Here is a 72,089-nt window from a genome sequence, read left to right as displayed (position 1 = left end):
GGTTCTGCAGGTGCATTTGTTGTAAATTTGTAACGACATAGGAAGTCTCTGCCAGTGGGTGTGTGGTGCTGTTTTACAGTGATCATGTAACCCTGCTAAATGATGGAAGACCCACCCAGATGAAAGGCTCTTCAATGTCTCTGCACAACCCAGTCAGAGAAAATCACACAAAGGATTTACGGATTACGTGAAAATAGTAATCGAGTCTGTCCCATTGTGCCCACAGCTGCTGCTCAGTGAGAGAATGACCAATACCCTGGACTCGAGCCCAGGTAAAAGGGATGCTTTACAGCAGAGAGGTGCATTACAAGAGATGTACTTTTCAGGAGGTTGAGGCCGTGCACTTTGGGGAACAGGCTCTCAACATTAGAGAACAGTATTGCATGAAATTTGCTTTACTACGTAGATGAGCTTTACAGAAAATGTGCTTTACTGTGGAACATGGAAGTCATTTAGGCAGGGCCGGACTGGCTGTAGCGGGCACCGGGCAATCCCCCGGTGCGCCGCACGGGTGGGGGCCGGTTTTTGGCCCCTGGGGGCCGTTTTTGTTACAGGGCCAGTTTTGCAGCATAGCTGCAAAATCGGCCCTGTAACAAAATCGGCCGAAAACCGGCCCTGGCAAAGAGCTCGGCGGCACCCCCAAGACCCGGTGGGCCGGCCGAGCACTTTGCCAGGGCCGGTTTTGGTTCCCAGTCCGGCCCTGCATTTAGGGCTTGCACCCTGCAACCCTTGGCACTGTCTTTGCGACTCGTGTCCTCAGAGGTGCCAAAATGAGTGCCAAGAATACAGGGACTTGCCCATTTTCATGATACTAACAGTGAATAACATTCTATTAATTGCTATTAGTGTAAGAAAAAATGAAGCGCCCTTTCCTCAGACTGGATCTTTGGTGGCAGCTGTGGTAAGTATAAATGGTTTTAAATGTGTGTTGCGTGCATGTTTGCCGGTGAGAGTGTGTTTATGTGAAAGAAAGTGTGTGTATGTGTCTGAGCATGTGTGTCTGCTTCTATATACATTTGTGTGAGAGTAAAAGTGAGTGAGAGTCAAGGACAAGTAGAGTGAAATTGTGTAAGACTGAGGACCAGATTCCTATTCTTTGACACAAATCAATGCTGCACCAAAGTTGCTGCACTGCCTTGTGCCAAAGCCTGGGAGAAAAAATGTGCCATATCTACTTAAGATATGGGGCATTTTTTCTCTCCCTGAATACAGGCACACTTTCGATAGAAATGCACCAATTCACACACACTTGCAGGCATGTGTGAATTCTCTGAAGCATGGGTTTTGTATTGGAAGGAGCTCCTTCTATTGTAAAAACGATGCTTTAAGTCTTTCCCACTTTGTATGTGTGCTGCACATTGCACCCCGCATGAAAAGTTGAAAAAACAGGAGAAATTCTAAATTTTTCCTCATGAAGGCTGCTTCATGGAGACATTGAGGCATATTATCAAGGACTGGCGATAACTAACGCTAACCTAGGTTAGCGCTAGTTATTTTATCGCCATCTGTCGCCTGTTTCTTCCGCCCTTTTATTGCTGTATTATCAACACGGCGCTAATGCTGGAGCAGAGTTTTCTTTTAGAAAATTCTGGGGCTTTTGAAGCTCTGGCATGTCTATGCGTTTTATTAATTTTATTAATAATTAACAATTAATTATTTGTCTTGTGAAGGTATGTTTCAATAATCAACCCGTTTGTCCTAACATAAGAGAAAGTTACATGAGGGTTAGCTTATGTGTGCTGTTCATGTATTTACAATAACGTGCAAGTTTTCATGTTTAAACGTTGCTGTGTGCTATTTATTTTGAGCACAAAACGCTGTCAGAATTAATGTTTTTTATGTCGCAAAGCTAGATAAATGCATACACATAAGGGTATTAGTGGGGTTAACACTGTTTAATCATTATGTTGTATTAACGTTGTTTTTATTTCTTTTAAATTGAGATGGTCTATTGTGGCCTATGGAGGCCTAATCTATGATGGCTGATTTGAGAGCCTGGCCTCGGGTGAATATTTCTGTGATGTGGCAAGAGGGACCCCTGCTGGAGAAAGGTCGAAGACAACTGACCATAGTCCTTCTATGAAAATTTCCATGAGGACGGCAGCAGCTTTGGGTGTACTCCAAGAAAAATGAAAGTGTCCTTGGCTTTCTCAAAGGACAAAGGAGCCTTAGAGGGAAACTCTGAACTGTGGCTCGATGGCCGAGGAGGAATCGGATTAAAAGTGTTACATGTTTTATTTCCTTGGTTCCTGTTCCGTAGTTTATGCCTTGTGACTTTTCCTGAGCGGAGATTTCCAGATGTAGCAAAGCTACATTTCTTCCTTCTCGTTCTGCTCGGTGATACAGTTTATTCAGCCAATTTTATGTGTGTTTCTATTGTATTTTCCATTATAAAAACTGTTAGTTTAGGGAGGGCTCTCCCCACTCTTTTGGCCGCCTTCACGCGTTGCTGAGGTTCGATGCTGAGGACACTGTCCTGAGAGACTTTACCGAGAGACTGGTCCTGACCCGTTCTGACACTTAGTTAGAATAGGTAACTATGAGAAATGATTTATTCTGATTGATTTTACTTTGACTAATTTTAGATAAAGCAATATAACTTTAAAACATGGTGTTGAATATTCTTTCTTGTCAATTATTGGGTACATTTTGATTATTGTTGTATAGATTGTATAGAGTATGATTCAGGATAACCACTATAATCAGATCCTATCGTCCTAGATATAGATGCAGGGTTTTTCTTCCCACAGGTCTTATGCTGGTAGAGTATTTGAGCGTATGTTAGTGAAATGGGCCCTAGCGTATGAAGAATGTATGTGCGTGTAACTGTGAAATTACTCTATCCGTGGTAGTGGGTTTATTTTAGGTACCCTGATCTCTATCAATTTCTCTGGTAGCAGAGGATGGTTGTAGATGGTTGTCTTGATCTGATAAGATAAGATTGCTTGTATATTGGCTTATTGATTATTGATTTATTTTGATGTTGTTGGGATATGTACTAATACTATATGTTGAGGTCGTAATGTTGAGTTATATGTAGTGCTTCTGGAATTTGGAAGCTGTGGAAGCAGTTCCGTAGTAGGGCAGAAGAAGGTGTATGCTGCTCTCGGGAAAGACGGGATTGTAAGGAATTACGTGTGACAATTGAAGTTGCGCGTTCACATTGTCTGGGTTCGGAATCAGTGACATCGTCGTATGTTACTATTAGACATTTCTGGTATATAAGGAGTGTGTATGATAGTGAAGGTTATCTATGAAACTCTGGTCTTAAGTCCCAGGGATCTGTAAGGATTGCCGTTAAAGCTTATCGCGGGAGGAGTAATAGGTATTCTCTGAGCTTGTTTGAGGAACTGGGCAGAGGTAAGCTGCTTAGTCGTTGAGTTATAATTCTGTACAGAAACAGGTTGTGCTGTTCTCGACAAGCAGGATTCTGTGTGCATGTACTATATATTTTCTCGTGTGAATGTGCGTGAATGCATATACATTATTGACTGTAAGACTCTTTGGATAAGTCCTAGAGGAAACAGTTATGCGTTGTATGAAAGTTGCTGATTCTTGAAAAATAGACTCTCTTTACTATTCTGTGGTTAGCGAAGCAGACAATGGAGATGTTTTTATGTTGTAACTAATAGATTTTGTAGAAATTTTGACACACGAAGTCTACTGAGAGTTTTGTAAAGGAGGGGTAGACGAGTGACAGAGACAGGAGACAGAGACTGCAGCGACTGTTGACGTCAGAAGGTCCGCGCACTGATTGGATAGTGAATCAGAATAGGGTTCGCGCTGGGATTGGTGCGTTAGTGTGAGTCGCGCAGGGATTGGAAGAGCTGTTTAGTGACGTAGACGCTCCAGGATTGGTGCGTTAGTGTGAGTCGCGCTGCTGTTGGTTGAGAAACTCGTATTGTATATTTATAATACGGAGAGAGTAGAGAGTTTGATAAGCGCTTGCTAAAATGTATTACCAAGAAGAGAAAAAGAAAAAGACCTTTTTTGGAAAAGTTAAAAAGTGGTTTAGCAAGGATAAAGAGGTTAAAACGAGAGAGGGTGAGTTGTTACCTCCAGCGAAAACACCTGCATCCTTCATGGCTGTGAAATATGGATTGCATACCTGTATATGGTTGCAGAATTGGGTTAAGTATACTAGAGAAGATGGTGTTCTAGCATTTCCAGAACATGGTTCATTTAATTTGGCCGTGTTGAGAAACTTACGGGAAAAGATGTTATGCTTAGACCCGAAGCCGAGACCTACACAGTTCGAGGCTTTAGTGGAATGGGAAGAGGAAGTTCATGACCGAGAAAAGCAAAGGTCTGGGGGGTATTATAGGTACATGTTTGGGAGGAGACATGATCGTGAAACACATCATGATCGAATGAAAAGATGGCGAGATGCTAGTATGTCAGAGGGATTATATCCAATGAGAACAGTTGAAGCTTCTGCTCCTTCGACGGAAAGAGCTTCTGAGTCAGATATGAGAAGGTATGGAGAGTATGAGGATGAGGTCTTAAATGACATGATTTACAAGAGACCACCTCCATATAGAACAGAACCCGATGAAAGTACACCAGTTGTTTCTCCGATAAGAGATACAGTTGAGAAAGAAAAAATGACACCTGAATCAAGAGGTAGTAGTTCGTTCAGGGAGAGAGAGAATCGAGGTAGTGAGGAAAATGCTAGAAAATTAGCAAAGACGACAACAGAACTGGCTGAGAAAATTAGGGAGTTAACGAAGAATCTGGAAGCTGTTACGGTGCCTGTAACAATAGGTCCAGTTATGCCTGTGTTTGACAAACAGAGAGCAGGTGAGAATGGACTGGTAATTCCATATATTGCAAATGAATCGACAAATTCAGTTGGTCCTTCAGGAGATTCAGAAAAAAGGACAGGGAGAAGTGACCTGAGACAAACCAGACATGAAACATGTAGTGAACTATTGGATGTCAGTGAACCTAGTTGTTCAGGGATGCCGATTTTAGAACCGCAGAAAAAAGTGGTTCCAGTAAGAAAAACTGCTGAAATAACAGTTGACGATTTAAATGATTGGATGAAGGTTCTACAGAAAAAGGACAAGGATTCACAAGTTATTGATGTGGTTAAGTTACGTATAGAATTAGAAGAGCTTGTGACAGGAACAGTTCCAACAGAAATCCTGAAGAGTCATCATGATGGTGAATTAATGTTTATGTGCAAGAGCATAACATGGAGAGCAAGAAATACTCATGATAGACTAAGAGCAATAGCAAATGAGCAAGGAGTTGACATTGATAGAGTAAAGGCTTTGTAGAAAACGTACAGGATGGATTTCACTGAGAAAGACATTGAGAATTTGAATACTTCTGGTAGAACAGGACAGATTAAAGAAATGGTGGCATTACTGCGTAGATGGGGTGATGTTGAAAAGTGGAAGGATAGGTGGTATAAGAAAAGAGAGGAATCTGAGGATAGAACAACTTATTCAGCATTTCCAGTGAGAGAAAAAGAGAAACCAGTGGAGAATTATCACATGAGAGAAATACCTGGAGGAGGATATGTACATGTTCCATGGACCAGACAGGATATTTTATCATTTACGAATGATTTCCCTCGATTGAGAGAAAAGCCCGTCGAGTGGTATAGGCAGGTAGATAGGTTTGTGAAATTGTCAAAAGTGCTGTGGGTTGACCTGAATAGTCTGTTTGATATAATTGTTCCAGCAGACTTGTGGACTGAGTGTAAAATAGTTGTGAGTTGGCCTACTGAGGAATATCCAAGAGATTCAAGAACAGGGGCACCAGATCCAGAAGTGATGAGGAAGTATGATCAGGTGATGGTATACCTGAAGAGTAAAGTTCCTCCAAAAGAAACAGACTGGGTTAAGATAGATCGAACACAACAGGAAGCAAAAGAATCAGTTCATGCTTTTTACGAAAGGCTGATACTGGCATTTAAACAATTCAGTGGAGGTGACAAGGATTTGAGTCATTTTGTATACAGATTTGTATATGGTCTTAGACCTGAAATTGGTGAGAGAATTCGTGAACACACAGTGGATTGGCAGAGTAAAAAAGTAGATGAGATTTTGAGACATGCAAAATATTTCAGTGATGAAATTGAAGCAAAACAAAGAAAGCTGAAAGAGAAAGCAATGTGAGCACAAGTGAAAGTTGCAGAAAGACAGGAAGCACAGTTAGTGGAACAGGCAAATAATCCAGGAAATAATGGAGGAAATAGACCGAGATTTGCAGGAAAAGGAAGGGGAAGTCTTGAGGAAGCCAAAAAGAAGTTCCCGTGTCACAACTGTGGCCAACTGGGACATTGGAGATCTGAATGTCCTAATCCACCATTAGTGAATAATGAGGGTAAATCCTTAAATCAACAGGTGCAGAATGATGGGAATAACCAGCAGCAACAACAGCAGAAAGTTGTGAGACAGCAGCAGAGTCAAGAGCCAAAACCGCCCTTACCGCAGAATAGAGGGGTACAAAAGTACAATCAGGACTCAGGATTCTTCAATGATGAGCAGGTAAACAAACCAAGACGTACTAACAAAGTACAGCAGTACTTGTTAAAGAGTGAAGGGAGTGAGTCTGAGGGTGATTATTGACGGTGCCGAGGAGAGGAAGAAGAGTGCATACTTGGTGCAACTCTAGAAATAGACCAGGCAGGACCATTTGTGGATGGGAAAATAAATGAAGAAGGTGTTACTTTTTTGGTAGACACAGGTGCGACAAGATCAACTGTCAGGTCAACAGATGTTAGAAATCTTCCTCTCTCGGATGAAGCAATCCAAGTAGTTGGTGTAGCCAATACACAGATCAGAACACGTCTTACTGAACCAGTAAGAGTACAGATAGGGAAATTCTCAGACATGCATAGATTTATTGTCTGTGACACGAGTCCAGTGAACCTGTTAGGTAGGGACCTATTGTGTAAAATGAATTGCACAATTTTTTGTACACCAGATGGAATAGCTTTTGAGACACCAGATGATGATGTTTCTACCGAATGACTCTAGAGAATAGAGAAAATGAGTTAATTGGTGCATTACCAGTGTTCAATCCGGAAGATTTGCCTCAAGTGCTGAGAGACACAGTGAAAAGAGCAGTTTGGGATTTTACAGGAGAGGATGTGGGATTGATGAATAATGTAGATCCAGTGAAAATTGCAGTGAAAGAGGGAATTACATATCCTAACATTCCTCAGTACAAAATGACACCAGAAATAATTGAAGGGATAACTCCTATAATTGAGAAAATGATTCAGCAGGGAGTTCTGAGAGAACTACTGAGTAGTCCGTGTAATTCACCGATAATGGGACTGAAAAAGCCTAATGGCAAGTTCAGGATCGTGCAAGATCTGAGAAAAGTTAATCAAATTGTGGTGGCATGTTGTCCCATTGTGCCAAATCCATCAGTGATTCTGTATCAAATTCCACATGATGCTGAGTGGTATACAGTGATTGATTTGTGTCATGCGTTCTTTTCAATTCCATTGCATCATGACAGCCAGCCGATTTTTGCATTTAGGTTTGGCCAGCGTATCTTAGCATGGTGTTGTATCCCACAGGGGTATACGGAGAGTCCTTCGATATTCAATCAGTTATTGAAGAAATCGTTGGAAAGTTTGATCATGCCTGAGAGCTCAGTGCTAGTACAATATATTGATGACCTACTTGTGGCATCAAAGACACGTGAAGCTTGTGAAGTGGATACCATAGCTTTACTGAATGATCTGGCGGATGGAGGGTTAAAGGTATCTCCAGCCAAATTGCAATTTTGCAAGAAAGAGGTGCATTATCTTGGACATAATATTGAAAAGGGTCTGAGAAAAGTGACTACTGACAGGATCAAAATAATCAAAGAAATGAAAGCCCCGAAAACCCAGAGAGAAGTGAGGATGTTCCTGGGTATGGTGGGATATTGTCGTCAGTGGATAATTAATTTTTCCCTGATAGCAAAGCCACTGATTAAGCTGACAAAAAGTGAAATGACAGATCCATTAGATCTGGATGCAGAACAACTGGCAGCATTTGAAGAGCTCAAAACTAAAATGTGTGAGGCTCCAGCTTTGGGTATGCCAGACTATGAAAAAGAATTCGAACTGTACTGCAGTGAGAGGAATGGATGTGCACTTTCAGTGTTAATCCAGAAACATGGGCAATTGAGAAGGCCTATTGCATACTTCTCATCGACACTTGACACTGTAGCCGTGGGGTTACCAGGTTGTCTGAAGGCTGTAGCTGCGACATGCAGAAGCCTGGAACAGAGTGAGGGGATCATAATGGGGTATCCTGTAAGGGTATTCGTACCTCACAATGTGGCAATTCTTTTGACAAGAAGCAGAACTCAGCATATGTCACATAGTCGGCTGACTAAGTATGAAAAAGTGATTCTGGGAGCATCAAATGTGACTCTTGAGAGATGTGTGAATGTGAATCCAGCGACACTCTTGCCGGATATTGAAAATGTGGGTATAAAGATGGAAGATGATCATGATTGTTTGGATGTGCTTGAGTACTGTACAAAACCGAGACCAGACATAAGGGATATTCCCTTACCTGAGAATGACCATGTGTTGTTTGTGGATGGTTCATGCCTGAGAAATGATAATGGTGTGCTATGTGCAGCATATGCAGTGTGCAAAGTTTCGGAGGTCATGGAAGCATCACCATTGAAAGGAGTGAAATCTGCGCAAGTTGCTGAATTAGTGGCATTGACAAAAGCTTGTGAGATTGGGAAAGACATGAGAACAACCGTGTTGACTGATAGTCAGTATGGATTTGGAGTGGTGCATGACTTTGGCCAACTGTGGCTACAAAGAGGTTTCTTGACATCGGGTGGAACTCCGATAAAGAATGCTGAGTTGATTGGAAAATTGCTTGAGGCGATACAGCTGCCTAAGGAGTTAGCGGTTGTAAAGTGTGCCGCACATGGTTCAGGAGACGATTTTATCACTGTTGGTAACAGGTTTGCCAACGATGTGGCGCAATATTGCGCTAAAAACAACCAATCTATTAACAGGAGTAGGATGGAGGAAATGTCTCTCCTTTCTGTGATGTTTACTAATGTCCTAGAAACGTGAGATGAAGTAAAGCAGTTACAAGATGAGGCAGGAGAGGAAGAAAAACAAGATTGGGTTAAAGCAGGTTGTGCTCCAAGAGAAACAGACCATGTTTGGGTCTACAGAGATGGCAGACCAGTGATGCCAAACTCAATTTTGTCGTCCATGGCAAGGATGTATCATGGCCAGGGGCATCTGGGGAGGGACGCGATGGTAAGGTCCTTTAAGCAAACCTGGTACAATGCAAAGTTTAGGACAATTGCGGAGAGCATCTGTCAAAGATGTTTAATTTGTCAGCAATTCAACGCAGGGAAAAAGACAGTGGTGAGTCTAGGGACAATAGGCAGAGAAGGAGGTCCTTTTACAAGAATGCAGATTGATTTCATTGAAATGCCCCAAGTGAACAGACTGAGGTATGTTCTAGTGGTAGTTTGTTTGTTTTCAAGGTGGGTGGAAGCTTACCCGACTAGAAGAAATGATGGATTAACAGTGGCAAAGTTACTGTTAAGGGAGTTGATTCCTAGGTACGGGTTTCCAGTTACAGTTGAGTCTGACAGAGGTGGACACTTTCAAAATGAACTCATTGGTTTGATTTGTGAAGCATTAAAAATACAGCAGAAGATACATTGTGCATACCGACCAGAGGCTTCTGGTGTGGTTGAGCAGATCAATGGCACAATCAAGAATAGGATTGGAAAAATGTGTTTAGCCACTGGCATGAAATGGCCAGATGTGTTACCTCTTGTCCTGATGACAATGAGATCTACTCCAGATAGAACTACTGGTTTGAGCCCGCATGAAATAATCATGGGACGTGCTATGCGCCATGCATTCGTGCCTGTGAATAAGTTGGTGACAATAACTGATGACATGATTTTGGATTACTGTAAAGGCCTGGCTGACGCAGTTCATTCTGTGTTTCACCAGATTGGAGAAGAAGCTACCACACTTGAGAAGAAGCAAGCCCATGATCTGAGTCCAGGTGACTGGGTAAGGATTAAGGTGCACAGAAGAAGAAATTGCTTGATTCCAAGGTGGGGAAGGCCGAGACAAGTCATTCTGACTACAACGACTGCAGTAAAGTGTGCTGGAGTGAAGCACTGGGTACATGCAAGTCATACTCTGAGAGTTCCAAGCCCGAGAGAGGGAACTGGTAAAGAGTATTATGAAGAGTCAGATTCCAGTGATGGTGAAGATCCTGAAGATACAGAATCAGTGAGAAAAGAAGCAGAGAGAGCTTCAAGAGATTCACTGCGAGTATCAGAAGGAGAATCGAATTCTATTACAGAGCCTGAAGTTTCAAGTAGCAGTGGGAGTAAAAGAAAAGAAAAGAGAAAACACATTGAGCCCACTCCTGAATCAGAAGAGGAGGAGATTGAAGAACCACTTGAGATTATCCTTGAAGAAACAGGGTCAGAAGAAGATAGAGAGGGACAGATTGCGGAAGACCCCCGAGGAGGTGTAGGGAACATTGATGAGGAGCTAGGTGAAGGGACAAGTAGACAGCAAGAAGATTGCGTGTCGGAGACCCGAGGAGGGACAGAAGTAGGGAAGTCTCAAACAGTGGTGGAAAAATCTGTGGAGAAAAGAAAAGCTACTGGGAAACGGAAACAAGAGGCACTTGAAACAGATGTTGAAGATGAACAAACAGAAGGTCGAGTTCTGAGAAAGAGAACTTCGATTGGAGGAAAGAGTGTTAAACAATTGAGGCCGAAAAAGGTTGTGAAAGGAGATCGTTGGCCTAACAACCGAGTAAAAAGGGTGAGATACAGAATAATAAGAGCAAATTAATCAAAAGCTGAACAAGTGAATGAAGTATCAAGTCAAACTTCAAAAGCTGAAGAAAAAGAGTCAAAGAAACCAAAAGAACCAGTAGAAATAAGGAGAGTTAAAAGACCCAACCAAAAGTACAGATCACCGGAATGGTCTTATGTGACACTGTCTGAAGAAGGAAAAGAAGAAACAGTGACTCGAGATAATCCGGAAGTGGTCTTGAGAAAAGTGGTTGAGGAAGATACTGGTGAAATTTTGAAAGTACTCTTGACTGACATTGGAGAAGAGTCGAGTACTGAGGATTCCGACGTTGGAGATCTGATACAGTTTGATGTTGAAGAAATTGAAGTGAAAAATGACAAGTATCCAAACTGAGTGAAAGAAGGATTCACTTGGATCAAGTGAATAAGGAGATCGTTTGGATAAACTGAAAGCTGAAGAGTTGCTGAAGAATTGAAGAAGTTCAAACAGTAGTGGAGTAGTAGAAGCTAAACTAAAATGGCTAACATAGAGGAGAATAGAAATAGATGTGCCTTTTTAAAGAGGTGGTGCAAAATGTGCTGCTGTTGTACTGGATTATTAATGCTTCTATGGGGTATTTTAATTTTATTAGTTACTTTTAGAGTAGAATTTGGAATGGACACAGAAAACATGACTAATATAGAGAAGAATTCACAAAAAGTAGTTCCAATTAGAAGTAGTAGTTACATACACAAAGATAGGTCAATTAATAATTTTTCTAGTAATGTTTTTTCTAAACTGTTATATGAATATGTGAAGACAATGGAAGTAAGGGATTGCTATGTCTGCATGCAATTACCTGCATCCGTCTCTGAGGGTGTTACTTATCACCATTTGCCAGCTACATATGGTATTTCTTGTAGTATTTTAAGTAGTGTTTTTTATTTGTTAGGGAAAATAGATTATAAGATGTCTAACAGAGATAGTATTTTTGGGCACTTGCCAATGAACAAAGAGCTGAATCCAGCTAAAGAAGCTAACACTTTTGGTGAAATTTTTATTGAAGAAAAAGGACTAACATTAGATTACATTTTTAAGAATAATTTAACTTGCAATTTGAAAGGAGAGGAGAAAGCTTTCCTGGATATGGTTGAGGAAAGGAGAATGAACATGCATGAGAAAGGGGGAAAATATGAAGAGAGTGAGACAATTTGGGACATTGAGATGGGAAAGGAGTTGAGGAATGGGGCTAGTCCAACTTTGGCTCTAGATGCACCGCAGAAGGGTAAACTATGCATTACCAGAAGGAAATCCCAATATGATACATATTTTGTGGGAACTAGTGAGTGCCATGATACATACTTCATTGCGACAGGTTGGGGTTTCAGAGGTGGAGAAGATACGATTTTTCCAGGAGTGTACTATGTTTGTGGGAACAAGGCTTATTACAAGTTGCCTGACCATTGGTATGGCACATGTTATGTGGGCCTGGTTTTTCCTAAGATTTTTCATACGGATAAAGTAAAAGATGTAGAAGACATTAATCTATTAACACGTTTTAAGAGAGAAACCTGGTCTGAAATTGTGGGTGACATTTTTGGGGTTTTAATTCCAGCAGTGGGAATTTCTTTAAATGCTTATGGAATCCGGAAACTGTCCACAGTGGTTGATCGCTTATCGACAAATACCGCAGGAGGGTTTCTTTTGGTGAATACGGAATTAAGTGCCGTACGTGCCATGTCTATGCAAAATCGACTTGCCCTTGATATTCTTTTGGCTAAAGAGGGTGGAGTTTGTGGAATTTTGAAAGTTCAACATTGTTGCACTTACATTCCTGACGAAAGTAAAGACCTGAAGGTCTATATTAAAAATATTACTGATTTGCATGAAGATTTAGTACCACTTGAAACTGGGAGTTTATGGACTAAACTAGCTAATAAAATGATAGCTGTTAAGGATTTTATTGCAAAAATAGGTAGTACTATTATAGGTAGAATATTGTTTCCTTTGTCTTGTATAATTGTTGCGTTACTAATACTAAGATTGGTGTGTGTGTGTTGTAAAAACAGGAGAGGGAAAGAGAAATTGAAAAATGAAAAGAAAAACAAGAATTCGAAACTTTCAAAAAGAGAACCAGAAGAGATTGAACTAGAAGAATTGAGGGAGAGTGTCTATTTAGAGACAAAGAGAGATGATGAAAGAGTGACTGGTGTTTAATGTTGTCTAAAGGGAAGAGACATTTCTGATTTCCTAAAATGGGACTAAATTTTCACTAATTTTTTTTTTGGGTTTATTTGGTGATAAAATCACCAAAGGGGGGATTGCTGGAGCAGAGTTTTCTTTTAGAAAATTCTGGGGCTTTTGAAGCTCTGGCATGTCTATGCGTTTTATTAATTTTATTAATAATTAACAATTAATTATTTGTCTTGTGAAGGTATGTTTCAATAATCAACCCGTTTGTCCTAACATAAGAGAAAGTTACATGAGGGTTAGCTTATGTGTGCTGTTCATGTATTTACAATAACGTGCAAGTTTTCATGTTTAAACGTTGCTGTGTGCTATTTATTTTGAGCACAAAACGCTGTCAGAATTAATGTTTTTTATGTCGCAAAGCTAGATAAATGCATACACATAAGGGTATTAGTGGGGTTAACACTGTTTAATCATTATGTTGTATTAACGTTGTTTTTATTTCTTTTAAATTGAGATGGTCTATTGTGGCCTATGGAGGCCTAATCTATGATGGCTGATTTGAGAGCCTGGCCTCGGGTGAATATTTCTGTGATGTGGCAAGAGGGACCCCTGCTGGAGAAAGGTCGAAGACAACTGACCATAGTCCTTCTATGAAAATTTCCATGAGGACGGCAGCAGCTTTGGGTGTACTCCAAGAAAAATGAAAGTGTCCTTGGCTTTCTCAAAGGACAAAGGAGCCTTAGAGGGAAACTCTGAACTGTGGCTCGATGGACGAGGAGGAATCGGATTAAAAGTGTTACATGTTTTATTTCCTTGGTTCCTGTTCCGTAGTTTATGCCTTGTGACTTTTCCTGAGCGGAGATTTCCAGATGTAGCAAAGCTACATTTCTTCCTTCTCGTTCTGCTCGGTGATACAGTTTATTCAGCCAATTTTATGTGTGTTTCTATTGTATTTTCCATTATAAAAACTGTTAGTTTAGGGAGGGCTCTCCCCACTCTTTTGGCCGCCTTCACGCGTTGCTGAGGTTCGATGCTGAGGACACTGTCCTGAGAGACTTTACCGAGAGACTGGTCCTGACCCGTTCTGACACTTAGTTAGAATAGGTAACTATGAGAAATGATTTATTCTGATTGATTTTACTTTGACTAATTTTAGATAAAGCAATATAACTTTAAAACATGGTGTTGAATATTCTTTCTTGTCAATTATTGGGTACATTTTGATTATTGTTGTATAGATTGTATAGAGTATGATTCAGGATAACCACTATAATCAGATCCTATCGTCCTAGATATAGATGCAGGGTTTTTCTTCCCACAGGTCTTATGCTGGTAGAGTATTTGAGCGTATGTTAGTGAAATGGGCCCTAGCGTATGAAGAATGTATGTGCGTGTAACTGTGAAATTACTCTATCCGTGGTAGTGGGTTTATTTTAGGTACCCTGATCTCTATCACTAACAGGTGATAGCTTACGTGAAAACTGCCGCTAACTGCTGCGCGATGGCGATAGGAAAACCGGCGACAGCGGGCAGAATCCAGTGATAAGCTTTTACCGACAATAAAACGCTAACCCGCAAGTGTGTACTTAGAAAAAATAGCCACCTACCATGGAAAAGATGTACAAAAAAAGTTAAATGCAGATTTGAGCACCCAGGGCCAAGTGCAGCACACATCAACAATCCCCCTCAAGCCCCCCAACATCCAGGATTACCAGGATGAGAGCCTGGATGCCCCGCTGGACTGGCGCCTGAGATGTCTGCGCAGTACCCTCTGTCTTTTTCGTCGCTGCCTCGATGGTGGTCCTGGGGGTGGTGGCATTGGCAGTGGTTGTTGTTGCCTTCGTGGAAACCCAATCTGCATGATCACTACCTCCATGGCGTCTGTGGCTCTCCTGATGGAGCCTAGCTCTCCTGATGAGCCTGGCCTAGTTTCCCTATGTAGCTCCATTCATCACCAGTTATCTGGTGTTAAATTCCTGGTGCTAACGGGGCTTAGCGCGATTTTTCTTGTCGCTTCGCGGGTCCGGGTCATCATTGATAATAGAGCGATGTTGTGTTAGCGACTTTTTTTGCGAAGTTTTGGTAAGGAACGCCTACTTTGCATGTCATTAGTGATAAATATCGCTGGCATGCAGGGCGATAAAAGATACGGCTGCTATCACTGAAAAGTTGTCGCTAACGCCTGCGCGGCGATAACTCACTTGATAATATGCCTAACATAGTGAAATTGGCGTATTTGAGGAGTGACTGGCTTAGGGCGTCGCCTAGTGAGTCCGTAAAGGTAGAACTATATCCCGGCGGTCGATAGATAAGGACTCCTGAAAAGGGCAATGAGGCATTTAGAGAAATGCAAAAGCCTAGGCTTTCAGCACCTTTGAGGGAGGCTATGTCTGTGGTGACACAGGGGATGGAATCGCGGATGATGATTGCCAATCCCCCTCCTCTCCCTCCTAGCCTATCTTTCCTGTGGATAGTGTAGTTAGGGGGGAGTGCAATGGCTATATCCGGGTTGGAGCAGTCTTTCAGCCAGGTTTCTGTAATAAACAGGAAATCCAGCTGCATGTCTAGTATTAAATCTCTGATGTCCTGGCAATGTTTGCTGAGGGACCTTGCGTTAACAAGTCCTCCTTGCAGTTTGAGTTTGCTAGTAGAGGAAGGGGGGCAGGGCTTGATGTTCACTGAAAGGTCGCTAGCGAGGAACTCATGTCTACACTTGTAGCATGCAAAGGAACCCCAAAGGGTGTCCGGGGGAATTTGGTGGAAGCAGCTCTTCCTGGTATTAAGAACCTTTAGATCCGCGGGGCTGTACCTTAGTACAGTGGCTGTTTGAGCAGGGGTTCCCACCTTGGCCACGTCCTTGGCGCGGACGGGCTTGCCTTTGGCGCGCCTTTGGCGCGCCGCCGGCGCGCTCCTTTTAGCATCTGATTTATCCCCAGTGCCCGGAAGTGAAGGGTAGTGGGGGGGAGGAGTTTAACACAAGGGCTCTTTTTAGAGCCACCTAAAATCTAAACACAAAAACTTGTTTTTTAAATCTATTTGTCGTTTTTTTTTAGGGTGCGCGCACGGTGCGCGCACCCTATGATTTAAAAAAAATATATATTCATTTTTTCACCCTTTGTGATCCTTTAGGGACTCCCTGACAAAGACTAGGGGGTGAGGAACTCTCTACCATGCCCCCTTTGCATGTTCTCCACCTTTGTTTTAAATTTAAACACATTTTTAAATGTTTTTTTTTAATTGCAAGTAAAATGGATTACATTTCCTAAATTTTCTTTCAAGATCTGAAAAAAAGAAAAAAGTATTAATATTCAACAATACATTTTCTTAAGCAGTACATATTTTTTCAGATTTTTCAAAGCAATTTTTTGCCCTTTTTTGCTGTTTTCAGAATGTATTGAATTTTACTGAAAATAGTGAAATCAATTGTTTTCATCATTTAACAGCGGGCAAAAAAAAACCAATCTGAAAGATTGTTTAAAAAAAGCCCTGAATCTCTTCTCACTAAAACAGACCTTGATAGAAATGTCACAAATATATTAAAAATACCTTCTAAGAACAATAACTATTTGCAATAAATAACGTCTGTAAATCTTGCTGCTTAAGCACTACACCAAAATAATATCTGTCAAACAGGTCCACAATTGTTACCTTTACCTTTCCTTGAGGCCAAATGGTAATTTTAAAATCCTTTGTAAGTGAAATATCCAATGTTAATCCTATAAAATTGAAATAATGGTTTTTTCAGATGCTGGAATTTGTATCTAAAATGTTGGTTTTAGAAAAATTAAGTAACAATTTGGTAAATCATAAGGCAAACGTAGCTTGAAAATCAATTGAGAATCATTACACAGTGTCCATCCTTTTTCACATTTAAGATAAACTGTGTAATGACCAGACGTTATAGAAGGTCCATCATGAAAAATAATTGCAACTGCAACAAAAGTTTTACCTGATATTGATAATTGATTTCCTACAAACTTCTTTAGTAAAGTTTCTTTTTAGTTCCATCTGCTCTTCAACGTTGCATCATTAAAATTACATACTGTCCATATTTATGTAAAAATAACGTTGATAACATGTCTGATTTACATTGAAAACATTCCATGTTGTGATTTGCATCTTTAACTAATTTACTAAAAGTCACTGTTTTACTCTCTGGTAATGTTAAATAGATGAACCTTTCAGAATCAACATTACTGCTGCATGTGTTCATACAGTTTTAACAACAATGTTCCCATTTATATGAGACACCTAATATATTTTCTATTTCTACCCCTTCATCTTCCAGTACCATAAGCATATACATCAAGAATTCCTGTGCATCTTGCTGGACATCTTGTGTAAACTGTGTACATCCAGAACATTCATCTAAAAGATTTCTAACATCAGAAGCACTTTCTATTTTAGTTTTATCATTACTCAGCTTCTCATTAAGGAGACTCAGCAGAGAACAGAATCTTTTTTCATGATTTACTATTATCTGCTCTTGCAAAATTTGAAGATAAAATACAACATTGAGCACTACATTTACGTAGCAGTTGACACCAGAGCTATTTTCAAAATGACAACCAACAACCTCTTCAACACTGTCCTTTTTCTTTTTGCTTGCAGTCACATCACTCTCTTTTTGTTTTCTCTTCTGTACATCCTCATTACAGATATTCTCAAATCTCCTTTTCCGACAAACAACACGTTTTTCAAACACAGGATACTGACCTAAATGAGGAGCATAGCTTCTTCTTAATCTATTATACTCCTTTACACAGTTTGCATCAGCACTTACTTTTGAGTCATCAAAGTCTATCATGAATAAACCAGATATTTTTTTCACACGTGACAAAGCAACATATGCCATACCTTCTTTCAACACAGTAGATCCAATGTTTACAAATGCACTATCTACAGTTAATCCTTGAGATTTGTGAATAGTTACTGCATATGCTAGAGAAAACGGAAACTGCTTCCTACGTACATATAAGTCTTTCACAAGCAAGAAACGGACTGAACAACGACAAATGTCTTTAACCTCTTCAATCTGATCAAATTTAATTTTTAAAAATTCAATTCCAACATTTTCTGGTAATTAACAAAACCCACAACTTTACCCATAGCTCCGTTCACTAAACCTTTCTCTACATCCAAATTACGTCTTAAAATTACTCGACAGTTCATACATACATAAAGATTCTTTTCTAAACCGGCTGTTTTCGAGATGTTTTTCTCTAGAGAATCCAATTTACTTGTCAATTTGTTTGTCAATATAATAGTTATTCCTTCATGTTGTATTTTATCCACAGCTTCCAGTTTGACAATCTCTTCATTTTCTAATTTCAAAAGTTCTTGAGTGAATATAGAGCATTCATGTAGTGTTTGCATTAAGCAGATTACAGTATTTTTTCCAGCAATGTTCTTGTATATTTTCTCTGGAACTATTTGTTCTGTTGGAAACACATTACATAGCAATCAACTCTGTAAAGCTTTTCTGCCATGTTCTGTGAGTAGTCCAATTCTGATATCTTTGAGAATACTTGCATAATCCTCATCATTGGCTTGCCGCATATTGGTAATAAGTTCTTTATACTCAAAGTATGTCCAAATATTCACATTACCTATATTTCCTAATGACTTTTTCGTGTCTTCATGTGTAAGGGTTTGAAATACTGGTTGTCCTTTAACTGGAGTAAGCTGCAGAAGATCTCCAAAAACTATAACATGTTTTCCTCCAAATAGCACACCATAATTTGTCTTTAGAATTTGCTGCATTCTTAAATGCACAAAGGCAAGCATTAAGTTTGATACCATGCTTACCTCATCAATGATGAGAACTTTCATTTTTTTCAATACTCTTGCAACTTCAAAACATGCTTCTCCTGTTAGCTTGTGGTATTGTATTTTGTTCTCGTGCTCTACTGGTAACATTAGCAAACAATGGAGGGTAATTCCTTTTATGTTATATGCTGCTAACCCAGTTGGAGCAGTAACAACACAAGACAAAGTTGAATCTGTTTTTTGCTGTAGGTAGCTTCTAATTACTTTAATCAATCTGAAACAGATCAATAGTGTTTCCCATAACTTATTTAGAATGAAGAGGATGTATGCTGAAATGTTCATAAATTTCTTCTTCTTTTGACTTATCCACTTTTTCAATTTGCCCAGCTGGTATTCCTGAGTCTGCTAGTAAAACTTCTTCATCTTCATCCATATAAATTGTTTCATACCATTTATTATTTCTTTTCAAATATAAATGTGCTCTTTGTACTTTTCGTGCATCTACCAGCTCCTGCCAAATTTTCTTATTCTTTGTTGGTACTCCATTAACCAGAATAACTAATGGTTCAGTTTCCAATCTATCTGCATCAATTGTTTCCATATTTTTTTAAATCCAATGGCAAATAGACAACTCTTCCTTTTAAACCTCTTTGTAAATCCGAAGGAGGTAATTTACATGTTTTTGGCTCCATACGCACTATGGTCTGAAACGGATGGACACATTGAATGAGTATAGACTCATATGTATTTAAATCAGAAAGTTCTGCAGGAATATCAACCAATTCTAAATTATTATGTACAGCTCTGGCTGGTATTCTATTTTCTTCTAACATGTTATAACAGTATTTACAAATACGCTGATCTTCACCCAAATCAAATCTAATTTCCAGAAATATATATGTTGCAAAATCCTTCCACTTATAATTATCTTCATTTTCACTTTTTTTATACAGATCAACATTCCTTGTTTGAATTTTGTAATGGCTTCTCCGGCAACAAATACAAGTAATATTTGGTCTTTCATTAGAAATGATAGCAAATTTTGTCATTTCATCTTCAAAATTTTTACTAACAGTGAGTTCTACATTCTCTTCCACATTTTCCTCAATAACTGTGTCATTTCCTGCACTTTCTTCGTCTGGACCAAAGTAACAAAACTGAATATCATCAGTAACCTTCACTACATCTGATACAGATCCAAGGAACAGAGCACTATTCAACTCATTTAACTTTAGTGCTGGACTTTTAGCAAAATACAATGTTCTCACAAACTTTCTCATTTCAGTATGATGAACAGCCAGCATCCTAAAATGGTGAAAAACACTTTGGCAAACTTTCCTAGATAGACAAGCAAGAGAATGTCCTTGCAAACCAGTATTCTCTCTTTCTCTGCATGGGTCTAGTCTTTGAAGCACCTTAATCTTCTGTTTAACACTCTTTTTACTATATTCTCTTAGGAAGTCACGTAATTTATCAATAGATTCCTGTCGCACAGTGCAAATACTACTACAATTCCAAGTGTACACTGGGGCTTTAGGACGTCTCCCCATAACCTCATCAGCTAACACTTCTTCCTCATTTCTTGGAAGCATTTTCTCCTTTTCCATTACACAACCATCTTTAACTTCATAAGCTTGACTATTGGTGTCAACTGCATGCAACAAACTATTACTTTGAAGATAACTCTCTTCATTAAAAATGGCTCAGTACTTGAACTATGCTTCCATTCTCCTAAGAACACTTTACAAAAGTTATTTTTTTTCACTACTCTTTTCCTTTTGCTTTGTGACTTCATTGCGTTTACTAATTTTTCTAATCTACGCATCCTGTTCAAAATTAAAATGAATAGTTTTCGTTTTATTTCCAAAGCCTTAGCAACAATTGTTTCAATATATTTCTTTTTTTTATAAAATTTGGTTTTCTTCTTATATTTTTTCACATCCTTTAGCAAATTTAACATCACTCTTCTCAGAAACATTTTTCTACGAATGTTTTTAAAATCTATTTTTCGTGTTAAGTCACTCTTTCTTACTTCTGATTCAACATTGGCTTTTCGTATTTTCTGTCGACTCTGTTGTTGTTTTGTACTTGAAACACTATTTGCAGTGCATATATTCTTAACATTTTTTCTTTGTTTGAAGATATTTAAAAAAAAATCCTTAGTCTGCTTACCAGAAGACTTTTTCTTTTTTCCAACATGAGGTTCTTCAACTGTTTTTTTTGGTCCAGTTTTCTTCAAATATAGATGTTGTTGCTGTTCTTTTCTCTTTCTTGACTTTATAGGCATCTTCAATTAATTTCACTGTTGTTCAGCAATACCTGAAAGAAACAAAAAAGAAAATACCTTTATGGAATTTTAATACATTACGATTTTTTTTCAGAGCTTTTCAAATCCTATCACATGACCTGTCCCTTTCCTACAACTGCAAGTCTGACAGAACAAGAGCAACACATATTAAATCTGTAACATCAATTCCTGTGTGCACACAGACTCATGGTGTGATTCTAGGCAAAAAACGATTTTAGTTTGGCAATTTCAAAGCACATTTACTACTGTGGAAGAGTAAGTGATAATTACTATGGCAGCCTGACACATTTTCCTTATATTTTATAGAGGCAGAAAAGAGTACACGTCCTAACAGCTACTTGAGACCATCAGCATGTGTTACAGGGTGAGTGATTAGAGTACAGCAAAGGAAATGAGCCTTGGTGACGTTGAATGTGTAAGCATTACACACTGCTATCTGAAATACCACACAGAGCTGAATAGTAAGCATGAGAGTGCAGGAGAAGCACCTGTCTGTGTGCTAAGGGGGTGCTTCTGGAGACCATGTTTTGTTAGGTGCAACACAGATCTGCATGGACGCTTGCACAACTGCATGAAGACTGCAGAGATGTATGTAAGAGTACATGTGTGGTAAAGGTTAATTGGAGTTTTGAACATGTAGGAAAATGTACCATGCTATTTTCAAATGCGTTTGCATTTGCCTCTCATTTCTGAGAAAGTGATTTCTGGTAAATGCTAACCATCACAGTTCTTGAAAACAACCTGCCCCTTTCCTGCGACTGCAAGTCTAACAGAGCAAGAGCAACACAAATTAAATCTCTGTGAAAAATTCCTCTGTACAGACAGACTCATGGTGTGATTCTAGGCACAAAACAGTATTTCTGGGTGATACCAGTACACCTTAACTTATGGTGAAGACATACTCCATAATATCTTTCAAGTTCAAGGCACTTAAATATCTTCCTTAACATAAAATGTAAAACACAACTTTTAAAGTGGTAGGAAAATGTACCATGCTAATTTCAAATGTGTTAGCATTTGCCTCTCATTTGTGAGAAAGTGATTTCTGCTGAATGCTAACCATCACAGTTCTTGAAAACAAGCTGCCCCTTTCCTGCAAGTGCAAGTCTAACAGAGCAAGAGCAACACAAATTAAATCTCTGAGAAGAATTCCTGTGTACACACACACTCATGGTGTGATTCTAGGCACAAAACAGTATTCCTGGGTGATACCAGTACACCTTAACTTATGGTGAAGACATACTCCATAATATCTGACATGTTCAAGGCAGTTAAATATCTTCCTTTACATAAAATGTAAAACACAACTTTTAAAGTGGTATGAAAATGTGCCATGCTATTTTCAAATGTGTTTGCATTTGCCTCCCATGTGTGAGAAAGTGATTTCTGCTGAATGCTAACCATCACAGTTCTTGAAAACAACCTGCCCCTTTCCTGCGACTGCAAGTCTAACAGAGCAACAGCAACACAAATTAAATCTCTGTGAAGAATTCCTGTGTGCACACAGACTCATGGTGTGATTCTAGGCACAAAACAGTATTCCTGGGTGATACCAGTACACCTTAACTTATGGTGAAGACATACTCCATAATATCTGACATGTTCAAGGCACTCAAATATCTTCCTTAACATAAAATGTAAAACACAATTTTAAAAGTGGAAGGAAAATGTACCATGTTAATTTCAAATGTGTTAGCATTTGCCTCTCATTTGTGAGAAAGTGATTTCTGCTGAATGCTAACCATCACAGTTCAAGAAAACAAGCTGCCCCTTTCCTGCAAGTGCAAGTCTAACAGAGCAAGAGCAACACAAATTAAATCTCCGAGAATAATTCCTGTGTGCACACAGACTCATGGTGTGATTCTAGGCACAAAACAGTTTTCCTGGGTGATACCAGTACACCTTAACTTATGGTGAAGACATACTCCATAATATCTGACATGTTCAAGACAGTTAAATATCTTTCTTTACATAAAATGTAAAACACAACTTTTAAAGTGGTATGAAAATGTACCATGCTATTTACAAATGTGTTTGCATTTGCCTCCCATTTGTGAGAAAGTGATTTCTGCTGAATGCTAACCATCACAGTTCTTGAAAACAACCTGCCCCTTTCCTGCGACTGCAAGTCTAACAGAGCAAGAGCAACGCGAATTAGATCTCTCAGAAAAATTCCTCTGTACAGACAGACTCATGGTGTGATTCTAGGCACAAAACAGTATTTCTGGATGATACCAGTACACATTAACTTATGGTGAGGACATACTCCGTAATATCTGACATGTTCAAGGCAGTTAAATATCTTCTTTTACATAAAATGTAAAACACAACTTTTATAGTGGTAGGTAAATGTACCATGCTATTTTCAAATGTGTTTGCATTTGCCTCTCATTTGTGACAAAGTGATTTCTGCTGAATGCTAACCATCACAGTTCTTGAAAACAAGCTGCCCCTTTCCTGCGAGTGCAAGTCAAACAGAGCAACAGCAACACAAATTAAATCTCTGTGAAGAATTCCTGTGTGCACACAGAATCATGGTGTGATTCTAGGCACAAAACAGTATTCCTAGGTGATACCAGTACACCTTAACTTACGGTGAAGACATACTCCATAATATCTGACATTTTCAAGGCAGTTAAATATCTTCCTTTACATAAAATGTAAAACACAACTTTTAAAGTGGTAGGAAAATGTACCATGCTATTTTCAAATGTGCTTGCATTTGCCTCTCGTTTGTGAGAAAGTGATTTCTGCTGAATGCTAACCATCACAGTTCTTGAAAACAAGCTGCCCCTTTCCTGCTAGTGCAAGTCAAACAGAGCAACAGCAACACAAATTAAATCTCTGTGAAAAATTCCTGTGTACAGACAGACTCATGGTGTGAGTCTAGGCAAAAACAGTTTTTTTGGTTGATACCAGTACACCTTAACTTATGGTGAAGACATACTCCATAATATCTGACATGTTCAAGGCAGTTAAATATATTCCTTAACATAAAATTTAAAACACAACTTTATAAGAAGAATCACATTTCCATTATTTATATCCAACTACACCACATACATCCCCTCTCAAATTCATAACTCACCTTTAAAAGTAGTTAGTTAAGAAAGAAATGTGCCACTCACACAGCAGATTATCAGAGCCAGAATCCCTGAACTGTACACCTCTCAGCAGAAGCAGTAAATGGCAATGTTTCCCTCTCTTTTTTCACACATATACATGTTAACTTCAAATCACAGTGTTTCCTACATTTTTTCAAATGGAATCACACATTTCTATTGGTTGCAAATTTCAACCCTTTTCCAAATGATCCCTTCCCCCAACATGACTTCTGCCTGATACCATAGCAACAGGTCATGGAACACTGGTGTGAGCAGAGAGGTCAGAAGTTCAGCACACAATGTTTCAAATTGAAAGAGCAAGAGTGCTTGACTTTTCAAACCTAACAGCAAATCCAACCTAATGTTCTGTGGGAACACATTTTTCGGAACCAATACAAAACATGTTTTTAAAAATTTAAACATACAGCCTAGTTTTTAGTGTTGAATGGTCTGAAACAGCCAATGATTTCTTTTTATTTTGAAAAAAGTATGTAAGCCTCCATTTTACATCTATCTTTCTTTTCATATTGCCATTCTACTGAAAGACACCTTCTGAGTGCATCCAGATCTCCTTGGAAGATGTTCACAGTGTGGATTATAGGTCACAGCTATGCCTTCTGGAGTGAAAAGTTTGCAGAAAAAAGAGGTATTGTGAAAGATCTTGCTTTGCCAAATGTAGACATTAAATGGATTGGTCAGAGAGGGTTAAAGTGGCACCAATTAATGCCTTTGGTGAAAACCTTTCTACATCTCCCACAGCCTAACCTTATTATTGTGCACTGTGGTGGAAATGACCTAGGCACTTTAACTGGGGTAGGTCTGGAAATGCTTATTAAGGACACCTTTGTGCATTTGATGTCACTTTTTCCACAAACTGCCTTTGTATATTCTAATATATGCCAAAGGCAAAAGTGGAACTGGTCCAACCAACATTGTCCGCAGATTGACAAAGCAAGAAAGCACGTCAATAAGTCTGTTTCTGCTTTCCTCAGAGACTATGGTATGGGTTCTATATACCACAACAACTTGCGTTACAACATGCAAGGCATTTATAGAGGAGACGGTGTACATTTCAATGATGAAGGGAACAGAGTCTTCCTCTTGAACTTTAGACTCTGCATCGGTACTTACTTGTAGGTACCAAGAAACACCCAATAAACACAACGGCTCTTTTCAGAGCCACCTAATATCAAAACACTTAATCTTCTTTTTTACATCTTTTTTTTTTTAAAGTTTTGCCGTGCGCGCTCGGTGCGCGCACCTCGCAAATTTTTTTAAAAAATTAAAATCTTTTTTTTTGCCCTTCGGGGTCCCACTGTGACCCCCTGACAAATGCTAGGGGGTCAGGAACTCCCTACCCTGCCCCCTTTTCACGTTCTCCACCTTTCCTTTTCAGTGTGACAGACAAAATGGCGGCCAACACTTCCTGGTTTCCACCGATTCGAATGTTTACAGACATGTAACAACCAATCAGAATTTCGCTCGCGCACGGTACGCGCGTATAGATATTTATATGCTTTTAAATGCTATTTTCTCAGGAACTACTGAACAGATTGACACCAGACCTGCAAAAGGCACTTCCCTGACCTGAGGACTACTTCTCTGCCAAATTTCAAGTAATTCTGTTCAGCCGTTCGGGCTGTACCTTCGACTAAAGGTCCTATGGAAAAATGCATGGGGAAAATGCGTTTTGGGACCACCCTTTTTTCTCAGCCCCCGCTTGACGAATCACCCCGAGACTTTCAGGGTAGGAGCTGAGCGGAGCGCCCCATTAGTTTTGAAATTTTCGCGAGGATTCGTCAACCTGCGCCAAAGTTATTCAAAATAGAATTTTGAGATTTCCTATGGAAACTCGGTCCTAACTATAACTATCTACTGGCGACTGCCAGTAGATAATATATATATATATATATATATATATATATATATATATATATATATATATATATATATATTTCAAAGAGAAGGTTGCCCTCGCAGTGAAAGAGCACTCGCAGGTAGGTATTAACCACTTTTTATTGAGGACATCAACGTAGAGAGAAGGTGGCAATGTCTCAAATCCAAAAAGGCCCGACTCACACGTCCTTGCTCACAGGCCAAATGCGAAGTGTTCCAGCAACTGATTTGCAGCACACCTGTTAGATATTGCATTCCCGCCCAATATATATATATATATGCTTTTTCTTGGAGGAAACTCGTTTATTTCCTCCCTGTATATCTATTGCTAAAAGAGTAGGCTGAGAACCATACAGACGCCATCTTCTGAACCTAAGCTTGAGCACAGGCCTTGATCACGCGTTGATCACGTGCAATTGTCAGGCCCCAGTTCATTTGAGTTACCGGTAGCAGCTGAAGGTAGGCTGTTTTACTTTTACTGTTCTAAGACTCAAGGTCGCATCTGGCTTTTGGGGTGATAAGCGCATTCCTGGAGGCGCCGTGTCTACACTCCCAGGCACCAAGACGAAAGGGAGTCACCCCTCCTGACCTCATCAGTAATAGATAGTCAAGCCTTTGTACTGATCTGATGTGTGCCATATATGGTCCTTTCCTGGAGCTCGAGGACCAACTGGTGTTTTTCCTTTCACAGTGATTGTATGTATTGAGCCGAAAAGTATATAACCTCATGTTTGAATACGAGCCAACAGTCTTCTCGGCGCACCTGATGGGTGAGGTTCGGAGAGGCTCCTCTATAGAGTATTTTGTCTAATAAACGATTTAAGGTATAGTCCTTTAGTTTATTTTTATGATACATCAGCATTAGTGAACTTTGCCTGAGTGTCACTAAGTATAAGTGAGTGAGAACGAGTGACATTAGAAGTGAATACAAATGAGGGTATGAGGGTGTAAGAAAATGAATGAGGGGGTGTTAATGAGAGAATGTGTGAGTGTGTGAATGATGTGATGCTTCTAAGTTTGCCATTGGCCCTGAGAAACTGAAGGTAATCATTGCCCTTTAGAGATTCACAGAGCAACATACTGGTTCTGGCATACCTGCAGCAATTGCTGGGATTATAGCCACTTATGAAGAAATACTGGCACTGGCACATTATGGTTAATTCTTGACATAAAGGGCACCACTGAAAAAGCTCTGGTTTTAGCATTGAAAAGGTGATTCATGGCATAAGGGGCTCCTGTGGAATAATACTGGAATATTTGAGCAATTTATTGGCATGTGGACAATAGTAGCAAACCTTTGGTACTAGCACAATGGAGGTACTTCTTGGCATAAAGGTAGGCTACCTAGAATATAGGAGGGTGGCAACCACGACAAAATGTTGGTCCTGACATATTGAGGTAATTTTTTACATAGGTCACCTATGATATATGGATGGCAAATAAAATCTGGCATTGCCATATTTTATGGAGGGACCCGTAGCCCATTTTGGGAAAAATAGGGTTGGCTCCTGGGAATTGTCAGGTTTCATTAGCTGGCCAAATCCCAAAAAGGTTTTGAATATTTAACGAGTGGGTTTTCACCCCCATCGCCTTTTAGCAAATTTATGCGAAAATTGAGCATTAAAATGCATCATTTCACCCCATTCTTTATAAAATGTTCTGAGGGAGAGAAAACTCGTAGAAGAGATCTGGCTTACTTGCTTTGCTCACTCACTACATTTCAGGGCTAGTATTCTGCCCCAGAACTTCCAAAGATCAAGTCAGCACCATAACATAGGTGGGTGAATCATGGTCAAGGATCATATGATGTCACATTCTGTGATGTTGTTAAAGTCACAGGTTATGTGATGTCACTTCTGCTATCGCTGGCATTTTGGTGAACCGACGCCTGTACTGCTAATTAGTTGTGAAGGAACAGAGAGAGAATGTTAGAAGAAATATAATTGAGGCGCATGACAGCATTTTCAGAATCTGTGCCCTTTTCTGCACAGTTTGTTTCTCAAGCTGCTTTTTTAAGATCTCTGTAGCGGCTGAAATGGTGCAAGTAGCTCTTTGTAAACATCTTAAATAAAAAATATGTTTTTCCTTTAAGACTGTTGAACACAAAAATCTAAATAATTCTTTTCCCCCTTTTTATTTCTGTTTGACTATATTTTTGTAATTATACATTATATGATTTCTCTCAAACGTGGGTGGGCCAATTTTTTGTGACTTGGATGAAATCGTGCAAAATTCATGATTATCAAGTTATGTAAATTAAATTTCACAAGATTTTACAGGTGTTAAAATTCATTTTATATTTGTTAGTGTCAGACTGGTTTGTGCCGAATATGGCTCCCGGGATCAATGAAGTCAGGGACAGGAGGCATTTTCTCTTCGAGTTCACTTTTCACACGCCATAGCAGTAAGGAACATCTTACAAATTTTCACATAATATTTAAGAAATTGTGCGGTAAAAATATGTTAATTTTGCTACTCCTTAGAAAAACATACAGAAAATGTGTTTAAAAAATATTGTAATTTCTTTTACCCTGTAAACAAACATTTGCCCATTTCATTGAGGATTTTATAATGATAAACAACGTTACAAAACAAAACATTACATAGAACAATATTTAAACAGAAAATTGTGTAAACACATTAATGAAAAACGAATAGTATTCCTTAGGATGTCTCATTATTCATTCTTACTTGGATATATCGATTCAGTTATTTATCGAGAGATCACCATTATTTTCAAAAATGTTATTGTATATTCATCTGTAATTCATTTAATTACTTCTACCACTAGTGTATTAATTTTTGTTTTGTGTTTAGTTTATTTAAAAACATAAGGGGGCATATTATCAAGGGCAGTATCGCCGCTTTAGCGGCACTTTTTGCCACTAAAGCGGCAATATTCTTATCGCCCTATTACCAAGTCAGCACTAACATGCATTAGCGCATGTTAGCAGACGAATCTGCAACGCATCTCATGACAGCGATAGATATCGCTAATGAGATGCAAAGTAGGCGTTCCCTCCTAAGACATGTGAAATGTTCGCAAAACCAACATTGCTGTATCAACAATGTTGCCCCTGAACAGCTAAGCGATAACAAAACGCTTGTGAAGCCCCCATTATCGCATGATCCTAACGCGTGAATAAAAAGCTGACTTAGCAGTATTGCCTATGGGAGGTGGATTGTGTGGTTAGGTACACACTCCCCTATTAACAAGCATTACATTAGCGCTGTGAAATCATCGCAGGATTTCACACACTAATGATGATTATCGCAGTCTATCGCTGGATTGTACTTCGCCTGTTAGCAAAGTGTCACTAATACGCCTGTAACACGGCGATGTAATTCAGCGATAAAGGGCAATAATGAAAAACGCGCTAAGCGCGATTTGCGATATGTATCGCGTGTTCTTGATAATATGGCCCAAACAGTCTTCTCTATTGCCACGTTGAGGCTAAAATATATAAATGTTTTCAACCAGCTGAAGGAGTGACTTTGCATGTCTTGGGCTGGAAGCCTGAAGTGTTTTAGCTGAGTGCAGATTTTCATTTGATATTTTCATTGTGCCCGCGCCACAGAAATACTGCCTTGACCCTCTTTTAGAGATTTCATAAGCGTAAAAATTCTTGTTAAAACTGGGGTCAGTAGATTTACAAGCTTATAGCATGATGTTTTCATTTCGAGTAAACTGGTGTACGCGTGTGGTGAGCTACAACACAACCATTTTACAGTATGAGAAAGTATTGTCTGCTAGCACTTACAAAACGCTTTGAACGATAAAATGCGGAAAAACTGGAAAAAAAGTGTTTGAATAGATTATTCCCAATTTAAAACTACATTTGAAGTAGAGATTACCAGCATCCTGGTATTACTGTGTGGGTCCCGACAGTCTCAATTTAGGACATTTCCGTACTTTGGGGCAGATTTACAAGCCCCTTGCGAGACATTTACGCTGCCGTTGCGTCACTTCTGTGACGACGCGGCGGCGTAAACCATGCGCCATGTTGCGCCTTATTTACACCGTGACGCATCTAGGGAGATGCGTCACGTTGTAAAGCCCTGCGCTACATTAAACCTGCATCAGGTTTAATGTATGCAGGGTGGGCGTTCCGTCGGAAAAAGCCTCGGAAAAGTGACGCAGTGAAATCGACAAGATTTCACTGAGTCACTTTTCCGACGCTGCTGCGTCAAAACCCTGCGCCTGCTTGAAGCAGGCGTAAGGCATGACGCAGCATGTTCGGTATGGGCAGCCCCTGAGCATTGCTGGAGTTGCATCGTGCTTGAGACACGACTCCAGCAATGTGCCGCCCTTATGCCATCAGATGCGTCACGCATCTGTTTATCCTTGCGCCATGATGCGCTGCATTGTAAATGCGGCGCATCTGTGGTGGCGCAAGAGTAAACTTGCGTGACGCATCTTTCCTGGCGCATCCCTGCTGATTTGCAGGGATGCGCCAGGAAACATAAATCTGCCCCAATATCTCGAGGCAGATTTACAAGCCCCTTGCGTCGCTATTGCGTCATTTTTAACATGGGGGAAAAGTGACGCAAAAGTGACACAAGGGGCTTGTAAATCTGCCCCCTCGTGTTCAAATGTTCTCGGAGTACTAATTCTGTTGTCTGTAAAATACTGCTGTACCTTGGCGGTAGGTCTTCGCTCTGTTCCATAACCTAATTTAAATACATAAGCTTTGAAATACAATTAACACATCTAAGGCACGTGTTTTGAAATGAGTGGAAAATAAATCCGAGTCTAACCAAAAATCACCTGACGTGACCATCTGTAAGAACGTAGGAGATTTCTGTATAAGCCTCATTTTGACAGGAAGTGCCCTTTCAGTCCCAAGATATTGATCCACGGTGTTCCTAATAAAAGGGTTTTCTTTCCTCAGTGCAGCCGCTGCTGTTTATCAGCGAATCATTCCAGCATATGACCAGAGGACATTTTAAAAGGCGGCTTGAGGAATTGTCTCAAATATGGAATAGGCCGTTTCTTGAGCCTGTTCTAAACGTTGTCACTTTTGGGTTTTGAATTGAATTTGTTTGCTGAGCAGCAGGCTTTCCTGCTGGCTTTTCTGCACCTGCCTAGCTCACAGGATGACAAACTGACTCCGGAACTCCTCGTGCTGCTGCTTAATGAGTCCCGCCATGACTTGACGGCGACTCTGTGCTCCAGCATGTCTGAGCCACACATGCACGCTGTCACCTTTTGCCTGGAGCATTTGTAGGTTCAGAATTCATGAGGTCTCACTAATGGGTTTCATTGTGTTGCACTGTGGGGATGCCATTGTTCCTGTGTTTGACTGCATTTGGTGGTTTGAAACTGATCTTCCGGTTCGCCACAGGAGGAGAATACAGCAGCATCCTACTGTGAATTTCATTCAAAGAAGCCAGTTCTATTTACAGTATTGACCTCCCCACTGGTGGAGGCGTTTTATCCCCACAGGCGCAGTAAATAAAGCTTTAGCACTGATGTACTGTTTAAAAAGATAGGGCAATCAAAATGAAGAACTAGGTTGAAAAGGACCAAGACTTGATTTCTGTATTTCAGCATACCATACAATATAATTCGGGGCATATTTACAATAACTGGCGCATCCCTGCATATCAGCAGGGATGCGCCAGTTATTGTGCGCCACAGCTCCACCACCATGGATGCGCCACATTTACAATGCGGCGCACCATGGGGCAAAAACAGCACAGATGCGTGACAAATCTGTGCCGTAAAATTGGCGCATTGCTGGAGTTGTGTCGCAAGCACGACGCAGCTCCAGCAATGCTCTGGGGGGCCCTATCTTGTGAATGCTGCGTCAATCCTTATGCCTGCTTCAGGCAGGCACAGGGTTTTGATGCAGCATAGGCCTAAAAGTGACTGAGTGAAATCTTGTAGATTTCACTCAGCCACTTTTAGGAGGCGTTTCTGCGACGGAACGACCCCCTGCGCAGGAACGCCTACTTCTGGCGCAGGGCTTTACAATGTGACGCATCTCCCTAGATGCGTCATGTTGTAAATCTGTCGCAGCATGGTGCTAGCTTTGCGCCGCCGCTGCGTCACAAAAGTGACGCAACGGCGGCACAAAAGTGGCGCACGGGGCTTGTAAATCTGCCCCTTCGTGTTTTTATAAAGCACAAAACACCCAGTGGTTTCCTGTCACTAGGTAACAGATGTTTGTTGGCAATGAACTCAGTGGCACTCATTTTGCCCAATTAAAGGTGCGCACAACCATTGGGTTTTAAATCTATGATCAGTGGGTCAACAAAAGATTCCTCCAGTGGCAGTACATGTACTCTAAGCCCTCAGGATAGAATTATTACAAGAAGGGTGTTATATTCAGATGGATCTTGAACCATGCTATGGTGGAATTTTCACTATGCAATGGTGGAACTTTAACCGTGCAATGATGGAACTTTGGGGGGTGGAACTCTGGGGATGTGATTTGGAGTTGAGAATGAAAGGCGACGGAAGCAGCAGTGGCATGCAACAGGAGACCTGCTGTTCTATGTAATTGTAACTGATGAAAGAAACTTCCATCAACCTACCTGTGTTGTGCAGTCAATAAAAATAACAGTGGCGACCAGCGGTTTTTGACCACTGGCTTTGTGAACCCACAGTGTGCAATTAACATTAACCAATCTTTGTCGTCACTGTGTTCCGGTGATGATTGTACTGCTGATCGCATTGAAGATGCAAGCTCTGGGCGGGTGCAACTTCACTAGTCCTGATAATGCAGAGGGGTGTGTCAGTGAGGTGAGAGTAGGCAGCACTGGAGCAAGCACCAGTCGTTTCCAGTGGTTGCTAGGAGATGGTTGGATACCATCTGGGGAAGGCATTGAAACCAATCAGTTGGATGTGCAATGTCAAAATCATCAGGGAAGTACATGGATGAATTGGAGGGAATTTCAAATAAGCAATAATACTGTGTTGACGTCTATCTTCTTGTTATTAAAATGTCATTGTGAGTGGCACAACGCGAAACATCAGTGAAGTATGTGGTTGCATTGGTGGCCATCTTAAATTGAGCAGTAGCACTGTGTCTCGCACCCATTTTAATGGATGTACGTAGTTGCAATGATGGCCATTTTTAATCCGACTGGAACCATTATATCCGGAGGGGTCATTGTTATTAAAATGTCATTGTGACTGGTTAGGGCTACATTGTGGGAATCTATACCTATGCTCTATTTTTGTACTCCCCCTTTAGTAGCGGTCTCCATCCTACATGAGCAAGGAAGGCATGTCAGAAGGAGAACACTCTTTTATGGCATATTCTGAAAGTGGGCAGTAACCAATTTAAATACACTATTGTCACTAGAACGTACTGTCCCATTATTGCACATTTCTTAATAATTCTGTTGTCTGGTAATGAAGAATCCTGTGAGCTCTGGCTCAACTATCTAGCATGTCGCAACCACCAGAGTTTCTATCTGAGAAAGGTGATCCTATTCTACCATGGAAATGTAGGAAACAATGGTTTGATTCATATATCCTTGCCATTCGAGGGGACAAAATGTCTGCAGTCAGTAAATAGGCAGTTCTGCTTCAGAATCTTGGACTAGATTAGAAGCCAGGAAAAGTATGAGAGTTTAGATGAGATTCTTATTGGTAATGCTGAAGGTGATTCAGGGGATGTCTATGAAATGTCTGTATTGATGCTGGAGCGACATTTTGGTTCACAGATCAGTGTGGTTCTGGAGTGACACAAAATTTTCACAACAGTCTAGGGGATGACTGAGAAAATAGGAAATTATGTTGCTTCTTTATAAAGGTTAGCCCACACTTGGGACTTTGAATATCTTACTGAGTCCCTAATTAATGAACAACTGGTGAGATGAATTAATAATCCAAAGGTGCAAAAAATACTTGCAAGATATCCTAATCTTAAGAAGGCTATTGCCATAATGAGGGTATGGAACGTGTGGGTACTTGAGATGAGAGAGTGTAAGAATCATGTAGGTGTGATGAATGAAGTGGCATAGGAAATTGCTATCATTGGCATGGAAACAGGGTGCGTGCAGAAAGTTAAGGAGCAAACCAGAGAAACCAAAAGCAAGGAAAACATGCAACAGTGACCTAAGTGTTATAGATGTGGTAGTGAGGGACATTTGTTGAATAGTCACGATTGTTTCGCCACATTTGTGACTTGTACAGATTGTGGTAAAAAGGGTAATTATGCTTGTGTATGTCGTAGGTGTTCTAATAAGACACCTCCTGTAAATTGTATGGATAATAATAAGGGATTTCTGTTGAGTATTGGTGATGATGGGGTGGTTGATGGGGAACCAATTTGTATGCCTGAATGTAATTCAAGATTGGTGGTAAAAATGTGATGGTGCTGGCAGACTCTTGTTCACCATACACCATGATTGAAGATTAATTATAATTGGGACAGAATATTTGGGTTGAAGGTCAAAGAATTGTCTCCTCCAAACATTAACCCTGTAGGTTATGGAGATGCGAAAATTGCTATTCTTGGTTTTTCAGTAATGAAAATTCAATTTAAAGATAGAGAAACGGTGGGAAATGTGTATGTAGCAAGACATGTGTAAAACGTACTGGGATGGTGGCATCAGGGAGACATAGGGATAATTCTTAATCCCACCTCACCTGAATATGTGATATTTTTGTCAAAAGGAGAGATGCCATGTGAAATTATATCTGAATTTCCAGATATGTTTGTCAAAAACATTGTACATAAGTCTATCTTGAAACAGTGCTGTTCAAGGCACCCAGCACGAATTCTGCTGATTTCTTTTTTTAAAAAAATGCTTTTTTTGGCCCTGTGGGTCCTTGTGGGACCCCCTGCGCAGGCCTAGGGGGTCAGGGTGTTTATACCCTGTCCCCTTTTCTTGTGTTTCACCTTTTGTTTTTTGTCATCCTTTTTTGTGGCACTTAAGCTCTGATTGGTTCTTTATCCTGACCCACTGAATTTTCTAAAGCTGCTTTTATGTTTCAGAGGACTCAGGTGACATTTTTTCTCTACCCTTCATCTCTACAGGAAGAGGCATTACATTTCTTGCATGTTCATAAGGCTCTCATTATCTATTTAGAATGCTTTCATACTTTCAAGAAGTTCAATCATTTCTTTATTTAGCAAGTTTGGAATGGCTGCTCATGGTATCAATGTTTCCCCAACGACTTTCAGTGGATCTATTCCACCACTGCAGCTGAATATTCCTTGGCGAAGTCACGCTCTTGACTGATATTTGGGGCCTGTAAACTAAAGGTTTGCTACTTCATGTGGAGAGGTAGTGCAGATTTATCTCTCAAGTTGAAATCCTTTTGGTAACCTTTTTGTTTTCTTCTCTTACCTTTGTCCTGCATTACAAGTTTCAGGGAATGGAAGCTGATGGATTTGCTTTGTTATTGGAGACCTCAGTTTGGTTCTATTCTGAAAGATTTTTTTGTGTTGCACTATTAAAACTCACTGGGGTTTGCAGCATTAATGGCTTTGTGCCTGTTTGTTAATGTTCTCAGGTATGGGCCCTGATATTCCACATTTACAATGACTGGGAAAAGGAAGGGGAGTGCAGAGGTAATGGCCTGAATGTATTTAATCTGTAGTCTTAATTACTTTAATCACACTCACTTCCTTCTTTTTCTGTCAAAGTTTATTGAAAATATATAAGGTTTCAAGTCATACTAAATTATATAACAGATAATTAGGTTATCTCCATAAAAGAGTTTCACAATATATACAGTCTTTGTGTCATTGGCAGTATCCAAATCTTGTCAGCCATAACTATCATAAATATGCATTAATCATACTAGAATGTTGTATGGATCATCACTGACACAATGCACCAAGACATTCCAAATAAGCTGTGGAAACTACCTACTAGTACTACACTATAAGAGTCTAAATCATCTGGAAAACCCCAGATGCATTAGTCTCAATGGATAGCCCGTGCCTTATTTATGAGCCCCTTGCAACACTTTTGTGCCTCCGTTGCGTCACTTTTCATGACGCAGCGGAAGCATAAACAATGCGCCACATTGCCCCATATTTACAAAGTGAAGCATCCAGGCCGATGGGTCACTCTGCAAACCCCTATGCCACATTATACCTGCGTCAGGTATAATGTATGCAGGGTGGGCGTTACCCCGCAAGAAAGTCTTGTAGAAGTGTTGCATTGAAATCTATTAGATTTCACTATGCCACTTCTAGGACGCCACTGCATCAAAACCTTAAACCTGCCTCATAGCACGTGTAAGGACGATGCAGTACAATAGGTAGAGGCCTCTCCCATGCATTACTGGAGTTGTGTCATGCTTACGACACAACTCAAGCAATGTGTGAGTTTTGAGCCGATAGATACTTCAGGATTTCTGAAGCTTCTGTCAATCCTTGTGATATGGAGCTTCATACAGTGAATACAGTGCATCCCTTGTGTCGCAAGGAGGACGCAGTGAAAAGTGTCTCATTGCTGTTTTATCGCACACTCCCATCAGTATCCGTTTAACATACCTCAACAGTACAATCATTGCCAAAGGATCTATACAACAATCTATCATTTCTGACACCAACTCCAGCACATCTGTTCAAGATACATAAATAAAATGACATACCATGCTAGGTAATAAAAATCAGCATGTTCTTGACTGCACCTTGGACAATGATGAGATCTAGTGGCGTCTATCTTTGCTCATTTTTCAGGAGTGGAGTATACACAGTGCAGAAACCTAAAATAATAAAGCTTGTGTCTATGGTTCATTGACACTAGTTTGGTTTGCATGAAACAGCATTTTCACTGTTCCTTAGTGGCCCTCCATACAAAATGTATTTCCCATACTCTCCTGGAATGCTCATTAGTATCTTCCTTAGTGATGTATAATCTAGAGACCCATCTATTGGCTTAAACTGATCTGATGAGTGGATCAGTGAAGGGAAATTTGTAGGTTCTTTAGGCAAATGTTCCATGGCTGTATGACTCTGTCTAATGTAAAGGAAATGCTCAAGTGGGGGTGGTCTACCACCAGACATGAGGTGCTCCATACAGGTTACCAAATTCCTGCATTTCCCATATTTCTATGGTGCACTGCACTAATCTTTCTTTCAGTATTGATAACAGTGGATTGTGTGGTAGAAGAAATGAAGGTGAATATTAAAACAAAAACCCTACCTGCCAGCCTAGTCTTTTCCAAGTCTAACATGTTGCTGCAATGGTCTGTGAGTATGCAAAGCATCAAGAGCATCAAGAGACCGTGGCTACTTTCGTTCTGAAGTTATGGTAATCTAGCATAGGGATGGTACCAGTGTATGGCACAATGGACCATATAATATTACTTGAGATCAGAGTCTCCCAATCCACCTGTCTCATTTGATAACAAGAGGATGGTCCAGCTAATCTGGGGTAGATTTCTGGCCCAGATTAGTTTAATTTATAAGCTTCTGAGCAAGGAGAATTTTTTTTAAGTGAGTGTGATGTGTATAATAGTGAATAAGAATAAGAACCTGGGAAGGGCAGCCATTTTGGTGATAGCGACGCTACCAGCAAGGGACAAGGGTAATTTAATCCATCCATCTATTTGCACCTGTAATCTATCTATTGCAGGTCCATCATTTGGGCGTAGGCTCGGGGTCTTTATGTCTGTGGAGCTTTGTACCTAGGTATTTAAACAATTCCTCCATTCAGTGTAAGAGAAATTCAATATCAATTTTAACTGTACAGTCAGTGAGAGGGAAGAGCTTGGACTTTGTCCAATTTATGGCTAGCCAGCAAAAGCAGCTGAATCTTACAACTTCATGAATCAGCACCACGAGGTTGCACACAGGATCTCTAATAAGCACCACAATGTTGCACACAGGATCTCTAATGAATAGTAATATATCATCTGCGTACATGGACAGCAATAGAAGGCCAGTATGGTAGGTAAGTCATCGATGAAGGTGGTGGTCTGTCCTGTAATAACCAAGTGTGAGAAATTGGGTTGTTGGTTGACTGGGGTGTGAGCCCTGGTCAAGCCATATCCACAATCCCTTGCAGGGTGAACCACAAAATGCCACTAAATTAAGCTTCTCACAACCCTGAGTAGACTGCAACAAAAGCAGTCAGGCTTAACTCAGAGGCAATGTGTAAAGTATTTATGCAGCACACAAACAGTAATAAAGTGAAAACACAAAACAAGAAAAAGCCAACACCAATTTAGAAAAATAGAGCACATTTTAATAAATCCTTTGACAGCAAAACAACACAAATCCACTCATTAGAACCCGGAGTTATGGATATTATTTACTTTTTAGTTAAGACTAGTGCCTAAAGTCCGAAGTGCCAACTGCGGACAACTGGTCACCTGAGATCAGGTCAAAGTCGAGAAATATGGCCGACTGTGATGGAGAGTGGTTTGGACACAAGAAGTGGATTGGGTCCGGTCAGTGCTTACCTTCGAACTTAAAAGATATTTTGAGAAAAATGTTCAGAGAAGGTAAAGTTCAGTGTGGCAAGCCTGCAGGCGATGTCAAGGAGGGAGCGTTGTAGGCGGGGAACCTTGGGTCAAATCCACAGTGAAGATTTCTACATTCAGATAGATGTGCAGGTTGGTTCCGGTCTCTTTCTGGTTATCAGACCAGTTTGAAGATTCAGAGATCTGGGCACATTTAGCATCATAACTAAGGGTCCAGGACTGGTGGGACACCATTTTGGGATTCAGCACTCAATTGGCTGGGCCCAGGTGTGGGTTCAAGATGGTGGGAACCTTTTGTGTCTCTGTGTCTCTAAACAGGAGGCCAGCAAACTAGCCCTTGGAGTCACTCTGGTAGTCCTGGTTTCAGGTGAAGATGCAGGGCTCAACGGCTTGGTTAGACTCTGAGGGTTCAAGGCATGCTTTAGGCAGCAAAACAGCCCTTCCAGGTACAACAAAGCAGTATTGCGGAGAGCACAGCAAGTCACAGCATAACGGATTTGTCTGATAGCAGGGTCTTAATTCATAAAGGTCTTCTCTACCTTAGGAGAATATTCAAGCGCTACTAACAAGCTTGATCCCTGAGATCTAAAAATCACAAATTGATCCAAGTTCCTCACAGAAAGCTAGAAGAGATGGCAGATCTTTCATTTACCTGGATTCCAAATTGTGTAGTGCATTGCCTCTCAACTTGTGGTGTATTTCTGTCTTCAGAAATGATCTCAAAACTCAACTTTTTTATTCTTGTCTAGTGGGCTGTGCGATTAGGTTATTTTATCTCTGGAGGTTTCAGCTAGTGCCACAACACCTCTTCGGAGGCAGGTGTTCACTCTACAAGTGTCGTGAATTTACTGGAATTGAATTGAGAGTCCTTCTGCTGGTCCAGGAGTGAACTGAAGAGTGGTGTGAAGATCCTATTTTCATACCCCGGTGCCCTTCCTCTAGAGAAGCTTCAAGAAAAGATCTTTGAAGTACATGGAATTTCCTGACTCCCCTACACTAGCTCCAAGCTGGCTGCAGTACAATGTGGAAGTGATAAGTCCTTTGTGTGAAGGCAGAGCACACCCTTTTCAGTTGCAGGTGGGGCCAGGACTTATATTCAATGATAGGAGAGTTTTAAAGCTTGGCAAGGGGGCTATATTACACTTTGGCAGTTTAAAATGCAATGACAGGCCTGGGACATGTTTTATGGTGCTACGTAAGTGTGTTGACAATAAGTGCTGCAGGTTCACTCATAGCATTTAATTTACAAGCCCTCTGAATATGGTATACCACTATACAATGGACTTTTAAGTAAATCAAATATGCCAATCAGCTTCAAGCCAATGAAACCATGTTTAGGGGAGTGAGAACAAGCCCTTTAGCACTGGTTAGCAGTGGTTAAGTGCACAGAGTCCCGAGGTCAACAAAAACAAATTTCAGCACAAAAATGGAGGTGAGTAGGTAAAAGGCTGGCAGGTCAAACACCAGGCCAATGGATCCATGGCAGGGATGAATAACAAAAACGATAGAAGGCACCCTTGTCTTGTGTCTCTTTAGATTGGGAAGGGGTTAGATACCAGCCCACTCACTAGGATCTGGACTACTTGTTTTGTATCTAGTAATTGAAGCAGTTTAGTAAAACCATTTGAGGTACCCACTTTCTGTAATATTTTCATTAAGAATGGCAGTTCCAAAGAGTCAAAAGCTTTGCAGGATCCAATATCACAACTGCTGCTTCACACTGGGGCCACCTGGTTTAATACAGCAAAGATGGTGGGGAGATTTACAGCTGTTGATGTGTGATAATAGTGAAATACATGTAGAGCACACATATGCCATTACAAAAAGCAACTTGGGGTGAATTGATTAAATTGCACATGGTAACCATTGACTTTGAGTTGATGGTAATTCCATTTCCTAAATGCTGATTTTACATTTAGGAAATGCGTTGTACATGTGCTAAGAAATCACAAATAGGAAATGGCTATCTGCGAATTCCTAAAGGCTGTTTTTTTTTTTTTTTTTTGTCCTCATTTAGCAATAGTATTAGTATAGAGGAATTCGGGGTGGGCCATTTCTCCCTATTCCTGGTCCATCTCTGCCTTTGGATCTGGGTTTAGGCAGTTCCCCTGCGGATTTAAGGAAGACTGACACCCCTTATTTCCAATACTCTTCTGAAGGTGTTAAATCAAGATGGAGTCGAGCTAGCCATCCTGGCTACTCTAGATAACCTTCAGTAGATTTCTTATTGCTATCGCATAATCATTGGACTGAAAGAGAGGTTGCACCGACCTTTTTTATTTTAGAATTGCCAGAAGTGTAGACAGCCTTACTTTATTTGATAATTTTCCCATATCTCCCAAAATGTATACTTTTTAGTTTTTACTAGTCATTTTCCTTTTATCCAAATTATAGGTTCTTAATATTGAAGCTAGCCATTCTCCATGAAGGGGAGGGACTTGACTCACCCATTTCACACAAATTTCTCTTCTCGCTAGTAATAACAATACAAAATAGTACATTTTCCTGTAAATTGGATAATCTATCTAAGACATTAGAGATCGTCATCCCAAAAAGGATCAAATCAATTCTTACATTTAGATGTCTTCCTAGTACTTCATCTAGTGTCTTACCCACGTCCTTCCAGAAACCATCCAGGAGAGGACACTGCCGAAACATATGTAGATCATCAGCTTTGTGCAGTCCACACTTTGGGCAACTCTTCGCTGAGGCCCCCTTGAATTTGGATAGTCTTTTCGGGGTCCAATAAGCTCTATGAACAGTAAATAGATGGTTCCTCTTTAAAGCGGAAGATGTTACAATTGACCAGCATTTATTCATAGATACTTGCCATAAGTTGTGGACATCCAACGTCGGCAGTTCTTACCTCACCTGCTGCGATAGGAGCCCAGTACCAATGGGAAATCTCCTTTTTGAAAGGATTTTCTCTTTGCATATCAGTCTCTAATGTTGGGTTTCCTTTTCTGATTTCTTTTAATGATTTTGCCCAACTTACAAGTTGATAATATTTAAATTTGGCTAATGATGCATTGGTTACCAAGGTTAGTAATTCCCAATCTATAATTTTGTTTTGTGTCAGCAGTTGTCTCCAATTTTTTATTGAGGCCGTTTTAAGGGGGAGGACAAGTTTGTCTTTAAGGCACTCCGGTGTCCCTGGCGAGTCCCATATCGGTGCCAAATCGCTATGATAAGGAATATCCAGAATGCACCTTATATGATACCACAATTTTAAGGCAGATTTCAAAGTCTTTAATTTCACTTTTTTAAAGTACTTTGGATGACCAAATTTGTATAAATAATGGGAGTTGTTTTTTGGTAATTGCTTGTAGATAGATTGGATAGTTGTCATATGATTTTAATAAAGTTCTACTAGCTTTAAATTGGAAAGCTCTACAATATTCCATGAGATCGGGGCTGGCAATACCCCCTTGCTCTTTTTTCCTTCTTATTTTGCTCCATGCAATTCGAGATCCTTTTGTTGACCATATAAAACTTATAAGTTCCCCTTGGATTTTTTTAATTGTCTCTCTCTTAAATTCCAACGGAATGGCGCTAAAAGCAAAGGTGAATTTTGGGAGTATAGCCATCTTTACTATGTTGGACTTTCCCAGAAACGTTAAAGGTAGAGCTCCCCATACTTTTAGCAACTTGTTTACCTCCCCTTCAATTCTATGTAAGTTAATTTGGGCTACTTTATCCAGGTCCTTAACTAGGTCTATTCCTAGATACCTTATTTTATCCTTGTCATAAGGACTAGCAGAAGAAGGGGGGAGAGGGGACACCCCTGTCTAGTTCCTCTCTTTATCTGGATGTTTTTTGTGAGGTTGCCATTTATTAAGATTTTTACCCTGGGAGAACTATAGATCTTGCTCACCATATTCTGAAAGTTTTCCCCCAGATTACATGTTTTCAATACTTCATTTAGATAGATCCAGTTGACTCTATCGAATGCTTTGGCCGCGTCAATAGTAATTATAGATAGGGGAAGATTTTCATTAATTGCCAAGTCAATAGCCCCAATTAATTCATGTGTTAGATCTTGTAAGTGTCTTTCTGCCACGAAGCCTTTCTGATCTGTATGAATCAAAGAGCCTACTATTTTCCCCAGTCTTTTTGCCATAATTTGCGTATAGATTTTATAGTCGCAATTCAAAATTGAAATTGGCCGATATGATTCGCATTTTCTTGGACTTTTTCCTGGTTTTAAAAGAAAGGCGATTGTAGCATCATTCCATGAGTCAGGGAGGTCACCTTTTTCCCAATAGATTTTATTTAGGAGGGCTGTTATAGGGGTAAGTAGTGGATCTTTCAGTTTCTTGAAGAACTCATTTGGGAGGGCATCTGGGCCAGCAGCTTTGCCACATTTAAGATTTGTTATAGCTTCCTCCACTTCTTCTTTTGTTATTTTTGCATTTAGTTCCTTCCCCCCTCACTAGTTAGGACTGGAAGGTTCTGTGCATCCAAAAATGAGATTATTTCATCTTTATTAGGGTTACAATCTTCCGAATAGAGATCTTCGAAGAAGGCTGTAAACTCCTGTCTTATTACAGCTTCTTCTGAGCTGGGACTACTGGCGTATGGAGGGACGATGCTGGCTATTTTGTTTCTTGATTGGTCGGTCTTAATTTTCCATGCTAGCATTTTACCACATCCTTCCCCGTATTCGTAGTGGGCCAGTTTACTAATCTCCCATTTTTTTCTTAAGATTTCTTCCAAAGTTTCTGTTAGATATCCTTTTTGTTTTAGTCTATCCTCCTCCAAGCGCACTCTATTGGAGGGTATCTTTTCGGCTAGGAGCTGTAGATCAAGGGTTTTGATATTTGTTTCTAAGTTGCAGATCTTCTGTCTAACCCCCTTAGATTTATATGCAGCCAGATTAAGAATTTTTCCCCTAATTACAGCTTTATATGCGTCCCATGTGGTTTGAACTGAGACTCTCTCTTTGTTATTTTCAAAATATATGTCAGTTTCTTGCTTAAGCTGTTTGATAATCTCGGGATCTAAGAAAATGGTACGATCTACTGTCCACCTTGAAACTAAGGAACTATCTCTGAGTTGTATTGTAATCTGAACTGCTGAGTGGTCCGAAAGATGTGCTGGAATATGGACCACCTTCAGTGTTCTATCAACAAGACCCTGATCGACCAGAAAATAATCAATCCTAGATTGTATACCCAGTTTTTTATTCTTGAATGTAAAAGCATATTGCTTGTCACCCTTTTTATTCCATATATCCGCTAGACTTAAGTCTCTCATACATAGTCCTAACCAATCTCTCATTTTTGGCAAGCTAGTTTGTCTACCTCGTGGAAGCCGGTCCACCTTAGGGTCGATAATAATATTAAAATCCCCTCCTACTATTGTTGGGGTAGTAGCTGTAAGTAAATGTGTATATAGGGATTGCAGGGGAATAGGATCGTCTGTGTTTGGGCCGTAATATCCTGCAACCGTGAAGATGTCACTAGATACCCTTACTTTAGCAACTGCCCATCTACCCTTTAAGTCAGTCTCCGCTAGCTCCACCCTTGCTTTTAATGATTTTCTGAATAGAATGGCAACCCCCTTAGTGATGCAATCTTGATTAGTACGTATATATGTATCAACCCAATGTAGTTTTTTTTACAATCTCCTCCCATTCTTTTTTTAGTATGTGAGTTTCTTGGAGAATTATAATCTCGCTATCTATAGTCTTCAAATATTCCAATATTCTCCTTCTTCTACCTTTTGTACGTTATTCATTTTGTATTCTATTTTTTTTAATTTTTTTTATTCAACCTCCCAAACCCGACTGCTGGCTCCCGTACCTCCTCTCTTTCTTTTATCATAATGAGGACATGTTTTTTATTGTTTTTTTCCCTAACTTGCTCCCATCTCCCGTGCATATTTTATACTGTTTTCTTATTCTTTTTTATTCTATACAAATAATTTTTTTTTTTTTTAAAATACAAATTTCCCTCCCTGGAGAAGCCTCCCTTCTTCCTACTTGGGCTTATTAATAGCCCACTTCGAGCCCCGTGTTCGCTTTTAGGTTTAAGATATTCTATTTATATGCCCTTAATCGTATGTTTGGTCTTTTGTTTGATCACGCATTTGTTCCAAGAATACTTCCACCTCTTTTGGGTCACGGATGTTGTACATCTTGTTTCAAAAAGAATCAAACAACAAGAGAGAGAGGGTCAAAAGCACACTCTTTGTCCCCCTAGAGTAATTATAATAAACAACAAAAGAGTATGAGGGAAAAAAACTACAATGAGAAGGGAAAGAAAGCCAATACTACCAAATCAATCAGATTTTGTAAAAAGAGCCCTCACTCACCAACCTGGTTGGTGACATGATTCATCATTGGACTCCCACGAGGGAGGTCTAATACCTCCCCGGTGTGCTACAACGCCTGTTTACAGCGGAGCTGGTGATTGAATGTCATGTGTGTTGGTGCAAAGTGATGTGCAAAGTGAATGTAAAAAATGTCTAGGTTTCAACCAAAATCCTTTATTGTGGTAAACCCCGCATTGAATTAAAAAGGGGTTGTAATAACTAAGTACCAAATTTGGTTAGTTAACCCTAGTAGTGAAAAGAATAAAATTTGGTCAACATGTTTCTGCCTTATTAGGATGTTCACCAGGCATTCATCAGGACCCTACTGCCCCGGTGGTATACACACGCTAAGGTGCACCCAACCGTTGGCAGCAATGTTATAAAAGACTCACAGTTCTTGTTACCGGAGAGACTTCAGGATTTCTGAAGAAAAAAGGTGTCTGCAAAAATAAACAGAAACATAAACAAGTCTTTGTTTAGAAAGATAACACTCAATTACATGTATTAATAAATGGCAAATATCTCCCTTCACCTAACAATACCGAAAATTGGTATTTGATAGAAGCTACACAAATTCTCACTTTAGAATTAATCCGGGCCACACAACACCATAATGTTTGAAGTAATATTTGTCAGATATTTGGCCTCAGGTAATGGCTACCGGTGCTTCTATAATGTCCAAAAATCTTCGGGCATAGGTTTTTTTACAGCATGCATATCATTCGTTGCACTTTAACAATGTCGCAACTGTCTCACACCCTATTATTTAAGGTTGTACTCAGTGGCCGAAAAGCCAAAGGTAAAAGAGAAGAACTCCAATTTTAAGGTCACGGAACTTCAGGAATCCCCATAGATATCATTAGGGGAAAGGAAGGGTTTTAACAGTCTCATTCATGATAGCACATTATTACGGAAAGTGTTCAAAAGGACTTACTAATGGCTATGATCTGCCTCACACCATGGACCCAGGGAGGGGGATGCGCACTTGTAGTCACACTCTGAAATTGAAAGTAATTTGTTCGTTACCATCCGGTAACTGAAGGAAATGAGTTGTAAAATCGCAAAGGACCACTTACTTCGTCAAAGCGCTGCACCCACCGGAACACCTAACGTTCCCTCCGACTTGGATCCCGTAGGTGCCGTTATTGGTCAGAGAAGCAGTATAAATACCTGAAACATCCAATGAATGTCCGAACAAGTCGGATGTTGTTTGTTCTCAGGTGCGGAAGCCCCAGGAGACGTGTTGCGTCACATTACGTCTTCATAGCCAATCATACGGAAGACAGTGAGGAAATGGCTTAGAGACTAGAACGCTACACCCACTTTTAGTCTAGCCATCGCTACGAGTGTTCAATAAAGGGGGAAGAAAACTAGCCGAATGATTTTAAGGAGCAAACAGACACGCTGGATATATAATCCCAAAAAACTTTATAAGTGCCCTTTTAACAATAAAGTACATCTTGTTTCTCCACATGATCCTGAGGGAGGCCGGAAATTTCATCTGGACCGAGGCACCCAAGGACTTTAGTTCTGGCATCAACTGGCCCAGTTCCCATTGTCTATCCTGAGTGGCTTTAGCAATGTCTGAGCGTATTCTGAAAGACCAGTCATCTTTATTGTAGGATCCAGTTTTTAAGGCTTCACTTAAGAGCCTCTCTTTGAGAGTGTACGTTTTGAAATTAATTAGTATTTTCCTTGGATTCCTTTTTTCTTTACTTTTCCCAAACGGGTCCGAATTCCTAAAGGCTGTTGTACATAAGAAAAGGCTGTTTTGCATTTCTTAAGGGGCCGAAATTGCTACTCGGTCTGTTAAGAAATGCGAAAGGCCTCTGTACATTTGGCCCTTAGTAAAGTAACATAATAAACAATCATTGGCATAGCCAAAAGGTCTCGCCTTTGGGACCTTATAAGTGTTTAGCTAGAGCTAGGTGGACTCGACCTAAATAGCCAGCTCATTAGTGAGACAGCGTATGGCACAGCCATACAAGGACACGTAAAGGAGTCAGCAAAAAACCTGCCACAGGGCGAGTTTTAAGGAAAAGACACATGAGAAGTTCTCTTAAACTATGAAGGATAGAGTTAGCGTGTTTATTTGAAAGTAATACTAAAAGATTTTGGGCCTCATTTCCAAGGAACTGAAGCATCTGCATGGATGTGTCAGTTTCCTTGCGCCAGGGCCAAATATCCTTGCGCCACCATGGATGCACTGTATTTACAATACAGTGCACCATGGCACAAGGATTAACAGATGCTCAGATATTCTGACTCATCTGGTGGTGCAAAAGTGACACATTGCTTGAGTTGCTCCTGAAAGGGACACAACTCCAACAATGCGCCCAACAGATAGGTGAGTCTCATTCAAAAAGTCCTGCGTAATTCCTTACTCCTGGACTGAGCAGGCGTAGGGATTTTTACGCAGTGAAGGCGTAGAGTGACGCAGTGAAATGTTGTAAATTTCACGGCTTCAGTTTTACATCGCTGTTTGCGTGGGAACGCCTAGCCTGCATACATTATACCTGGCGCAGGTATAATGTGATGCAGGCCCCTGCAGACTGACGCTTTGGCCCCAATGCGTCAGTTTGTATATATGGCGCAGTGTGGCTTACTGATTGCGCCACCGCTGCGTCAGACAATAGTGATACAGCGGTGGGGCAAGGGGCTTGTAAATAAGCTCCTTTGTTCCACTTTGCAGTTTCATCCAACGGGAAGCGGGAGAACCAGTTTGCCAACATGCCTGTTTAATTGATCAAACAAAGCATTCCTGATCTTCCTGGCCAGGGCTTTAAGTGGGCCAGGTCCTTTCAGTGCTCAGCACTGGCAGTTTTTGAAAGTAGGTGCTGAGACGGGTCCCTATTGGGGTGTCCATTTTTGCCCTCATCCTCTGGGCGTAAAAATAAAATTAACTTACCTGCAGTACTACCACCCTTCACTTCTTTTTATGTGACTTCAAAGATGCATTTTTTCAGTTTCATATAGTGCAAACTCGGCCTAAGATCTTGGTGCAATTTACATAAGCACCAGTGACAATACACAATGATATATTCATATTTTGAATCACAGGCTGTTGATCCGACATCAGGCTCAAACCTGGTCTCTGAGCTTGAAAGTCGGCAGCTTTAGCATTACACCACAACCTCGCCCACAAGAAGAAAACATTTTCAATATTATATACAATAAAGCCATAGCTGTTGCTCATTTATGCTATGCAACTTACAACCATTGACAAAGCTAATAGTCCTGGCTTGTTGTAGGTGTAATATATGGAGAGAAGCAGCAAAATGCCAGGGTAGTGCACTATACTAAGTAAAGATTTTTAGCTTAAGTGTTTTAAGCCACTCCCTTCATTAGATTGGCCGGCCCTATGAGAGACCCCTGATTTTTTCTTCCCCCTCCTGGCTCAATGGAAATCATGCAACAATCGGCTACAGTGTCATATGTATTTCGTATAAGTCACTGCACCAAGAGAGCCTCGGCATACCCAAGGTAAAGAAGGCAAGCATCGACAAAGCCAATAGATCTCACCCTTGTTGGCCTTCTGGCTCTGCCAATGCTTTTTGCCAATGCTGTGCAGCCAATGCTTGGCTCTAGGAAGGGTTTACAGAGATCACACTCTTGGTACTGGGCATCCCACTATTTTCTCATTGCCCGAGAAACCGTTGACTAAATCATCATGTTCCAGTGGAATGTTAGTGGTGTATGGTGGATGTGCCATGATAGGCCAACGATTAGCATGAAAAGCTGATTAACACCACAACATATTTTGAAGAAAGTATTCAAACCTAAAGGGGGTCTACTTCAAACAAAGGGCCCATAATGAAGTGATGAAAATTGGAAGTTAAGCAAATCTCATAGCTCAGTGGACTAATCCATCCACTGCAGGAACTTGTGTTGATCCCATGTTCAGAAGTTCAGGGCTACTTAGCATTTAAAATCAAATTAAATCAAAACAAGCTTTATTTGGTATATAGAAATATATCCATAAAAGCATTCTACAGAAAAAAAGAAATCAATTTATCATAAATTTTACAGTAATCGTAATTAAAAATCCCAATAATACATTCTCCTATGAACATTTTCACCCTATTTAGTTTACTTAAGACACAATTTCCACATAAATATAAATACAAGATACCGATCAAATTTGCTTATCATCACATGGGCGATAAAAAATAAAGTGCATACAGTAACTTTTTTTTTTTAAAGTATCAAATTTCCAAATATTAAAATATGCAGTCTAGTCAATTTCATAATTCAAAGATTCCAGGTATAAAAGATCCTTTCTTCGCTTAATGGCTAGTTGAATAAAAACAATAACCGCATTACATATCGATACATTTTCCAAATTACAAATTTGATAGAAAGCGGTTTTATAGGAATACAATCTGTTGGCAATAAAAAGTGGACGTAAAATTAATTTCCTAATATACCTATAAAATTTGCAGAACAATAAAAAGTGCAGAGTGCTGTGGGGGGATTTACCATCACACAGGCACTTGGGTAGATTTGTGCTCCACTAACCCATCTTAGGGAATGCTATCTGGTAGTGGAGCGTACTCAGTATAGTCTTGTTAAATAAAATCTATGTTGAGTATTTCTAAAAAAAAAATAAGATATGGCTGGATACCCTGTGAAAATGGCCCTTCACAGTAGGATCTGACACATGATTTCGTACTCGTCACAACTTCCCTCATTTTTTCCCTAGATTTTAAAAGTCTCCTTTTTAACTCACCCCTACTATAAGTCTGAATGCTCGCAGGGTCCTTAAAATCAATTGTCACATTACACTCAATTAAAAGACTATGAATATATTGTAGCCATGGTATTTTCCTTGAATGATCAAGTGTGAGGCAATCTCGTATTATATCCTTAGTAAAGTGCATTTCGTCCTTAGTCCAGATTCGATACCACAATATACGGGCAGCCATTGTGATCAGGTCACTAAGGTATGGTACATCTGTCTCCCTATAGACAATAAAGGCAGCCGTGGAATTAGGAACCAATAACACCCTTCTTAGAAATTTATTTTCCAGTGTTTGTAGTGGGAAGTGTCTGTCATACCCCATAGTGCTCCACCATAAAATACCCTTGTTGTACACTTACTCCCATATCATTTTAACATTTCTCGTACCAGCTTATTACCTATTTTTTTGCGAGAATCTAAAAATACCCTTGCTTGTCCTCAAAAATTTCAATTTGCATGAATTGATATGTGCACTCCATGTACCTTTACAATAACCCCAGATAAGAGAATGTAGATGTCCTTTCAATGGGTACTCCCTCAACGTAGTGGGTTTAGCTCTTAATTTTACTTTTCCCACACGTCATGACCAAGGTCTTAGTCAAATTTATCGATAGATCTTCATCAGTCATAAAGTTCGTACAATTGTCTATCAGGAGTTGAAGGCCATTGGCAGTCCTGGAAATCAGGACTGCATCATCAGCATATAATAAAACTGGGGTTACACGCTTGCCAACAATAGGAGCATCAGCTTTCAAACTCTGCAATAAAAAATCAATACCATTAATATATAGCGAAAATAAAAGGGGAGCAAAAACGCAACCTTGTCTGATCCCTCGGGTTACTCTAAAGTGCGTAGTGCATTCCCCGTTCTGGCCATATCGTATCTTTGAAGTTAGGTGATCATATATCTGTGATAAAAGACTAATAATATCATGTGGGGCACCCATCCCTTCCAGCGTTTGCCATAACTTAGTATGGTTTACTAAATCGAACGCGCTAGAGAGGTCAAGAAAACAAAGATGGAGTAAACCTTCTTTGGCAAGGGTGTATTTCCCTATGAGCAGTTCGAGATTTAAACATTACTCGACCGTTCCGATGCCCCTTCTGAAACCATACCGGGCTTCAGTTAAGATGTTTTTTCTTTGACCCAGAATTCCAATCTGGCTAACAAAATTCTGCCCATAAGTTTAAATATGGTATCAAGAAGTGAAATAGGACATTAGCATTTTGCGCTATCTCTGTCGCCTTTTTTAAAAATAGGGACGATCACACTTTCAACCCAGGTTGCAGGTAGCACCCTATCAATAATTGCATTAAAAAGATTGACTAAACTAGGAGACCAAAAATCAACATTATGCTGAAAAATATCTATGGGGACTCTGTCCAGACCAGCAGCCTTCCCACTTGCACTGTTATGTAAGGCAATTTTAATCTCATCTACAGTGATGGATTCTATCTTGCTGATTTTTAATAAGATAATATTACAATTTTCATCCGTTTTGGTGATTTGTTGTGTGGGATTAAAAATATTTTCAAATTGAATTAGCCAGTCTTCTGGCATCACTACTGTATCAACCCTAGCAGATGAAATATCTTTAAACAAAGGTTGATCTATAGTTTTCCGAAATAAGGTGGAGTTCTTAGTCTTAGCTGCTTAGATCAGACTATCCCATGCAATCTCCCTAATTTCCATTTTTGTTACATTTAGGGCTTGCTTATAACATTTCCGCAGAATGCTAATTTGTTCCCCATTCTTAAGTTTGACTTTTAAAGTTTCCTTCAGATCTCTATTTAATTTAGAACATTGTTGGTTGAACCATCGGGGGCAAAAATCCCTATTTTTCTTATTCTTATTTTTAAGTTTCAAATCTTTATTGATTTCTACGGAAATGTTTTGAAAGGCCATTACGGTATCAATGTTACTGGAGAGTTTCACCATGCAGACTTTTATATAATAGTTATTTTTTATGACTATGTTTTCCATAAAAGTTATAGGGTTAACACCTGTCCACTTAATAGAAATCCCATTTTCACCTTGTGTTCTAATATCAGCTGCAGAGACACGTGCCTTTACAATCTGATATAAACTAGAGTTCAACATTAGCAAGAGTGGATGATGATCACTAAGCAGACTATGCTGTATAAAACATTTATCAAAAAAAGGTCTGCTATTCCTTGATATTAAAAAATTATCAATACATGTAGATGACCTGGTCCCCTCATATGTATATTCAACATGAACTCCCTCATGAACACCCAGCTTCATGATTTCTAAAGTATCTTTGTATATGACATGATTAATTGTTTCACGGTAGGAATTTTGTGGGAAATGGGCAATATGGTCACCTAATTCATCTTCATGACCACATTGGTCCTCTGTAGAAAGTTTACATAATTTGCTATTAAAATCGGCACCACAAATTACAATATATTCACCCCCAATCTCTTCAAAAAGTTATCCAGCTCTTCCTCCAGTGTAATGATTATCCTGTGTCTCATACTGTGGAAAATGTTATTTTAGAAATTAATCAATACAATATTCTGCTTTCCCTTAACACTAAAGAGTAGAAACTGGAAGTACTGTGAGTTAGTGAAAATTTTCTTTTTGGTCAGCGGAGAGATCACTGATATTAATACTACTAAACCTCCACTCGCTCTCCCAGCCTTAGATGGGATTGCTTTGGTAAAAATGGTTTTAAAACCATTAATTAAAAAGGGCTCTATAAGCCATGTTTCCTGCATTAAAATCAATGTACAATTCTGTCTGCTATTAAGCCATAATGTGTCATGCAATTTATTTTTGACCCCTGCGACATTCCTGACATAATTTGCAGTGATCCAACCAGTGGACAACTAGTTGGATCAGTGCCAATGAGGTCCCTTGAAAGCGTGGGGCCAATGCAAACACCTGGTAGCGTAACTTCTTTGGCGCTATCTCAATACTAATAGGGTAGATAAAATGGTTACCTTCATTCAATTGTGATGCATCTCCACAAGCTGTTTCTATTGGGGTACTCAAAAACCTTCTCGTAATATTACTGTCGTCCATTCGTACTACTTTTTGACTCAGTCAATTGACCTCGCTACACCTTCTTTGGGGAGAAAACTTGTTTGGCATAGATGGTATGATTTCATTAACATTAGTATATTGGGCTCTGCTGATTGGGTGGGACTGCTCTATTCTAGGTCTATAGAAATACCCAAGCGGTACTGCAGTAATGGCAGCTTTTGGACGATCGCATGGCCAACTATCTTTTACCAAGACTTCTTCCAATAAACAGCCCACCATTTCAGGATGACGAAAGTTTACAACAATACAGTCCCCTTCACAAGACTTATCCATATTACCCACCCACCTCACTCTTCTTAACATTATTATTTTCTGGCATAAGAGCCTGGTGCTACAGCAAGTATTAGTGGAAAACCAATGTACAACACGATTTTTCAATGATTCCCAGGATTCTATGTAATTGTCAGGCAGTTTAGGCACATTCTTTAAACCAATAACATAGGGGGTAACCTGAGGGGGCAAACTAAGAAAAAAACCCTGATGATTCTTGGGTTGTTGGTAGCCCTCGATTGGTGATTTATAGTTAGAACAATTTCGTAAGCTGCTCCATTCATCCCTTTAGCAACAGAGCATGATCTAGATGTGCCAGATGTGCCAGATGTTCCCTCTATTTGTTTTACAGGTAATTTAATAATGTCAACCATCTCTGTTTCGATTACTTGACTTTGGTCGGGTTGTAATTTCTTGTCAGAGTTTCTGCTAGACATATTATTCGGGCATGTTTAGGGACATTTTGTGGCCGTAAAGCTGCAATCAGCTCCATTAATTGGGAAATGTCTTTTTGGACTAGTTTAATTTCTGTCATGACACGCTTTTCAATAGTGTAAATTTTTCCGTGTAGTTTTTTTAAAAGGGTGTCGATACCTTGCATATAAGACGATGGCTCTCCGTGACCCATCCCCATTCCCTTTCCATCCTGTTTTTACACTTTTTGTTTAATTTTCTGAAAACTAATCTTCGCAGGTGCTATATGCTGTTTACAACTTCTGGCAGGTGGTGAAGTCAGATCAGGTACATCCGATGACGTAGAAATTTCAAGGGGAGTTGTTAATACACAAGGACCCTGTTTGGTTGGAGGATCTAACTTAGGGATATTGTGACTATTGTCCTTTGGACTATTACTCCTGCCACTACAGTTTCTCAGATATTGTTCTTCAATCTTGGAGCCAAAACTGTTTCCACTATCATAATCCTCCATGGTTGTCTTAGCCTCCCTTTGAGCAACATTCAGGGCTGTCTTAGTAGCTGCCAATTGCTCTTCTACTTGCACAATTTCACTGTTTATAATTCCTATGGCACTCTTCAGGTAATTCATAATAGGTACAGTTTTGTCAACGGGCATCCCCTTACTTGTAGCAAATTTTCTTTTCCCAATTTCTCCAAAGCACTCTGATCCAACAAATAAAAAAGATGATTTGCCTCCTTACCAATGTACTTGACTTCAGATTTTAAAGGCCAAGAGATGTGGCCCAGCCCAGCCTCGTCTGGTCTCGGACGGGCGAAGCCTGGGCACGACCGCGTGCGTCCCATTCTGTGGGTGCCCTGGCCGCTATTTGAGCACCTCCTGGTGCTCTCCTTGGCGTTGTCAGCATGCACACCGCAAAGGCTGCTGGGAAGTGTAGTCTGGTCCCCCTCATGGAAAGAAACCGGTGTGGCGGGCTTGAAGCAGGCCTTCTGGAGGGGTTGCAGTCCGTGTGCTGAGCCACAGTACGCATGAGTGGAGGGAAATAAATAAATGGAAGAAGTCTTAGATACACTCTAGTTGTTGTCGGAAATGGATGATACTACAAACCCGCTTCAGGGCAGAGTCGACATCTGGTGACGGAGAAGCAGCGTCGGTGCAGAGCTTTCGATTACCTCTCGGGGCTCCTATGGAAGACTGGGAAGTGCTACAGGCAAACTTCTGACCAGTGGCACTAGAAATTCATACATCTGACGCAAGGCCTTACACTGGTTCAAAGAAAGTGTGGGGAGCTATCGAAAAGGGGCGTGATCAAGGAAAGGTTACAGGCATTAATTACTAAGGGCAAACTAAATGTAAAAGGCACTCAGAGCATGCCAGATAATCCTCAGAACTGAAAGTGGAATAAATAACAAAATTAATGCTCCACAGGCTAAAATTCTTAAAGCGATAAAATGTAATCTAATGACGCTATATAAAGAAACGTGACGCAGTGGACGGCTCCAAGTATTTCTGTTAAAAAGTGAACCAAATTACAGTTGCATTACGCATGCCCATCGTTTTGAAGCGTTTTTCGTTTATCCAGGTTTTCACTACTCGACAATTTGATGACGTGACCAGTAACGTAACCCAAAATGCTGCAGGGGTCGCTGGGGCTTGTGTCATGCCCATGGAAGTGACACGCTACAAGTAATTGTAAGTTCTTGATATAAACTTTCCACCCACCGGAAAGACCTGACACCTTTCCTAATCTTTCACAACTACTGTACATCATCTAAACTCTCCCGGATACTTTATTCCGCTTCACATTGTCTAACTATTGGAATGTCATTACTGCAGTGTAAGATAACACAAGGTGCAGTCACTCAAATGCCTGTCTAGATTTTCAGACCAAAGGATTTATCATTTGAAAACACAGCGCATATCCAGTCCACCCTGTTTAAAGTATTAAAAAAAGCTTGAGTTGATACCCCCGTCCAATTTCTCAAGTGCATCGTATTACTGAATGGATGGATGTCGGCTCTTGTCCAATGGGGAGGGCGTAATTGAAAATGCAACTGCACCATGGTCTGACCAGCTATAAAAAAGAACAGCCTGGCAGAACACCCTAAAATCATTTGTAAAGATGCCATCCAGGGTGTGACCTGCAGTGTGTGTGGGAGCACAGACCAATTGGGACAAACTCATGCTTAATAGGGTCTTAGGAAGTTCTACAGACTCTTTATTTGTATTCTCACCAAGATAATAGTTAAAGTTACTCAGAATAGCGAAACCATTTTTCATCATAAATGGTTCAATGAGATTAGTTATTTCAGTCAGAAAAGAAGATTTTCACCCTGGGAATCTATAAACCAAGAGACCAGCAAATGTAATAGTGTCAGATTATTTAAGGTTGAAATGCAGAGCTTTGAAGGTCTTCGTTTCTAGCTTGGCTTCCAAAATGCACTGATAGTGGGCTTTAAACACCACTGCCAACCCCAGTCTCTGGCCTGCCTGTTCTCTCTAATCTTAAAATGGCATGGCTTGGGGGAATTGCATTAGCCAGGTCCCGGGCAAAGGCATAATCTACCCATGACTCAGTAATAAAGACCCAATCTGAGTTATAAGATGTGAGAAAGTCTGCAAATTCAAGTTTGTGTTTTATCAACGATCTAGCGTTGCTAAGAAATCTTTCTAGCTTAGGCTCCGGTTCAACACTTATGGGGCCCCCATCATAGATGAGATCAGTAATAGAATCTCCCTTTGGCTTAATACAAGTTAAAGCGTGCCGATAGCACTCCGAAAAACCACAGGCTGAACGACAACATGGATTCACATCGGCCTTGCGGACTCAATAATGAGGTTCTAGAATATCTATTAACTGGAGACGGGTCCAGGTACAGAGGAATAGGGGTCCAGGTGCCGGGCACAGTCCAGATGCAGATGATTACAGATGGGCTTGCCTTAGGTGCGCCTTCGGCATGCCAGTGGCATGCCCACTGCCTGTGTCTGCTTACACATGCCCCTTAATTAGAGTCTAGTAACCACTAGAACGCTAACTGATTGTTCCCTAACTCAGCCAGGAAGTGGGCAGCCAGAAAGCTTCCCTCTGCAACAATCGATTCATTAAAAATGTTGGCGGACTAGGGAAGTGATGTCAGAAACAAATTAAAAATGCTGCATCTTAAAAATGGAGAAAACACAACAAATAAGGTGGGTATCAAAACACTACAGGGTTCAGGACAATGCTGTGACTACTGGTGCATCTGCTTATACATGCCCCTTAAGTAGCATCTAGTAATCACTAGAATGCTAACTGATCATCCCCCAAATCAACCAGGAAGTGGGCAGCTAGCAAGCTTCCCGCCATAACAATTGATTCGCAAATAATCGTGGCGGACAAGGGAATCAATTTCAGGTACTAATTAAAAATGCCACAAAAGGCGAGAACACAACAAATAAGGTGGCTTTAAAAACACTGAAGTGTTCCAGACAATGTCGTGAATGCCAGTACATCCCTTACACATTCCCCTTAAGTACAGTCTAGTATTCACAAGAATGCTAACTGATCATCCCCCAACTCAGATAGGAAGTGGGCAGCCAGCAAGCTTCCTGCTGCAAAAATCGAATCATGGCAGACCAGGGAAGCTATGTCAGGGACTATTTAAAAATGCTTCAAAATAAATAAGGAGAAAACACAACAAATATGATGGGTTCAAAAATATGAAAGTGTTAGAGATAAAGTGATTACTAGGTAGAGGGAGCTGGAGTGGGTGCTGTACATGTGTCTTTGTGTTTGACACTTGCATATGGGTCTCGTGTATGTTGTGTATGTTTGGTTGTGTGTTTTTGGCAGGTGTTTGGTATTCGGGTGAGTGTGTGGGTTTTGTTTTGGTTGGTGTCTTTTTCTGTGTATGTGTGCGTTTGTGTGAGTGTGGTGGTTTGGATGAGTGTGCTGTTGAGGTGGTTGGTGTGGTGGTGGTGCATGTGTCTCAATGTTTGGCAGTTGCATGTGGGTCTGGTGTATGTTGTGATGTTTTGATGTCTTGGCTGGTGTTTGGTATTCTGGTGAGTGTGTGTGTGCATTGTGTTGTGGTTGGTGTTGTTTTGTGTGTAGGTGATCTTTTATGTGAGTATGTTGGTTTGGATGAGTGTGCTGTTGAGGTGGTTGTGTGTGGTGCTTGAGGGTTTGGTGGTGGTTGTGGATGTTGGGGTGCTTGTGGTGCTTGTGGCTGTGCGGGTGGTTGTGGGTGTGGTAGGGTCATGGGTGTGTTGATGGTTGTGGTGCTTGTGGGTGTGGTGGTAGTTCTGGTGGTTGTGGCTGTGGTAGTTGTTTGTGCAATGGTAGTTGTGGGTGTGGTGATAGTTGCGGTGCCTGTGGGTTTAGTGTCAATAGTATGTGTATGTTGTTTGTGTGTTTGTATTTATGTGTGTGTGTGTAATTGTGCTGTTTGTGTCTGTTGGGATGGTTGCCTGCAAAGGAGTGAATGTGCTTGGGATTGGGATGGGAACTGGGATTTGTGTGGGGAAGGTACCTGAGTTAGGGCAGAAGGTTGGTGTGGTTGGGAAGCAGGAAGGAGTGAGGAGGCTATTTCTGCAAGCGATCTCTGCATGGCAGGCATTGAACTGTGAATGGCATCAGAAATGCATCAATTGCATTTGGCAACAAAGGCCCTAGATGTCATTCACTATCACAGTCTGGTCCACAGAGATGCTGCGTAAGAGATCAATAGTCTCCTCATTCAGCACAGCCAGAGTGACAGGGACAGGAGGTGAGGTGCTTTATGTGAAGGAAACGCCAGCCCTTTTTGGGGGCCGGGTTTGGCCACCTGGGGGAGCAGGAGGGGGGGTGGAGATGGGTATCTGGGTGGTGGACAAGGATGACATTGGTACAGTTCATGTAGGATCCACCACCACTAGGGACTGGTCACATTTGGAGGCCTCTGAAGATGATGACAAAGTGGTGGCCTCCGTTCTAATCCCCTCAACCTCCATGCCACTGTGTCCATCGATGTCAAATGGTTCACCACCCACAAAAAAGTGGCCAGCAGCTTCCTCACTTTCTTGGCCTGCTCCTAAAGATCCTGTGAAGACATATTCAATAGTCTTATTGTATCTGTGATGCTATAAGCTATAACTGATCATGTTTTTTGCTCAAAAACATTTTCCAAATCTTGATGTTTCACCTGCTTCAAGGCTTTTAAACTTTTGTTTATTTTTATCATTATCTCCTGCATGTGTGGAACATCTTCAGAAACTATCGGTGACAGTTTTGTAACTTCCCATTATTGCTCATATATTATTTTTGGTCATTTCTCTTAACAATTTTCAGTTCTCTCCAGGAACTGTTAAATACCTCTAAATGGTTCTGAATTGTGTTTTGGAATAGTGAACTTATGCCACAAAAAGTAATATAAAGCAAAAACCCCTTATTACATTGTGTGTTCAAGGCTAAAAAAAGCAGATTTTTTTTTATTTTTAAACTTAAAATATTAATCAATGTGTGTTGATATTCACTGCAATGTTGTACCAATATTTGTATAAACTGAAAGCATGTTTCATTTGTTTGGGCATTTCACTATGGTAAAACTTACTTAAAAAAAATAAGTATTTTTTAAATGTTAAAATAAATGTTATGGATTCATTACTTAAGTTGCTTATTAATGTATCACACCCTATATATTTACTTATGTTGTTGAAGAAATTCAAAAATATTTTATTTGGTAGTTTCAAATTACTTCTACAGCATGAGTAACTACATATGACTTGATACAGTTCTAATCCACTTTAAAACAGAGCTACAAAATGTCAAATTTGACCCCAAAATATCTTAAGGTATCCTAAGTATATTTTAGCAGTGTGATTTAAAAAAAAAGAAATATTCTGCCTTTCAGTTTAGCCAAAAAGTGGTACAACATTGCAGAAAATGTTACATGCAGTAATTCATACACATTTTTACAAATTTGAAAAAATGCACATTACAAGGTGAAACATATTAAACCTTGATGCAGTTCTAAAATTTCCTAATAAGTCATTTTTGTGCCAGACTTTGAGTTTTCAAGATTGGATACTCCAACATATATGTGACAGAACATTCCATCAGCAGAAGTCACTTTAAATCATTTATTTTTGTTCAATATTAAGTTATCACCTGGGCATAATAAAGGACCTAAAAATAATGGGCCCGATTCACAGAATTAACTTAAGACTAAATCCTAAACTTACTACTTTGTGGTATTCACAGAATGCACTTACTACTTTTGGTATTCACAGACTGCACTTACTACTTTTGGTATTCACAGAATGTATTTACGACTACTAACTTTACGTCCGCACTTGGGCCGGAAATTCCGGCCCAGAGGCGGAGCTTCCGGCCCGGAGGCGGGGCTTCCGGGCTGGAAGCGAAATCTCCACCTCTGGGCCGGAAGCTCCGCCTCCGGGCCGGAAACTCCGCCTCCGGCCCGGAAGCCCCGCCTCCGGCCCGGAATTTCCGGCCCGAGTGCGGACGTAAAGTTAGTAGTCGTAAATCCATTCTGTGAATACCAAAAGTAGTAAGTGCAGTCTGTGAGTACCAAAAGTAGTAAGTGCATTCTGTGAATACCGCAAAGTAGTAAGTTTAGGATTTAGTCTTAAATTAATTCTGTGAATCGGGCCCAAAGATTTTGGGTATGTGTTTCTCTGTCACCAAGTGTTCACATTCCTGTCTTTTTCTTTTTAAATTTATGCCTATCAAGTTCATTTTTCAAAAAACAGAGTGGCTTGGATGCACATTTGTTAAGGAGTACGACAGCGTGCACATCTGTCACTTTTAACATAAATTAAATTGCATTTTTTATTAAAAACTTATTTGTCATATGTTTTAATAGGAAATGTAGCCAGTTAATCTCATGTTTCTAGTAATTTTGGCTCACATGCTCACTACTGTTTGTTTATAATACTAACACACAATTGTGAGGTTTGCAACATCTAAGCAATCATAAGTGCAGTCTATGCTATGTTACCTGAAATAGGGCTAACGTAACATGTAACAATATATATGATCAAGGCTCGTTCCGAGCCGAAACACGTACTGGCAACACCGCAATAAATCAACTTTAAAGCACTTATCTGGTGGTCCATGTATGTATATATATATATATATTTTCACTGAAAAAAACCAAAGGTTTCAGGGACGTTATAGTTAGAAATTAGCATTTTAAAAAACTTAGAAATTCACTGAAAAGAACACAGGTTTCTGGGACGTTATAGTTAGCTAGACATTTCACTCGTACAAAACCAGAGAAATTTGTCCGTTATAGTTAGTTGAGCTAACTATAACTCATGCCCCCGCAATGCACTGCTGATGATGTCACATATTACATCACTCATGACATGGTCAGTGACATCACTGATGACATCACTCATGACATCACTAAATTTACAGTTTTTTAAATGCTAATTTCTAACTATAATGTCCCTGAAACCTGTTGTTTTTTCAATGGATTTCAAAGGTTTTTTAAATCTATGATTTTATTCAGTGAATTTCAAAAGGTTTTTGAAATGCTAATTACTAACTATAACGTCCCTGAAACCTATGTTTTTTTACTGAATTTATAAGGTTTTTTACATACTAATTACTAACTATAATGTAGTAGTAGCGTTTGCAGAGTGGTGCAGAAAGAGGGCTGGGCTCCAACTAGTGATCGGAAATTCTGCTGCGTAGGACATACAGGAGGTACCAGGTGGGCTTCTTGGCCCCCAAAGTCCTTCAGTTCTAAAGTGGACTTCAGTCCCCAACCCGTAGTGTGCCAGGAGGTGAGTTAGCAGAGTGGTGGAGAAAGCGGGGCATGGCCTCCGAAGACCTCTTAGCAATCTCAATGTGTGGGACTTACTGGAGGTAACAGAAGGAGTAGTTGGCCCATGGACAACCTTGGGAGCCAACTACCCTTCCTATTACCTCCAGTAAGTCCCACACAGCAGGATTGCTACGTTCTCATAGCCGACCAGGCCCCCTTTGTCCACCATTCTGAAAACGTTCTCCCTGACGTGCTCTTGGATAGGGATTAAAGACCCCTTTGATGCTGGCGGTCCTTAGGGGCCAACTAGCCTACCTGACACCTCCAAAAAGCCCCAGATAGTGGGACTCCCTGGTCCACTTTTAGCCCCAGGGACCCCATCCCCTGAGGCCGGCCATCACGTGGGGGACCATGGGGGGAGCCGCAATGCCCCCAAGGTCCCTGCCAGCTCCCTGCCTCCTTCAGGAGTTGGCAGTGCTTTTGGGCAAACAGAGCTGCAAACATGCAGCTCCCTTTTCCCAAAAGCAATTCAGCTTTGCTTCCTGGAAGTGAGAGCAGGTTTCCTTCTCTATGGCAGGGTGGGAGCACTGCTCCTGCCCTGTCATAGCAAACTGCAATGTCCTGGGGGTGGGCACCCCGGGACATTGCTGGAGCCATCCCTGGGGAGTGGTGGTCCCCAGGGCCATAGAGGGCTCCAGGAGCGCCTCCCCCACCTTCGTATGCAAAACCCGGGGGAGGTGGTGTTACCCCGGGCAGGGGGTCTACAATGGACCTCCAGCCTCTTTTAAATAGTGCCCTGGGGGTGGTAGTCTCCGGGGCTATGTTAAGCAGAGCCCGGGGGAGGTGGGGGTCCCCGGGGCTGTGGGTTGGCCATGTGCACCCCTGCATTTGTTAATTAAAGCCCTGGGGAGGTGGCAATCCCCAGGGCTACATGAGGGGGCAGGAACCCCCATGCAAAAAAATAAAATAATAATAAAGTCCCGGGGAGGTGGTGATCCCTGGGGCTGCAGGGGGGGCATGAGCCCCCACATTTCAATAAGTATCGCCCCGGGGAGGTGGTGGTTCCTGGGGCTGAAGGAGCCCCCGCATAAACATACAGGAATGCCCCTGGGACCTGGCCCACCTGGGGGCTGATTAAAACAAAGCGCGGGACACCGCACTTCATTTTTTTATTTTCTTGGAGGGATTCGCGTACAGTACACGAATCCCGCTGGAAAAAAAATCTTTTTTTTGCCCCTTTTCTTTTTTTTATCCTTTTGTTCCGTTTTTGCTTGTGACTTGGTTTAACTGAGTCTCAAAATGGCTGCCAACACTTCTTGGTTTGAAGTGTTGACAGCCGAACAGAATGAAGCTCGTGATCGGGAGGGTTCGCGGATCCACCTCGGTCACCAGATATCGAAATATATGTTTTTTTTATTTCTCAGGAACTACTGAATGGATTTACACCATTTAAAGCAAAGAGTGCACACTGGACCAAGAGCCACCTTTCTGCCAAATTTGGTGTAATTCCGCTCACCAGTCCAGGCTGTAGCCGCAACAAACGTTTCCTATGGAAATTAACATGGAGAAAACACTTTTTGGGACCCCCTATTTTCTCAGCTGATGGAGCACCTCATTAGTTTTGAAAATGTTGTGAAGATTTGTCAACCAGCGCCAAAGATAGTGGCAAAAGAAAAATCGCTTTTCCTATGGAAACTAGATCCTAACTATAACCAGTAGGTAGGCATAGTTAGGAACATGTTTCCATAGGGAAAGCTTTCGCTTTTTTTTTGTAATGTTAACTGTAAGCCCGGGTGTAAAACTCCGCTAAGTTCGCAGACTTTGCGGAATTCGTCAACTTTTCATTCTGCAGAGAACGTGGAGTTACAGTTAAATGCCGCATTCTGCAACGGAGAAGAGGTTTCTTTTTGGTCCCCGTGCTGGAAATGCAATTGTGTGTGCACCAGAGCGACTTGCCCACCACTCACGATCACCTAGAAGATTTTAAGGGCCGTTCGCAGGCGCCACGAGATTTTCTACCCGGCCGCATGCGCCCGCTAGATTTTGCCTTCGCCAACAGATTCCGCGTTCCCGAACCTGCATTATCTACCTTGGCTGCAATCTGGGGAAGATTCTCTCCTCGAGCAGCATCAAAATCTTCCCAAACTGATGATTTGGAGTGTAAAAAACCTCCTTGAATTGATATTCGGTGGTGTTTTTGTGTGCGAGAAGACATTTCTTTGTTTTTTGTACTTGTTTTTCAACTGGAAAGAAGTACCCCAGAGTCTCTAACTTCCAATTCCTGTCAGTTGAAAAATTGGTGTTTGTTTGATTGGGGCCATGCACCTGGATTCATTTGTACTTATTAAAAATTATTGTGATGAGTTGCCTGTTGTTTCATTAGAGTCCTAATGATTTCTTTGCATTTCTTTTTCTTCTTTTGTAAAGGAAACATGTCTCACAGTTTAGTACATTTTCTACATTTTTTTAATACATTTGAAATTTTGATTGAATATGTGGCCTAGTAGTCTGCCAATTGGCCTTCCAGCAGCAGGCACAGTGCTAGTCATGGGTGTATGAAACAATAGTTTCTGTGGGGCGTACAGCATTTAGACCCTGGATAGATTTGGATTGAAATGCAAAATTAGCTTTTTTGTGGTATTTCATGTTTTTTTTTCATGCAAACAGTGTATAGGAGTCAGGAGTCAGGTCAGACGAGGTGGGGGTAATGCCTTTGAAGGATGTGTCTTGTTGTACATATTTTCTTTAGCTCAGTACTTTTTATTTTTTTGGCATTGATGAATTAATGATGTTTTCTCTGTTTTATCATGTCTCCTTTGTCTGGCCAGTGTGTATAATTTTGTGTGCTTGCCATAGGCCAGCATTTGCCTTTATTCCACATGCCATGTGGCCAGTGCCACTGGCCAGTGGCCATTTTGTATAGTCAGTGCGCTGTCATGGCCTAGGCCTGCATGTGCTGTTTGACAGGTCTCTTGGCTCTTGTTGTGACCATGTGGCTGGCACCCATTTTGTGTAGGCAGCTAGTGTGCTTTTGCCAAAGGCCTGCATGCGCTCTTTGTTGAAAGCCTCCAGCTTCTTGTTGTTGTGACAATGTGGCTGGTGGCCATTTTGTGTAGGCAGCCAGTGTCTTTTCACCATTGGCCTGCTTGCGTCCTTTGTTCTAGGCCTCTAGCTTCTTGTTGTGACCATATTGCTGGAAGCCATTTTGTGGATCCAGCCAGTGTGCTTTCTCTATAGGCCTGCATGTCTTCTGCTTGTTCCCAAAGAATGCCTTCCTGTTCAGTGTTGTTGTTGATGACAATGTGGCACTGGTTGGCAGCCATTTTGTGCGTCCACACAAATTCAGCCCTTTTTGCCATAGGCTGCATAGATGGTTGAGCAATGTGATAGCAGTTTAATAATAACATTATTATATCTTTGAGGACCACTTCACTTATGTTTAATTAGTTACAATTTTCCAATTTAAAAAGATAAATAATTTGTACATTATTTTATCAATTTTTTACAACTTTTTTGTATAATTTTAAAAAAATTCTTTGTTTACACTATTTCCCATTACATCATGCTTCAATCAAATCAACCCCATGTCTGCTATAGATGCACAACAGCATTAATTGATTATTCTTTCCATAGTCATTGCCAGGTGCACCTCCCTCAGAGTCAGTGCCACATCACACGTTGTGACTGACGTGACATCATATGCCGCACATAGCGCAAACAGTTTCATCAGTATGATGTTGTTGTTGTTTTTGCTCTCTGTTATTCTTCCTGAGTGGTCAGTCACCAGGAAAGTACTTATATGCTGGTGTGGTTTTCCGTTTTACGAATGAGTAGATATATTTACCCTGTATTGTTAATTAAGGGAGTTACAGCAGTGACCACACAATAAATTATATTTTTGGGTTTGTGCTACTAATTGAACAGCAACGATGCCACGTTTCACAGATTTCCTTGCTTCTTTTCTTTTAGGTGCACGAGAAGAAGACAACAGCAAGAGACAACAAAATATCACTCACAGTACTGCCAGAAAGAAGGCCTGTGCACGGTGTGACATGTGAGTGACCCACACATCTAACATCTCTTTAACGTGTGAAGCTAAGTGCCACTGCTATCTACCAGCTTCAAAATGGCCCCAAAGAAAGGTGCCACTGCTAAGCCTAAAACTGCTACCTAGAAAGTAACCAGTGAGAAGATGGAGCTTACCACCACCACCACTGGTATGTCACCCGATGTTTTTTGGAAAACCAAAAACTGTGCCTGCCGCACCGGCCTCTGGGGACCAAGCTGGGAGTAGCACCCGAAATCAATAGCCCCACCCTAATCTAGGCTCAAGCCCATGTCTGTCACAGAGACAGCCAGTCTAATCATGGCAAAGCGACGAGCAGTGATGTTGACATTGACTTATTTCTATCGTAAAGTAGTACCCAATCATTTCAGGAAACTCAGTGAAGTGGACAATAACAAGAAGAACAGCCACAACCTCCAATAGTAGTTCCTCCTAAGGAAGGAGCAGTTTAAGAGATTGAGATTCATGCTGAGGAAGTAAAGCAATCTGCTCCAGAAGATCCATAGTCTTCCAGATCTCCAGCTAGAAAAAGGAGGGTTATTGGTACATCATCTTCATCTTCAAGCCCCCCTTCTGATAATCTAGACTTTACTTGGATCCCGCCTCAGTCTGAGAGAGCGAGACATGCCACGAGATGACGCAAATAAGGCTAGGGAAAAGGCAAGTTCCAGAAAGCCTTGGAGTTATAGAGGCAGATGTAGAATTGGAGGATAACAAGAAGCCAGTCATCATGGATATTAGCCCAGTGGAGACTGACGTTGCCCCATCCCAACCTCCCGGAGCCAAGGTGGCAGTGGCACCACAGATCCAACCACCGCCCGCTGCCAGATTTGCAAAGTCCCAGCAGCAACCTTCATCCACAACCACATCAGTAGAAAGAGGTACTGCAGGGCCAGAGAGTCTAACGTCAAAACGCCCACCTACCGCCAGTTCATCCGACATTGGCAGTGGCACCAGCATCATCGGAAAGTTGAGCTCTCCAGTTTGGGATTTCTTTTCGGTTACCCAGAAGGAGGCAAACATTGCCATATGCTCCATTTGCGGAGCAAGTGTTAGTTGGGGTAAGCTTGGTACAAACTATGGTACCAGGGGCCAAACGACCAATTCGAGAAAGCACCATATGGTCCGTTGGGAGGCCAAAAAACTGCAAGTATTGTTGGAGAAAAGGGTTAAAGCCGGCCGAGCAGGGGAGCTGATCTGATCTGATCACGGTGGAAGGAGAATAAGAGGTAGACATCTTCATTACTCATAGCATCCCTCTCCCCAGCAGTGCATTTGTACTGCCCACATCAGCAACATTGCAATGGCACAAGGCTCAGGTCATGACACCAGGGAACAGAGGACAGTGACTTCTCCTTGAAAAGCACATTGACCTAACCACTGCCTGGTCTTAACCAGCCACCTGCATCAGTGGCATCAGGAAAGAAAAATATTCAGGCTGCTATTCCTGCCATATCTAGACCAGAGGGGCAGTATAAAAGCAACCACATAACGGCATGTGTGTACAACGCAAAGCTGGCTAAAATGTTAGCGCTGGACCTCCTTCCGTTTTCTTTTGCGGAAGGGGTGGGGTTTCTTCAATTTGTGGCATCTATCTGCCCAAAATGGAAGGTTCCCAGCCAATCCGAGAGTTCCTGTTCCAGAGCTACATCATCATGTGCGTGAATTGCTTAGACAAGCTTTGCAGCAGAGTGCTGTCCACACTATCCACCTGACAATAGACATGTGGACCATTTGACAAGTGACTGATTACATGTGCATCACTGCACACTGGATCTCTTTTGTGGGGGCTAGAGCAAAAATATCTGCAGGTGTTGACACTGCTGAGATTGTTAATGCTGCTTGGAAGCATGCCACAGTAGCGATGTTCGCAATGGAGAAATCACATACCACTGCAAACATTTTGGAAGACTTTACCAACAAGGTCTTTGAATGGTTGCGACCAAGAGGGCTTAAGATTGGGTTTGTTGCCACGGACAATGGCAGTAATATAGCTAAGGCCATGGCCGATGGTGGTCATTTCAGGGTCCTGTGTTTGGCTCACTGCATCATCATCATTATACAGGACTTTCTCAAAAAAGAAGACCAAATAAGCAACTTAAGGTCTACCTGCAGAACAATCTGCACTCATTTCAGTCATTCATTTAAAGCCCATAAATAGCTGAGGGTCATTCAGCGTGATAATAGAATGCCTGTTTAAGCACTCATACAGGAGGTGCCAACACGCTGGAACTCCACTTATTACATGCTTGAACGCCTGTTCGAGCAGTACAGACCTATCAATAGCTATGTCATGTAAAAGGCATGATCATTGAGATGGACCAATGAGGCCTAGTTAAATACCTGACAGAGATGCTGCTTCCTTTTGAGGTGTTCACACTACAAGTCAGCAAAGAGGACAGTGCTATGGGCCAAGCTATCTCATTGTTGCACATGCTACAGGAACAGCTAAAAGAGGCGTCTGCAATATATAGGTGTGGAGGGGAAAAAATGCGTATCACTTGGTGGAGAGCTTAATCCTTCGCTTGTCTGCTAATACAAGGGTGCAAAGAGACATTGTGTCCTCCAAACATTAAATCTGTGCCACAATTCTTGATCCACGGTACAAACCATTACTGTCCACTATCATTCCTTTTTCAGATGGGGATGTTATAAAATACAAAACATGGATAGCTGAGCAAGGCAGTGAGCTAGAAAATGAATGGCAGGGAATTAGAGGCCAATGGTCAGGGCACAAGTCCTGTTGTGCAGCCTTTATGCTCAGAGCCTGAGGGCAGTGCTGTTGGCTCAGAGTAAAGTGGAGCACCAGCAATGAACATTGAGCGAATGGTCCAGGCCTATCTGGATGATGCAACAGAGGTCTACCTTGATCAAAACCAATTGGTGTATTGGTATGGGAAGAGGCACCAATGGCCAGTGCTCAGAAGTCTGGCAATAAACTATCTGGCTTGCCTTGTAGCTAGTGCCTCTGCTAAGCATGTTTTCAGTGCTGCTGGTTCTGTTGTCACAGTGAGAAGGAGCAGTCTTTTGCCCCAAAATGTGGAGAGATGAACCATGATCAAAATGATTCAGCACTTTATACCACCGGATTACACCATATGTGAATTACCACAGGAGGAAAATGATGGAGACTCAGGTCATGGAAGTAGTGTGCTAGATGACCTATTTCTGGGCAAACTACCAGAGTTTGAGGACAAGCTCTACTTCCCTGACTACTAGGCTTTTTTCTATGACAATGACATCCAAAAACAAAAAATAGATTTCTAGGGAATGTTATATACATCATTATTTGTGTGTGTCTGACTGTCTGGTTGACCAATTCATCCTCAATAATGAAAAATGTTCCCCTGAAGGTGATTTTTTTTCCTTTCCCCTTTGAAAGATAGGATATCAAGATTCCTTCACCAGGTTCAACTCAACTTCACACAGTCCACACTCAACACTGCTTTGTTTATTATTGTTTTATGGTTTATATATATACTCCTCAAAGACGCAGATCTGACCAGTCCCTTAGATAATGCAAAGTTTGCTTGTTGTTCAGTAACAAAATTGTACTACTAAAGGCTGATCTATTGCATTTTGAGTCAAGACACTGTTGGTACGGAGTTGGACACCATACTCAGGGTCAGACTCAGGAGGATCAGAGATGATGGAATGACTCAGGGCGTGGGCGTAACTACTGCGAGAACTGCTAACAGAAGAAGATGGAAGTTTTCAAATTTACCGAAACCAACCAATTTGCATGATGATGACTTTGAAGTTGCCTAAAGGTAAACAACAGCACCAGACCTACACAAGTCTGTGTTATGGTAGTCGTGAGTGGTATGATTGACAGTGATGCATTAATTTTCTAATTGATTGGGGAAATGCTATGTTGCTGTCTGTGTGTGCTCACTGCTCAGTGCTGTCAGGCTCCAATTCATCATTTAATCCAAAAGCTAAGTAGTATTTGAGTGACGGGCCTGTTGTTGTGGTAACTGCCGGAAACAGACATTTAGCCATGCTGCCGCTGAGTTTTCTCTTCTTCTTATGCAGTTGAACTTACTTAATTACGGAACATAATGTAACTTGGGTCTCTCTGGGGACAGGCGGACAAATTGATGTGGTTTACCTTTACTAGTACTCATCATCATGCATGCATTTCCTTTTCCTCCCATAACATATTTATGATGGGTGGCTGCCAAGATGAATGTGTTGAACTTGTGTAGTGTTTGTCTTTGTCAAACCTTTCCATCAAATCCCACTTCCCATCCATTCATCGAACCCCTAACACTTTTCGGTGGAGCTGTATGATTTACTGAGGTGTGACTAATTTAAATTTACACCATCACTTGATCACACACTTGGTGGGGTGGATGTGGTGAAATCAACACCAACTCATGGCAGGGCGAGGATCTTCTTCTGCTCTCAGTATAGCCTACACTGGCAATATTATTATATATTAGATTGCCCACCCATGCACAGTATTCAATATATTATTTAATTTTTTTTCAGAGGAACATAATTAATAATTGCCAGCATCATCATCCTTCCAGCACAAAAGGTTACGCTTGTCCACTCCATAGCTCAAGTCGACTTTAGTTTGAAACTTACTAGCTCACCATTTTGATCATTTATCTTACTTTAGCATTGCTTATCATGTTTTCTCTTTGTGTAACACTAGTCGTACTCTAGTCTCTCTCTGGTGACTGTCTCAATTGTTTGTGCAAAGCTTGCTTATAAAACATCATTTATTCAGTTTTATATTTTAATTTCCTGCAAAGAATATTCCTCATCCTACAGTTTGAGTTCAGCTAGGAGGGAGTGGAACCTCGCATCTGGATCTGGTGCGTTCACTAGTATTCAACAACTAATCCACATGCATGCTGCTACTGTCTACTACCACCACCATGGCACCTTGGGAAACCATGCAGCCATCACTTCGCCAAATCACAGACAAAAGAAGAACTGTGGGGGAGATTGCTGAGCTACAATAATCTATATACTAAGGAAATTCACACACCCACACCCCCTCTGAGTCCTTAGGGATTAATATAGTTGCAGACTGCAAAGACTAGGAGGAGAGAGTAGTAGGACAAGTGAGGGTACCGCATAACTATTTGTTGGTGTGTTACACTATCAGCATATTTTGAAATCTAGCTGAGGGCCTGCGCGGAAAAGGAAACAGTGTGAAGTAAAAGAGTAACCACCAAAAAAAGAATTAAATCATATGTACAGTCATAAATATGTATTTCCCTAACAAATAAACTAAAGTCCACAACACCTAGCCTAACCCCAACCAATGTCCAAAGAAAATCCAAAATGTCCAAACAAATGTCCGTAAAAAAAAAAAATAAAGAATCCAATTGCCACAACTCCCACATTCCCACCATCTCACCAACAAGTCCTACCCCCAAATAAAAGATTTTAAAAGGGGCAAGAGACTAGAGACCTAGTCGCGGGCTAGGACTCGGAGCTCCTGCACCAACTGGTCGAACTGCTTCTCCATCCTGGCTTTCATTTGCGCCATCCTCAGGAGCATGCAGCGCTGAAAGGACATGAGTCTAAAGGGAAGAGAAGCAGTGGTTGAAGAATGGTGGTGGGTGAATGCCTGACAATTGGAGGCACTGGGGCCTGGCTGTGACCTGGGGCATTGGAGGCTGATGCTGCCTCCTCCTCCTCCTCCAGGACCACCAGCCACTGATATTCAGCCCTGGTGGCCTCCAGCTTCCTTTGCTGGGTTCTGGCTGCTATCTCCTGCCTTTTGGGTTGTGATGAGGATGATAGAGGATTGACAGGAATGATATAGATATAGATGATTTTATTTAATTCTCAGCCGAGTTTGCGTTCTACCACTGGCACCCGTCTTAAACCACACAGTGTTCCGTTATGCCACCACCATGATCAGGATTTAATCTACCCACTGTCTTACGCACCAACGATGGGGTAGCACTACGAGTTTATCCCATTCTGAAATTGGTCGCTAATGTATGTTGTCTGTCACATTTGTAAATCAGTGTACTTTCTTTGAATGAAAACAATTCAGATATGTGATGCTCTCTACTGTCTGCCCACAGAGAGGATTATATTGACGTCCATTGTGTGCTTTTGTTTTCCAAATTTTCTCTTCTTATATTCCTAGGTTGCAACAGGAGTGGCCAATTAATAGAGCTGTAGCCACTTTGCAGTTGTTCACAAGGGTGGTCCGCTCCTTTTGAGCAGGGTTCTTGACCCACTCACAGTCTTTTCTGACCCACTTTAACCCACTTCATTGGTCCTGACGAAGCACCAAGGATCGATTTGACCACTTAGACGGCGCAAAACATGTTCACCTAATAGTTACTACTGCACATTATCCCCCATCAGTAACACACGACCTATGAGTTTTTTAACCTGGCAAGGGAACCTGCATATTAAACTTAATTCACCCTGGTATCCCTTAGCTAGTTTTATCATTCACTCACTCACGCATTTATTCTCTCAGAACCCTTTATCTCACGCCCTCACTCATCATACGGGTGTACCAAAAAAAAGATCTCCACCAAAGCGACCTATTTGGGGGACCCGTAGGGCTTTGCAGCACCTGCCCGACGAGGGGCAATCACCCGATGATGAAGCATGACATCCTTCGGGGTGTGTAAGGGCATCAAGAGACAAGACGCGCTTACCTCTAGCCTGCGTGGTGCAGACCAAGGCCCTTATAATTTGATTTCTCTTCTTTTTCTTTGTTGTGGGTGACTATTGCGCCCAACCCCGGAACAGTTACCCCTGTTTGAATTCCGTCTATTAAACACCCTTCCCCCTAACACACTCTTAGCTCAGTGTACCTAGCAATCCAGTGGAAACAGTAGGTCACAAGTTCACAGCACATTCTAGAAGGAAGATGCTACTTCCAAATGAGATACAGCAGGTGTGGTTTATTCCACAGATTCAAAAGAATATACATGCGTGTATTACATTTATTTTGTAAACAACAGCCAATAATACGTCTTCTAGCTAAGGCATCCAACACACTACCTAATTTTATTCACTTTAATG

This window comes from Triturus cristatus, chromosome 1_2 (genome assembly GCF_964204655.1).
Source record: "Triturus cristatus chromosome 1_2, aTriCri1.1, whole genome shotgun sequence".
Lineage (NCBI taxonomy): Eukaryota > Metazoa > Chordata > Amphibia > Caudata > Salamandridae > Triturus > Triturus cristatus.
The sequence above is the reverse complement of the archived record's forward strand: the minus strand, read 5'-3'. Positions refer to the sequence as shown.